This window comes from Leopardus geoffroyi, chromosome C2 (genome assembly GCF_018350155.1).
Source record: "Leopardus geoffroyi isolate Oge1 chromosome C2, O.geoffroyi_Oge1_pat1.0, whole genome shotgun sequence".
Lineage (NCBI taxonomy): Eukaryota > Metazoa > Chordata > Mammalia > Carnivora > Felidae > Leopardus > Leopardus geoffroyi.
The window spans coordinates 36,612,432-36,684,520 of NC_059333.1; the positions used below are offsets into that span (position 1 = coordinate 36,612,432).

The 72,089-nt window shown below is 33.8% G+C and overlaps 2 long non-coding RNA genes across 2 annotated transcripts; one reads left to right on the forward strand and one right to left on the reverse strand.

Annotated features, from left to right (window-relative positions):
• Positions 1-6,499: 6,499 nt before the first annotated feature.
• Positions 6,500-23,621, forward strand: LOC123576074. Its single transcript, XR_006701152.1, has 2 exons — positions 6,500-6,536; positions 23,232-23,621. It is a non-coding gene; the product is annotated as an uncharacterized LOC123576074 (long non-coding RNA).
• Positions 23,622-23,980: 359 nt separating this feature from the next.
• On the reverse strand, positions 23,981-38,966 carry LOC123610730. Its single transcript, XR_006718269.1, has 3 exons — positions 38,897-38,966; positions 36,658-36,801; positions 23,981-24,160 (listed from the first exon to the last, which is right to left on the reverse strand). It is a non-coding gene; the product is annotated as an uncharacterized LOC123610730 (long non-coding RNA).
• Between the last annotated feature and the right edge of the window lie 33,123 nt (positions 38,967-72,089).

The window sequence follows — 72,089 nt, forward strand, 5'->3', positions numbered from 1 at the left end:
CAAAATAATAAAAATTGAGCTTCTGTAATTTACAATTTAGATGTTATGTCACATTTGTCTTAACACACTGAAACTATAATTGCAAATAATTGAACTTCCAATACACAAGTAAACGAAATTGCTGAACCAAAAGGAAATTAGCATTGATTGCACTTTGAGTAAACTGAACAAATTTGGTAGTTCTGATTTATTAAGGTAGGGACTAGTCCTAAGCCCATTAACACAAATATTTAATTAAAGTGTTGCAATTTTTAGCAACAAATGCAAGAAGAGGAAACAACCGTAAAAAGACGCTTTTATTTTGGTAATGAAAACCAATATAAAAATTGCAAGAGTAGCACTCTCAAATTAATGCCAGGCAACTAAAAGAAAATTAAACAAAAATTAGATTTTTATAGATCATAATGAATGTTAGAGAAACTACATGATTACTATATTGATATTTGTTTAGCTTTCACACCTGGAATTAATACTTGGAGTAACAGTGCATAATTTCTTGGAGGAACTCTGTAAAATGGGGATACCATTTCCTGACTTTCTTAAATAATTTAACTGCATCTTTATATGACATTTACCCTGTTAACATGAAGTAAAAATTATATTATGCCCATAGCTACTTAATATTTCCAGCAAAAGAGACTCTATTCATCTGAACAAAGATAATTTACACATATCTCCATATAATTTTGTCTAAACACAACAAAGTTTTGTTGCAATTGTGTTTTATGGTCCTCCATTAATAAGTCATCCCACTAAAAAGATCATTAAGCAAACAAAAATAACATCTGCTTTCATTCTTTAAGTCAATTCTATTTTATGACAAGTGTTTACAAGACAAATCTAGTTCATATTAATTAATTTTATAGGTGAGAAATGTATCCAGCCTGTTACTATATTTCTCATGATATAATTTTTAATGAATTAATCACTCATTTAAACTTCATTGCTTCCAACCTGAATAAAACCACTGAGGCTGTCACTGAGAGTAATTCTCACTGAATTTACAAGTGGCCAGTACAAGCCTTCTTAGCAGAACCTATTTTGAATTATCCAAATTGATGAAACCAAAGTGAAGCCAATAAAAGGAATTAAAGAAATTACCCATGTAGTATCCAAGCTAATTAAGACCAATCAGCTATGACTTTGGCTAGAATTCTATTTGTGTCCACATTTTACTTGAATCCAGATTACTATTAACAATGCTTCTGTTGCTATTATTCCTATTCATTTCTAACTTCCTCTTCTTTTTCCTCATCATCCTCTTCCTCCTCCTAGTGTTATTGCTGCTCTATTAGTGCTGTTGTTGCTGGAAGTACTGTAATTCTTGCTACTGCATGGCATAGAAAACAATTCATCTTTACATCTCTATCTGCATAGAGTATATTAAGCCTTGGATTGATTACTACTTACTGACTGGCATTTATTATTTATATTAAATGAGGCATTAATATTCTTTCTTTCTTTCCTTCTTTCTTTCTCTGTTTCTTTCTTTTCAGATTATTTATTTTTAGAGAGAAGGATAGTGTGTGCGAGCGTGGGAGGGGCAGAAAGAGAGGGAGAGGGAGAGAGAGAGAGAGAGAGAGAGAGAGAGAGAGAGAGACTATCAAGCAGGGACTAGCACTGCTAGAATGAAGTGTGATGCGGGGCTATAAACTGCAAACTGTGAGATCATGACCTGAACTGAAATCAAGAATCGGATGCTTAACCAACTGAGTCACCAAGGTGCCCCAATGTTCATTTTATTAATCAAATCTTTGGCAAAATCTTAATATTATATTGGAGACACCTATTTATCTAGATTCCTACATATACATTAAGATCGCATTCTTTAGAGGGCTTACATTATATGTAAACAGTGTTAGCACCTCAACTATAGAAAATTTCTATTTATGGATTTTAATTTATTCAGGGATCAGCTGTATGTGATGGGGGAGGGGCAATATAGTGGTATCCAAAATCTGATGCCTTTTTCTGTTAAGAAACATACTATCCAGGGGCGCCTGGGTGGCGCAGTCGGTTAAGCGTCCGACTTCAGCCAGGTCACGATCTCGCGGTCCGTGAGTTCGAGCCCCGCGTCAGGCTCTGGGCTGATGGCTCAGAGCCTGGAGCCTGTTTCCGATTCTGTGTCTCCCTCTCTCTCTGCCCCTCCCCCGTTCATGCTCTGTCTCTCTCTGTCCCAAAAATAAATAAACGTTGAAAAAAAAATTAAAAAAAAAAAAGAAACATACTATCCATAAATAAAGTAGTAATTTAAGACCAAGGCTAAAAAGAAATTCTATAAAAGTTTTATAAAAAGAAAAAAGAAAGTAATATTTACTGAGAATATGGTGTATTGAGATTAGCCACACAACTTTCCTAAGAGAGTAAACAGAGTAATTGACATATGATGTTTTACATGCTTTATTGTTTTGGGTTAAGTAACAGTTTATGGAAAAAAAGTCAATTGAAGGCAAATTGAAATCTTTGGCTAGCTTCAATTTTACCCATATTGGAAACAAAACTTTACTGATTCCATGGAAAATGGTACAGGTTTAAAATTTTAATTATTAATCTTATTGACTATAAGAATGACAATAACAAAACCAGTGTTTTTGTTATTTTTTTTTTGTTTTATTTGCCTTTAAATGGGAATATCTAGACTACAATCTATTTTCCCACAGTAGTTAGGGTGATCTCTAAGAAAATAAATTGGGTCACTTCATTTCATTAAAAATTACATCACATTGCAATGGTATGTTGGTTCTCAAACTGGCCTCTGTACACTGAGGACAAGGAGAACCTGAAGAAAGAGGCAGACCTTTCCAAATTAGTAGGTGGCAGTTTTAATAAGCACGGGAACTTACATTTGAGATTTGTCTTGGGTGGCTGCAAAACAAGATCTCTGCACGTACCAGCCAGAATCTTAGAAGTGTATATGAAGACCTTCACTAGGCTCAGTCATATATATCAACCAGATGGTTTCAATAGCACATTGATCGCTCAAGGCTTTGACCTTAAAAATGACTCTCATTATGAGGATAATGGAAAACATATATTCCAAGGAAAGAGGAGAGATGAGGAGCATCTGATCACCCAGTTCTAGCTCAGGTTCAATTGGTGGTTACCTCCTTCAATGACCCCCTCCAACATGGTAAGAGAATCCAGACTCTTTATTATGACTTAAAAAAAAAAATTGCACAAGTTCTGGCTACAGTCTGTCAAGTTTTATCTACTTTATCCTCCTCATTCTCCCTAAGTTTTGTCCTAGATTTCCTTTGTTTCGTGAGCACACATTTTCCTCACTAAGGAAAGTTACATACAGTATGCCCCTTTTCTGGGATGCTTCTTTCATGATAAGGCTTCATCCTTCTATTTCTTCAGTTATGACTCTCGGTTTTTCATGTCACCTTCCAAGAGATTCTCACTGTTTGATATAGATACAAGAGTAAACCTCCCTCTCATTTCTCTCTTACACCTTATTATCATTTTCTTTTAGAGCATTTACCACAATTAATGAGATGTTTTGTTTGTTTGTTTAATTTTCTTTTATTATCCAGGCCTCACTAGATTGCTTCACGTATACAAGGACCATGTGTGTTTTGTTTGTGCTGTATCCTAGATATTAGCACAGTGTCTTCACTATCCTAGGTATTCAATAGATACTTGTAGAAAGAACAATTAAATGTATGCATTAATTTGTTGGTAACTTGAAAAGCATCAATCTTGAAGCAGGTTTGTAGCAATTAATCCAGAAAATAAATAATCTAATAGAGAATGCATTTTTCTGGTTCACATCTAGTCCTCAGAATCTTCTTTATCTTTCAGAGATCTTATTTAAAAAGAATATTTGGGGTTTTTACTAATCATGACATTTTATGGTCAGCTAAATATGGTATGGCAAGCTAAAAAATCTGGGCTAAGGAGAGATAGTATAAAATATAACTAATAGCACAATATAAAAATATGGAGATAGGAAGATATACACATTAAAAATTAAAACAGGCGAATTTACAATATAGGTCTAAGAAAGAGCAAGGTGTCACTACTTGCTATTAAGATCCACAAATTTGACAGGGTGCCTGGGTGGCTCAGTTGGTTAAACATGTGACCCTTAATTTTGGCTCAGGTCATGATCTCACGGTTGTAGATCGAGCCGTGTGTCAGGCTCAGGAAAGGTGTGGAGCCAACTTGGGATTCTCTCTCTCTCTGTCTCTCTGCCTCTTCCCTGCTTGTGTGGGCAGGCGCACATGCTCTCTCTCAAAATAAATAAACTTTAAGATTATTTTAAAAATTAAAAAAATCCACAAATTTGAGCCTCTGTTACTAGGAAAAAGTAGGTAATTTTGTGCATAGTACAAAGCATAATGGTGATGAACAGGAGTAAACTGGTTGCCTAACCTGAGTATTTCAGGTTGAGTTTTGTGTGTGTGTCTTTTGTTTATTGCCTTTGTTTTGTTTCCTTTTACTCAAGAGCTCTAAGATGTTTTATGTACATTGGGAGACAAGGAAACATATTAAATAAGTACTCTATTTGACAAGAGATTAGAGATGTGTAATAAAGGAGTTATATTAGGGAAATAATCAGTGTATTGTTTGTTGTGAAGCTTAAGCAGCTTAGTTAAATAGCCTAAGTGAAGCTCACTGCATGCCTGGTAAGTCACACATATCTCTGAACTGTAAAACATATGCCAGCTCCACAGATTGAGAAAGCAGAAAAATTTAAAAATGTGGCTTTTCACTGAAATAGATGGAGGAAATAATGTCCGTGAAAATGTTCAGAAATCATGGTAGGACACCATCTTGGAAAAAATCTTTAAATGTGAATCTTGTTAGTACTCCCTTTAAAGACAAACAAAACTTATTATAGATGCCAAATCTTTATTACTTTTTTGGCACAGCAGAAAAACTTGAAAAGTGAATCTAAATGTGCTTATACTGGAAATGGATAGTATATAAAGCAAGTGTGGCAACCCACTGTCTAAAGCACCTCAAGGCTACCAAGAGATTTTGAAAAGGATAGGTCACAAATTTTCACCCAGATAGGCAGAAAGGGAATGGCCCAAAATAGATTTTGGCTCCCAAAAATGATTTCCGTTCACTCTCAACATTTGTTTCCTTACTAGAGCAAAGATCAAGTATGTTTTTGCTGAAGGAGAGAAAATGTCTTTCCTCAACTAATTCTAACTTTCTCTCTCTCTCTCTCTCTCTCTCTCTCTCTCTCTCTCTCCAGAAGCAGGAAGACTTATTAAAAATGCTATGTTGTTACCTGCTTGTATTTAGGCAAGTGGTTCTTAACCCTTATTGCACAATAAAATCTTTTGGAGTTCTAGTAAATTATACCAATTCTCAGTCCTCACTTTTCTCCATTAAATCCCTAGAGGGGAATTTTCAGCAAAAGTATTATATTTTTTAAGTGGTTCTAAGGTGTAGCCAGGGTGAGAACTTATATCAATGTCATCTGGAAAACACACATACATGGAAAACACACACACCTACACATCTTAAGTTTTTATCTCTTTATAAAGATTTATGAATCCAATGGACCTCAAATGCAAACTTCCACTTTATATAAGAAAAAGTTCAGTCTAATATTCCTTATTAGGAGTTCATTTATTTTACTTTTCTAAATTTTTTTTTTGGAAAGAATGTGAGCCAGGGAGAGGGGCAGTGGGAGAAAGAGAGAGAATCACAATCAGGCTCCATGCCCAGAGTGTGCCTCTGAAGGTTAAGCCTCTGACTCTTGGTTTTGGTTCAGCTCATGATCTCATGGTTTGTGGGTTTGAGCCCTACGTCAGGTTCTGCACTGGCAGTGCGGACCCTGCTTGGGATTCTCTCTCTCCTTCTCTCTGCCCTTCCCCTACCTGCACTGTCTCTGTTTCTCTCAAAAAAAAAAAAAAAAAAAGAGCTAGATCCTTAACTGACTGAGCCATCCAGGTGTCCCCTGATTAGAAGTTTAAATAGTGGTTAAATTAAGTATAACTTACAAGGGATGGGTTTTACATGACTGCATTTAATAAAAAATAATATTCTCTTTTATATGCACACATTCAAGATATTCTAGGAGGCAGAACAAGCTTTTTTCCACCCTGTTGATCTATATAAATTTTATTGTGTTGGTATCTTAGTTCAGGCTGCAATAACAGAATACCATAGACAGGATGACTTAGGTAAGAGAAACTTATTTCTCTTAAAGAGAAATGAGACTGGGAAGTCCAGGATCAAGGTGCCAATCTCAGATCCAGTGTCTGGTGAAGTTATTCTTTCTGGCTTGCAATTGGCTAACCAGCTTATAGTTGTGTCCTCAACATGGTGGAGAGCAAGAAAGAACACAAGCTCTCTGGTCTCCTCTTATAAGGGCACTCATTCATGATGGCCCCACCCTCACGACCTAATAACTTCCCAAAGACTCTACCTCCTAATACCATCAGATTGTAGGCTGCAATTTCAACATGATGGTTTTGGGTTTACACAAACATTCAGTCTGTAACAGTTGGCTAAGAAAGTTCTAAATTCTGAGGGGGAAAAAAAAAGGAGAATCGTACATTCACTCTGAAAATGTAATAGTATGAGATGAGATTCTTTAATTAAAAACACGTTTTTAATTAATTACTTGAAACTATAAGAAACTTTTTTAAATGATGCTTAAACTATTATACTTTGACACACTAATCACCACATTATAGAGTACTAAGAATTATTTTAAGTGAATAAAATTATTTTATATTATAGTTTAGTATTGTATAAAATGCTCTAACTAATATATAACTTGATGTATTTAATAAACAAAAATTAAACATTGGCAATAAAATATTTTTACATATAATGATATGTTTAAATAAGTTATCAAAGCTTGTTTTTAAGATAAAATTACCATAACAAAACACAACCTCAATTTATTTCAACTAGGTTTAGTGTATCCAAAAAGTAATTTTCAAATTAGAAAGAATAAGGTTATATCTATCAGGAATATTATATTCCTATTTATGGCAAGGTTTTAATAACCTTGATTTTTAAAATCATTCCAACAAAATATAATATTTTTCTATTAGAATTTTAAGTAACTGTTATTTGTAGTACATCTAAATTTTACTCATGACATTATCTTCAATTTAATGACATATTTCTAAATATTTGAGGGTGGAAATTTTTTTTTAATCCTCTATTAGAGGAATATCAACTGTTTCTAAAAAGCAACTGTCATTTTCATCATATTTACTATGGCAACAAGCCTAGTTATCATGTGTGTATGGTTTATTTTCAGCAGATGTATAATTATTCCTAAAATAAGCATATATATATACTTAAAAATTAGCTTTTTAAGTTTGAACTTCTAAAAAAATGGTAGCTCTGAACCATAGAACATACAATCCTTACAACTTCCACTTTTCTTCTTTGACTTTTAATATTTAGCACTTCTGACATGAGGAATTTTATAACAGATTTTACTTATTGGAATAAAACAAAAACTTCATATGCTCACCCTCTAACTTTCTTCTCTTGTCCTTGGTAGAAAGAAGGAGGTTAATTATGATTGCCAGGGCACAACAGTCCCTTGAATACTCAAAGACGTAAATGCTTCCAAATTACATTTTTATCTTGATTGTAACCACCTGACACAATGGTGGCACAACACCCCCCCCCCCCCCGCCCCACTGAGTTGTTGGTGTTTTTAGTATAATCAGTACACAAACACATACTGCCTACTACCGGTCTTGGCATTAAGGTTATATGAATTTGCTCCTCTATTTTTGATTTCCCAACTGGATAACAGTCCTCAGTTAATGGAGCTATTTTAAACATCAAGGCAGAGTTATGGGAACATCACAAATTGTTTTCTCACTCTGGGGAAACACAGGTGTATTCTTAGTTTGGTAATAGGTGAATTCTAATTTTTCCAAGTGAAAAACCAGCAAGATAAACATAACTATACTTTACTAATTTGGACTGTTTATTTTATTTTATTGTATTTTATTTTTAATTTTACAGAGTTAACATACAGTGCAACATTGGTTTCAGGAGTAGAATTCAGTGATTCATCACTTACATACAGCACCAAATGATCATCACAAGTGCCCTCTGTAATACCCATCACTCACCTAGTCCTCCTACCCACCTCCCTCCATTAACCCTCAGTTTGTTCACTATTGTTAAGAGTCTCTTATGGTTTGTTTCCCTCACTTCTCTCCCGTCCACACCTTCCCCTAAGTTCATCTGTTTTGTTTCTTAAATTCCACATATGGGTGAAATCATATGGTATTTGTCATAATACACTCTAGCTACATCCACATCATCCTGCAAATGGCAGGATTTCATTCTTTTTGATGGCTGGGTAATATTCCATTATATATATATATATATATATATATATATATACACCACATATTCTTTATCTATTCATTAGTCAATGGACATTTGGGCTCTCTTTATAGTTTTGCTATTGTTGATAATGTTTCTATAAACATTGGGGTACATGTGCCCCTTCCAATCTGTCTTTGTGTATACTTTGGGTAAATACCTAATTCTGCAATTGTATGAAATAACTTTGTTGGATGGTTATGTCAAAAAACCTTTTTTACTCAGCCTTACCAAATGCCCATCTAAGCTGTTAAAACTTAGCAGTGAGAAAAAAAAACAAACAAAACAAAACTAACATACATAAACACAGAAAAACCAAATGCTCACTCTTTTCTGCTGGATATGTTTATAACAAGACAGTAATCAGACTGAAAACATGGAGGGAATAGTGCTGGCTTGCTTAGGAGGGTAAAGGAGAGAGAGATCAATTTTCAAAAAATGAAAGGACTTTGATAACTGAAGAGGAAGCACAAGACAGTCCTTGAAAAGAAATAATGAACATTAAATTGTGAGCTGGATGCACAAAGATGTAAGGTATAAATACAAATTCTTAATTTCGGATTGACCCAGAGCTTGGTTCTTATTCCTATTTTCTATACAAACTTAATTCCTTGGTGATCTATCCAGTCTTGGGCAGTAAGTGCATCTCTGGGCCCATGATTCCCAGACTTCTCAATTCCAGACTTAATTATCCAATGGCTTCCTGTGGATATCTACTTGTTATTCTAGGTGACAACTCAAATGTAACATGTTAAATTGGCTTCCCTCACATTATTTCCCATCTCAGTGGATGACAATTCCATCCCTTCGTTTGCTCAGCATAAACTTTTATATCATTATTTGCATTTTCTTTTTTCTCAAGCTCAACAACGAATCTGTAAGAATATCCTTAGACTTTTCTCTTCCTCGTATCTTTCTCTACTTCCTCAGTATCCTCCTAACACCCCTTAATCATCTACAACATTTTCCTTTTCTTTATTTTTTTATTTTTTTAATGTTTCTTTACTTTTGGGGGGGGCAGATCATGAGCGGGGGAGGGGCAGAGAGAGAGGGAGACACAAATCCAAAGCAGGCTCCAGGCTCCAAGATGTCAGCACAGAACCCAATGAGGGGCTCAAACTCACGAACTGCAAGATCACGACCTGAGCCAAAGCCGGGCACTTAACTGACTGAGCCACCCTGGAGCCCTAACATTTTTCTTTTCTTAAGAGAATCCCACTAAAGGAAAATTTCAATTTCCCTTGAATGAAAATAAGCCTAAAAATAATGCTGTGCAAACAGAATTTAAATCATGATCTCAGGCTGGATTTCATTCCATTGCAAAGATTTTCCTAAAATTAGGAAGATAGAATTAAATTCACAACTGACTTCAGAATTGTATTGGCTATGTATTACCTAGGACTGCATGATCTTTATCACTTAGTTCATCTATTGAGTCATCAGATGAGAAACACTGGATAAATAGTGATAACTAGGTAGATCATATTAGGATGACATAATCAGTGCTCTATAATATTCAAGAACAGCTAGATAAGGAAATAACAGTTGATAATAGCTTAAGAGGCTATTCATGAAACTTTCTCCCAATATCATATTGGGCAAAAATATAAATGTAGTTCAGTAAAAAAGAAAAAAAAGGAGTCTAGTGTCAACAACAACAGAAATAGATTTCCAGGTTTAATAAAGTTATGTCAACTGATTAAGATGCAATATAAGAAGTTTAACAAGGAAAAATTAGACGTAAAGTCAGTGATTTAGAGGAAATAAAGTATATGCATTAACACATAGAATGTATCCTAGAAAAAGAAATAATCAAAAAGAGTATTAAAATCAATTAAGTAAGTACTCTTTCTCAGTATTAAAAATTAAGCAATAGCTACTGGTCCTAAACCTGCTCCTTAAAGACTAACAAAATTAATTGCTCCTGCAACTAGACCTTGGTCTCATAGACCCAATTGGAGTAATAGCCCCCTAAACCTAGGTAGGATAATAGAGGCAAAAGCATTAAAAGTCTGAATTGTCATCTCTAACTATTGACTAAGTTACCTCAGTATTCTATTAAGATAGAACTCAAAGAATGCCTCAGGCACACACAAATAACTTTTTGCAGAAAATAGTATCCATTATACTGGCTTTTGCAGTACTTTGTCCTCTGGTTAAGGGCCCAATGGTTGAGAGTATAGTTGAGAATATTTCAATTGGCTATCAGCAAAATAATCATATGTTGTTTGCTAATGGTTTGCAATCTCACTATATCCTATTTAGTGCCACCTGAAGCAAAAATTTGCACTTTGACAGGACACTCAGATGTAGAGTTGATGACAACTGCCAGTATTATTCAAATTCACATATCAGTACCAAATACTTTTTGGACACTAATGCATCAAGATTTTCCTAAAGCCCCATGTTTGATCTGAATGTTTGAGTCTCCCCCAAATTTGTAATGAAATCTAATGCCCAATGTGATGGTATTAGGAGGTGGAGTCTTTGGGAGGTGTGTAGGTCATGAAAATGGAAATCCCTTGCCCCTTGCACCTTGTTGGGACACAGCAAGAAGGCACCATCTATGAATAAGAAAGTGGGCCCTCACTGGACACCAAATCTCCAGTTCCTTCATCTTAGACTTCCAAACTTCAGAACTGTAAAATATAGTTCTGTTTAATTTTCTTTAAAATAATTTCAGTTTTAGGGGGCCTGTATGGCTCAGTCAGTTAAGCATCCAACTCTTGATCTCGGCTCTGGTCATGATCTCACAGTTCATGAGTTCAAGTCCCACATCAGGCTCTGCACAGACATTGCAGAGCATGCTTGGGATTCTGCCTCTCTCTTTCAAAATAAATACATAAAGTTAAAATATAATAAAAATATCATTTAAAAATTATTTCATTTGTTTAAATTAAACAAACAAAAAATAGAACAGTTCACCCATTTCTCCCACCCTCCTTTTGGCAATCACCAGTCTGTTCTCTGTATCTGTGTGGCTATTTTTTCTTTTAGATTCCACATATGATTATCATACGATATTTGTCTTCTCTGTCTTATTTCACTTATCATAATGAATTTATCATAAGGTGCATTCATGCTGCAAACGGCAAGATTTCATTCTTTTTTGTGGCTGAATAATATTCCATTGTACAGGCATACCTAATTTTATTGTGCTTCATTTTATTGCACTTTGCAGACACTGAAGTTTTAACGAGTTGAAAGTGCGTGGCAACCCCATATCAAGCAATTCTATTGGCACATTTTTTCCCAACAGTATTAGCTCACTTCATATCTCTGTGTCACATTTTGTTAATTCTCAAAATATTTCTCAAGATATTTCTCAATAATTTCTCAAAATATTTCAAACTTTTTCATTATTATTACATGTGTCATGCTGATCTGTGATCAGTGAATATGGCTTGATGAAAGTTCAGATAATAGCGTTTTTAGCCAGAAAATATTTTTATAAATTGAGGTATATACATTGTTGTTTTCAGATATGCTATTTCATGCTAATAGACTGCAGTATAGTGTAAACATAACTTTTATATGCACTGGGAAACCAAAAAATTCATCTGACTTCCTTTTTGTAATGACTTTATTGTAAAAACTTTATTGCAGTGGTATGGGACTGAGTCTAACATTTTCAGGATATGCCTGTATATATATATACCACAATTTCTTTACCCATTCATCCATCAATAAACTCTTAGGTTGATCCCAACTGTAACAACTGTAAACAATGCTGCAATAAACATAAGAATGCAGATATCTTTTTGAGTTAGTGTTTTTGTTTTCTTTCTGTAAATAGCCAGAATTAGAATAGCTGGATCATGGGGGTAATTCTATTGTTAAGTTTTGATACTATTTCCACAGTGGCTGCACCAAATTACATTCCTTCTAACAGTGCATGAGGGTTCCCTTTACTCCACATCCTTACCAACACTTGTTATTTCTTGTCTCTGTGACCATAGCCATTTAATAGGTGTGGGGTGATATCTCATTGTGGTTTTGATTTGCATTTCCCTGATGATTAATGATATAAAGCATCTTTTAATGTCCCTGTTGGCCAGCTGCATGTCTTCTCTGGAAAAAATGTCTATTCAGATCTGTCCATTTTTTAAGCAGATGTTTAGTTTTTGCTACTGAATTGTATGAGTTGTTTATATATTTTGTATATGAACTCCTTATCAAATATATAATTTGTAAATATTTTCCGCCATTTAGGAGACTGCCTTTCCAATGTTATTGATGGTGTCCTTTGCTGTGAAGAACTGTTTTAGCTGGATGCAGTCTCACTTCTTTATTTTTGCTTTTGTTGCTTTTGTTTTTGTTGTCATATTGAAAATAATCATTAAGACTATGCCAAGGAGCTTATTACCACTTATGTTTTCTTCTAGTAGTTTTATGGTTTCAGGTCTTATGTTCAAGTCTTTAGTCCATTTTAAGGGAACCTTTGTATATGGTGTAAGATAGTGATTTTGTTTCATTCTTTTGTATGCAGCTGTCCAATTTTCCCAAAACCATTCATTAAGAGACTGTCCTTTCCTTATTGTATATTCTTGGCTCCTTTGCTGTGAATTAATTGTTCACATATGTGTGGGTTTATTTTGGGGTAATCTATTCTGTTCCATTGATTTAGGTGTCAGTTTTTATGCCAATACTCCCCTGTTTTAATTACTATAGCTTTGTAATATAATTTGAAATAAAAGAGAGTGATTCTTCCAACTTTGCTTTTCTTTCTGTACATTGTTTCGGTTATTCAGGGTCTTTTATGGTTCTATAAACCAATGTTAGGATTGCTTGCTCTATTTCTGGGACAAATGCCATCCGAATTTTGATAAGAATTGCATTGAATCCATAGATTTCTTTGTGTAGTATTGACATTTTAACAAAATTACGTCTTCCATTCTATGAGCATGAAATGTCCAACTATTTGTATCATCTTCAATATCTTTCATTAATGCCTTATATACTTCAATATACAAATTAAAAATAAAAGGTATTCCTAGGTATTCTATTCTTTTTATGCAATTGTAACTGAGGTTTTTTGCTTAATTTTGATTTCTGATAGTTAATTGTTAGTGTATAGAAATGCAATTAATTTTTTTATTGACTTTATATCCTGGAACTTAACTGAATTCATTTATTAGTTTTAATAGTTTTTTGATGGAGTCTGAGGGGTTTTACCTGTAATATGTCGTCTGCAAATAGGGACAGTTTCACTTCTTCCTTTCCATTCTGGATGACTTTAATTCTTTTTCTTGTCTAAGGGTTCCCAATATTATGTTGAATAAAAATGGCCAGAGTCGGCATCCTTGTCTTGCTTCTGAAAAAGATTTCCACTTTGCATCACTGAATATTACCTTAGCTGTGAGTTTGTCATTTGTGGCCTTTATTACGTAGAGGTACATTCCATCTATACCTGCTTTTTGAGAGTTTTTATGATAAATGGATGTTGAGTTTTGTCAAGGCTTCTTTGTATCTATTGAGACCATATGATTCTGTTTTTCTTTGTGTTAATGTAGTGTATCACATGAATTGCCACGGATGTCAAAACATCCTTGCATCCATGGAATAAGTCCCACTTGACCATGCTGTATAATGCTTTTAATGCATTGCTGAATTTGATTTGCTAATATTTATTGAGAACTTTTGCATCTATTTTCATCAGGGATATTGGCCTGTAATTCTTTTCTTGTGACATCCTTATCTGGTTTTGGTATCAGGGTAATGTTGGCCTCATTAAATGAGTTTGGAGAAGGTGCCTTCTCTTCTATTTTTAAAAAAGTTTTAGAATGATTGGTATTGATTTTTTGAATGTTTACTACAATTCACCAGGGAAGTTTTCTGTTCATAACATTTTATATTAAGAGGCTTTAGATTACTAATTCAATCTCTTTTCTAGTAATAAATCTGTTCAGATTACCTATTTCATCATGATTCAGTGTTGGGAATTGTATGTTTCTAGGAAATTATCCATTTGTTTTAGGTTGTCTAGTTTGTTTAATATAATTGATGAAAGTAGTCACTTAAGATTCTTGTATCAATTGTAACATCTCCTCTTTCATTTCTGATTATATTTGAGTCCTCTCTTATTGTGAGTCTAACTAAAGGTTTTTCAATTTCATTTTCAAAGAACCAACTCTTAGTTTCTTTGATTGTTTCTTGTTTTCTTCTTATTTTCTATTGTGTTTATTAATGCTCTAATCTTTTGTATTTCCTTTTTTCTTCTAAGTTGGGGTTTTGATCCTTTTTTTCTAGTTCCTTCAGATGTAATATTAGGTTGTTTATTTGCTTTTTTTTTTGAGGTAGGAATTTTTTGCTATAATATTTCCTCTTAGAACTGCTTTAGTTCCATCTCATTAATTCTAGTATGTTACATTTCCATTTTTTATCTCAAGTACTTTTTATTTTTTATTTCTTCTTTTACCCATTGATTTTTCAATGGCATGTTATTGAACTTCCATATATTGTCAATTTTCTATTTTTTTCATGCAATTAATTTCTAGTTGCATACCACTGTGGTTGGAAAAGATGCTTGAAATAATTTCAATCCTCTTATATTTATTAAGACTTGTTAAGTGGCCAAATACATAATCTCTCTTGGAAAATGTTCCATGTGTCCCTGTAAAGAATGTGTATTCTTGGGGCGCCTGGGTGGCGCAGTCGGTTAAGCGTCCGACTTCAGCCAGGTCACGATCTCGAGGTCCGTGAGTTCGAGCCCCGCGTCAGGCTCTGGGCTGATGGCTCAGAGCCTGGAGCCTGTTTCCGATTCTGTGTCTCCCTCTCTCTCTGCCCGTCCCCCGTTCATGCTCTGTCTCTCTCTGTCCCAAAAATAAATAAACGTTGAAAAAAATTAAAAAAAAAAAAAGAATGTGTATTCTGTTGCTTTTGCATGGAATGTTTTGTAAATATCTGTTAAGTCCATCTGATCTAATGTCTCATTTAAAGCCAATGTCTCCTTGTTGATTTTCCGTCTGGATGATCTATCCATTGATGTAAGTGGGCTATTAAAATTCCCTTGTATTCTTGTATTGCTGTTTGGTTCTCTCTTTAGTAGTTAGTATTTGCTTTATATATTTAGGCACACTTATGCTGGGTGAATAAATATTTACAAATGTTAAATCTTCTTGTTGGAATAACCCTTTAACCATATGTAACACCCTTCTTTGTCTCTCATTACAGTTTATTTTAAAATCAACCTGTCTTATATAAGACTAGAGACTCCAGTTTTCTTTTTATTTCCATTTACATGAAATATCTTTTTCCATGCTTTCACCTTCAGTCTGTGTATGTCCTCACATCTAAAGTTAGTCTCTTGTAGGCAGTTTATAGATGGATCTTTCTTTTTTTTTTAATCCACTCAATCACTATATGTTGTTTGAATGGAGAATTTGGTCCATTTACATTTAAAATAATTATGGATAGATATGTGCTTATTGCCATTTTGTTAATTATTTTAGAACTGTTTTTGTTGTTCTTTGTTTCTTTCTTTTTCTTTTGCTCTCTTCCTTTGTGGTTTGATTATCTCTTTAGTGTTAAACTTGTATAACTTTCTCTTTATCTTTTGTGTATTTACTGATTTATTTTTTCTTTGTGATTACCATAAGGTTTGCATATAACAATGTATATCTGTAACAGCCTATTTTAAGTTGATAACAACTTGAGTTTGATCCCATTGTAAATTCAACATAATTACTCCTCCCCACTGACAATGTTTGTTTCTGATGTTACATTTTACATGTTTTTATCACCGGTATCCCTTAATGATGTTATTTATAGCTTTTTTTTTTTTTGCTATTTTTGTCTTTTAACCTTCCTAATAGCTGTGTGAGTGATTAATCCACTACCTTTATTGCATACTTACCTTTTCATTGAGATTTATTCTTTCATATGTGTTCTTGTTACTAATTAGCACCCTTTCTTTTCAGCTTAGATTCCTTAACACATATTGTAAGCCTGGTTTAGTACTGATAAACTCCTTTAGCTTTTGCTTGTCTGAAAAACCCTTTATCTCACCTTCACTGATGTTAATGGGTAGAGTAGTCTTGGTAGGAAGTTTTTTCTTTCAGTATTGTCAATATGTTGTGCTATTTATTCCCTTCTGACCTACAAATCTTCAATCTTATGCGAGTGTCCTTGTATTTCTCTTGCTACTTTTAATATTTTCTTATTGTCTTTAACTTTTGACATTTTAATTCTAATGCAATTTGTTGTAGGTTTCTTTGGGTTCCTTGTATTTGGAACTCTCTGGATTTCCTGGATTTGTAATTTTTTTTTTTTTTTAATGAGCTACATGGTCTCTGGAATTTTGTTATGGCAAACTGAGTAGGCTAAGATATCCCAATATATTTTTTCTAAAATTTAAATCGGAAGAGTAAAAAAAAAATTTTTCTTGTAGATCTATATCAATTTAATATGGAGCCACTAATTTTTTTAAACTTTTCTCACCTATGGGGTTTTAACAATTACTAGAAGCTGCTTTTAATTTTTTGTTAATATATTATTTGTTTTTAAAAGATTAATAATGAATATATGGTCTCCAAGAAAAACTTAAAGTTTTACATAACTTCCACAACACTGGCCATAAACTGTCTGTGGAAAGAAGGGTCTTATCAAAACAAGGTTAAATATTAGAGGACTATCCATTAACTATTAAATATTAGAGGAATATCTTAAAAATATTACTAGGAATAACTGGCTATTACAGATAATGGATCACATATTCTAAACTGCAAGCCAGACATGTCAAAAGAAAAATGAAAGGATACAAAGAAAAAAAATCATGCAATGGGAGAAATAACAGCAAACACTACAGAAATGCAATTATAAGAGAATATCATTAAAAACTATATTCCCACAAATTGGACAACCTGGAAGAAATGAATAAATTCCTAGAAACATATAAACAACCAAAACGGAAACAGGAAGAAACAGAAAACTTGAGCAGACTAATAATCAGCAAAGAAATTGAATTAGTAATAATAATTAAAAAAAAATCCCAACAACAAAAAAAACCGTCCAGAGCCAGATGGCTTCACAGGAAAACTTTATCAACTATTCCAAAAAAATATAACAGATAGGGAAAACTTCCAAATTCATTCTATCAGGCCAGCATTACCCTGATACCAAAACCACATGAAGACTCTACTAAAAAAGAGAACTATAGGCCAAACAATATCCATGATGAACATGGATGCAAAAATTCTCAATAATATACTAGCAAACTGAATCCAATGATACATTTAAAAAATCATTTACCATGATCAAGTGGGATTTATTCCTGGGTTGCAAGTGTGGTTCAATACTGGCAAATCAATCAATGTGATACACTGCCTTAATAAAAGAAAGAATAAGAACCATTATGGTCCTCTCAATAGATGCTGAAAAGGCATTTGACAAAGTACAACATCCACTAATGATTAAAAACTCTCAACAAATTAGGTTTAGAGGGAATATACCTCAACATAATGAAGACCATATATGAAAAGCATGGAGCTAATATCATCCTCAGTGGGGAAAAACTGACAACAAAAAAGAAATAAAAGTATCCAAGTGGGCAAGGAAGAAGTCAAAGTTTCACTATTTGAAGATGACATGATATTCACCCAAAGCTTCCACCGAATAACAGAAGAACTGATAAATAAATTAAGTAAATTTTTAGGATACAAATCAATGTATAGAAATCTATGCACTTAATATGCAGCAGAATTAAGCAGCAGAAAGAGAAGTAATAGCGGAGCAGCAGAAAGAGAAATTAAGGAATTTCATCAGTAACTGTACCAAAACCAATAAGGTACCTAGGAATAAACCCAACAAAACAGATAAAAGACCCATACTCTGAAAACTATAAAACACTGATGAAAGAAATTGAAGAGGACATAAAGAAATGGAAAGATATTTCATGCTCATGGATTGGAAGAATAAATATTGTTAAAGTGTCTATACTAACCAAAGCAGTATACATATTTAACGCAATTCCTATCAAAACCCACCAGCATTTTTTACAGACGTAGAACAAAACCTAAAATTTGTATGGAACCACAAAACATCCAATATAGCCAGGAAACCTTGAAAAAGAAAAAAAAAAGAGAGAAAAAAAAAAGGCTGGAGGCATCACAATGCCGGACTCCAAGTTATATTACTTGGTACTGGTACAAAAGCAGACACAGATCAAGAACAGAAGAGAAAACTCAGAAATGAATCCACAACTGTATGGTCAATTGAACTTTGAAAGAAGCAGGCAAAAATATGCAATGGGAAAGACATTCTCCTCAACAAAGTGTGTTTGGAAAACTGAAAAGCTACATGCAAAAGAATGAAACTGGACCACTTTCTTACACCAAACACAAAAATAAACTCAAAATGGATTAAAGACTCTTAACGGTGAGACTTGAAACCATAAAAATGCTACAAGACAACAAAGGCAGTAATCTCTTTGACATTAGCTGTAGCAACTTCTTACTAGATGTGTCGTCTGAGGCAAGGTAAACAAAAGCAAAAATGAACTATTGGGATTTTATCAAAACAAACAGAAGTGAGATCATACCATGCATATTGTCAGATCACAATGCTATGAAACTTGAAATCAACCATAAGAAAAAATTTGGAAAATCTCCAAATGCATGGAGGTTAAAGAATATCCTACTAAAGAATGAGTAAATCAACCAGGCAATTAAAGAAGAAATTAAAAAATATATGGAAGCAAATGAAAATGAAAACACAACAGTCCAAACTCTTTGGGATACAGCGAAGGCAGTCCTAAGGGGAAAATACATTGCAATCCAAGCCTATCTCAAGAAACAAGAAAAACCCCAAATACAAAATCTAACAGCACACCTAAAGGAACTAGAAGAAGAACAGCAAAGAAACCCCAAGGCTAGCAGAAGAAGAAAAATAATAAAGATCAGATCAGAAATAAAGAACACAGAATTAAAACAACAACAACAACAACAACAAAAAGTAGAGCAAATCAATGAATCTAAGAGTTGATTTTTTGAAAAAAATAAACAAAATCGATAGCCCCCTAGCCAGACTTCTAAAAAGGAAAGAGAACCCAAATAGATAAAATCACAAATGAAAAAGGACAGATCACAACCAACACTACAGTGAAACAAGCAAACAATTATTAAAAAATACTATGAAAAATTATATGCCAAGAAATTGGAAAACTTGGAAGAAATGGACAAATGCCTAGGTACCCACACACTACCAAAACACAGGAAGAAATAGGAAATTTGAACAGACCCATAATCAGAGAAGAAATTGAATCAGTCACCAAAAATCTCCCAACAAATAAGAGTCCTGGACCAGATGACTTCCCTGGGGAATTCCACCAGACATTTAAAGCAGAGTTAATATCTATCCTTCTCAAGCTGTTCCAAAAAATAGAAATGTAAGGAAGGCTCCTGGATGCATTCTATGTAGCCAGCATACCTGTGATTACCAAACCGGACAGAGGCCCCACAAAAAAGGAGAATTACAGGACAATATCCCTGATGAAAATGGATGCAAAAATTCTCAACAAGATACCAGCAAATCGAATTCAACAGTATATTAAAAAAACTATTCACCATGATCAAGTGTGATTCATTCCAGAGCTGCAGGACTGGTTCAATATTGGCAAATCAATCAATGTGATACATCACATTAATAGAAGAAAGGATAAGCACCATACAATCCTGTCAGTAGATGCAGAAAAAGCATTTGACAAAATACAGCACCCTTTTGTTTTTAATTTGTTTTTAATTTTATTTTTTATTTTTTTAAGTTTACATCCAACACCCTTTCTTAATAGAAACCCTCAAGAAAGTCAAGATAGAAGGAACATACTTTAACATCATAAACACCATGTATGAAAAGCCCACATCTAATATCATCCTCAATGGGGAAAAACTGAGAGCTTTTCTCCTGAGATTAGGAACACGACAGGGATGTCTACTCTCACCACGGTTGTTTAACATAGTGTTGGAAGTCCTAGCCTCAGGAATCAGACAACAAAATGAAATCAAAGGCATCCAAATTGGCAAGGAAGAACTTTCACTTTTCACAGATGACATGATACTCCACATGGAAAACCCGAAAGACTGCTAGAAAAGATACATGAATTCAACAAAGTTGCAGGATACAAATCAATGTACAGAAATCAGTTGTATATCTATATATGAATAAGGAAGCAACAGAAAGAGAAAGTAAGAAATCTATCCCATTTACAATTGCACCAAGAACCATAAAATACCTAGGAATAAACCTAACAAAAGATATAAAAGATCTGTATTCTGAAAACTATAGTGAAATTACAAAAAAAATTGAAGTCACAAAGAAATGGAAAAACATTCCAGGAAAGCAACATGCAGAAGAATGAAACTAGACCACTTTCCTACACCATACACAAAAAAATAAACACAAAATGGATGAAGAATCTAAGTATCAGACAGGAAACCATCAAAACCCTAGAGGAGAAAACAGGCAACAACTTCTTTGACCTCAGCGGCAGCAATTTCTTGCTCAATACGTCTCTGAATGCAAGGGAAATAAAAGCAAAAATGAACTACTGGGACGTCATCAAGACAAAAACTTCTGTACTGCAAAGGAAACAATTAACAAAACTAAAAGGCAACTGATGGAATGAGAGAAGATATTTGGAAATGACATATTGGATAAAGGTTAATATCAAAAATATATAAAGAACTTACCAAACTCAACGCCCAAAAAACAAATGATCCAGTGAAGAAATGGGTAGAAGACATGAATAGACACTTTTCCAAAGAAGACATCCAGACGGCCAACAGACACATGAGAAGATGCTCAATATCACTCATCATCAGGGAAATACAAATCAAAACTACACTGAGATACCACCTCACATTTGTCAGAGTGGCTAAAATTAACAACTCAGGAAACAGCAGATGCTGTGAGGATGTGGGTAAAAGGGAAGCCTCTTGTTGGTGGGAATGCAAACTTGTGCAGCCACTCAGAAAAACAGTGTGGAAGTTCCTCAAAAAACTAAAAATAGAGGGGCGCCTGGGTGGCTCAGTCGGTTAAGCGTCCGACTTTGGTTCAGGTCATGATATCACGCTCCGTGAGTTCGAGCCCCATGTTGGGCTCTGTGCTGACAGCTCAGAGCCTGGAGCCTGCTTCGGATTCTGTGTCTCCCTCTCTCTCTGACCCCCCCCCCCCCCCGTTCATGCTCTGTCTCTCTCTGTGTCAAAAATAAATAAACATTAAAAAATTAAAAAAACTAAAAATATAACTTCCCTACAACCCGGCAACGGCACTACTAGGAATTTATCCAAAGGATACAGGAGTGCTGATTCATAGGGGTACATGTGCCCCAATGTTTATAGCAGCACTTTCAACAATAGCCAAGTTATGGAAAGAGCCAAAATGTCCGTCAATGATAAATGGATAAAGAACATATGGTTTCTATATACAATAGAATACTACTTGGCAATGAGAAAGAATGAGATCCTGCCATTTGCAACGACATGGATGGAACTGGAGGGTATTATGCAAAGTGAAATAAGTCAGTCAGAGAAAGATATCATATGTTTTCACTCATATGTGGAACTTGATAAACTTAACAGAAGACCATGGGGGAAGGATAGGGGAAAAATAGTTTCAAACAGAGAGGAAGGCAAAGCATAAGAGAGCCTTAAATACAGAGAACAAACTGAGGGTTGATGTGGGGGGTGTAAGGGAGAGAGGAAAATGGATGATGGGCATTGAGGAGGGCACTTATTGGGATGAGCACTGGGTGTTGTATGTAAGCAATGGATCACGAGAATCTACCCCCAAAACCAAGAGCATGCTGTATGCACTGTATGATAGCTAACTTGAAAATAAACTATACTTAAAATTAAACAAATTAAAACTAATTAAATAAATAAATAAATAAATAATCTCAACTCCCCCAAAATGAATAATCCTATGAAAATGGACAGAAGACGTGAATAGACATTTTTCCAAAGAAGACATTACTGATGGCCAAGAGACACATGAAATGTTGCTCAATGTCACTCATCATCAGAGTAATTCAAATCAAAACTACAGTGAGATATCACCTCACACCTGTCAGAATGGCTAAAATCAACACACAAGAAACAACAGATGTTGGTGAGGATACAGAGAAAGGAGAACCTTCTGGCACTGTTGGTGGGAATGTAAACCCGTGCAGCCACTCTGGAAAACAGTATGGAGTTTCCTCAAAAAGTTAAAACTGTAACCATCCCATGATCTAGCAATTGCACTACCAGGTATTTACCCAAAGAATACAAAATAACTAAGTGAAAGGTATGCATGCACCCTGATGTTTATAGCAACATTATCTCCAATAGACAAACTATGGAAATAGCCCAAATATCCACGAATTGATAAATGAATAAAGAAACACACACACACACACACACACACACACACACACACACACACAAAGGTAAAGGTAAGTTGCTCTCATAAATAAATAAATAAATAAATAAATAAATAAATAAATAAATAAATTTATTGGTAATAAATAAATTTTTATTTATTTATTCTCAGGGCTGAAATTACCCTAAACCTTCTAGGATGATAGAAAAACTAATAGTATTTTAAACATAAAATGGGATAAACTTCAGAGACCTTTGAACTGCCTTGACAGAAATAGTCTCCCTTGACTCTTAAGTTTCTTTATGTTATTCCCCAAGAAAGGCCCACAGACATTCCTATGAAAAGATGATACTGGCTGTTCCACTTAGCTATTAATATCACGCTTTACAATCTCTTACTGGCAGATTAGGCTTATAATTGGCAGAGACTGAAGCATATATTTAGTCTTATTACCAATGTGTATGTATGTGTCCTTTCTTACATGTGACCAAGCAACCACTTTATGAGGTATAATCTGAACACCTGCTTCTGTGTTCTTCTAGACAAACAGGGAAGATTAGCTCTTGAATCATGATGGAAAGAGCCCTATTATGTCCTACTAATCAAACTACAAGTAATATCATCGGATTCATGCATCAGCCTCTCAAAAAAGAATATAATTCTTTACTTAAATATCATGCAAATATAGATAACTAAATTATCATCCCCTTTTTTCATTTTTCAAACTCTTCATATTGGAATTGGGATCTTTTCTTTGACATAATCTGGACATGCTTGGCTGCTGGTTTAGCAGTTGATGACAAAACTCTGGAAGTAATCTTTTCACAATGCTAAAATACAAGATCTCCTGCTTGCAACTGGTCTCTGACTAAATTAAATGAAAGCAATCACGCAGCAAAAAAAAAAAAAAGTTGAGTCTGTGATCACTGTTGAAAATGACTAAAAGGGGAGTCTAAGAATTGAGAACTGAGCTGAAAAGAATAGAATCTAGACTCATTCAAACTCTTTTCCAGATTATGCAGGTGATGCATGCTAATTTCCAATAAGATAATTTTTTAAAATAAATATTGTCATGTTCTTTTTTATGATTTCTAATGGCTACATTAATAGTGTTTTTTAAATTTTGTGCTTATAGTTACCAATTAAACAACAAAAGGTATAATTCAATCAATTAATGACCCATCTGCATTTAAATATATTTTATTGACTAATTTATACTCTTACAGGTTTATTGCTGAGTAGCCATTTTTAATATTAGTAATATAGGCATTCTGACCTTTTGCCCCTAATTCCAGTCTGTAAATGACTTAAATTTTTTTTTAAAAAACATGTTTGTTTATCTTCTACATTTTTAAATTAAAAATGCATTTCTCCTAAATAGTACCTCTTGAATAGAGATAAAAGAACTACCTTCAATGTAAAACATTTATAGGCTTACCTCAGAGATATGGTCTGGTTCAGTTCCAGATCTCTGCAATAAAGCAAACATTGCAAACATGTTAAATGGATTTTTGGTTTCCCAGTGCATATAAAAGTCATGTTTACACTAAACTGTGGTCTATTTAGTTTCCAATAGCATTTTTCTGAAAAAAAACAGTGTGTGAACATTAATTTAAAATACTTTATTGCTAAAAAATGTTAACTATCATCTAAGCTGTGAGCAATTCATAATCATTTTGCTGGTGCAGGGTCTTGCCTTGATGCTGATGCTGATGCTGACTGACCAGAGTGGTGGTTTCTGAAGGCTGGGATAACTGTGGCATTTTCTTACAATAAGACAAAAATGAAGTTTGTGGCATCAATTGACTCTTTTCACGAACAATTTTTCTGTAGCATGTGATGCTTTTTTTATTTTAAAATTTTTGTAATGTTTATATTTTTGAGACAGAGAAAGACAGAGTGTGAATGGGGGAGGGTCAGAGAGAGGGAGACACAGAATCTGAAGCAGGCTCCAGGCTCTGAGCTGTCAGCACAGAGCCTGACACGGGGCCCAAACCCACAAACTGTGAGATCATGACCTGAGCCGAGTCAGATGCTTAACCAACTGAGCCACCCAGGCGCCCCAGCATGTGATGCTTTTGATAGCATTTTATACAGAGTAGAACTTCTTTCAAAATTGGAGTCAAGCATCTCAAATCATGCTGCTGGTTTGTTAACTAAGTTTGTGTAATGTTTTAAATTCTTTGTTGTCATTCCAACAATCTTCATGATATCTTCACAAGTAGATATCATCTCAAGAAAGAAAATCCATAAGAAGTAATTCCTTATCCTTTAAATTTTTAACACAAGATTGAAGCATTGCAGTCACATCTTCAGGCTCCACTTAATTCTATCGCTAATTATCTTGCTATTTTCTCCCCATTTGCAGTGACTTCCTCCAATGAAGTCTCGAACCTTCAATGTATGAAAAATGTGATATCTGCAAAGCGCAGTAAAGTGAAATGCAATAAAATGAGTTGTGCCTATAATATTAAATTAAAAGTTCTAATTTTTTTTTCTTTTCCTCATCCTTCTGTCCAATCTGACATTATAACGTCATATGGTTGTGTCTGGTATTTGGAAAGTCAAAAATTTTCTAAATTTATATCACCTGGGATGAACGCATGACTAAATTCTTATCTCTCCTCACCTCACAGCAGTCAAGCACTGAGATTCTCTCATCTTCATTTTATCAAGGTACTGTCCATTCTGCATCTCCTGACAGCACGTGCTTGCACAGTCATAGTACCTCTCAAATCTGCTAGCTGTCTCTTCCAGTTATTTCTCTGTGCTATCCATGGTAGTATATTACATTATGGTCATTCTCTCCTCTCCTTAGAGGAAACCAGAACTCAGTAGTGCTTCCTCAGAGTGATGTATTGCCACTCTGGCACAGTTATATCCCACTCAGCCTTATCTCCTCTGTTGATTTCATACCACTGTGATGTACGGAAGGCCTGGGAGGCTGTCATCACCCAGAATTACAGAAAGAAATAGGGTACAGGGTACAGAAAGAAATAGGGTACAGAGGACTTCCTCTGAATTCCCCAAACTTTGGAGAGTTATCTACTATCCCTGTGGATTTTAATACCAGGATCGAAGTGGGACTAGCCAACATCTTTCACAGTAGTCTTTATGAGGATCTTTTCCATTTTTACTTACCATTTTTTTCTGGTTCATACATTTTTCTTTACATACTTGTGCATGTGTCTGTGGATTTTTTAAAATCTCTTTCATGTGTATGTGTGTATATTCATTTGTGGATTTTTTTATTCGTCGTTCATGTACATCTGTGTGTGCGTGTGTGTGCGTGTGTGTGTGTGTGTGTGTGTGTGTGTGTGTGTGTGTGTTTGGGGTGACAGAGAATGGCAGTAAAACTGCCAGGTTCTGCTTCCTCCAACATATTAATTTATAACCTATATTTTACCTGGATTGCAGCCAGATTGATGATCTGAAAGAAGATAATTTCAATTTTATTTTTTTTTGTTTTGACTTTTATTTACTTTTCAATTTTTTATTTAAATTCTAGTTAGTTAACATAAAGGGCTATATTAGTTTCAGGAGTAGAATTCAGTGATTCATCACTTACATACAACACCCAGTGCTCATCACAACAAATGCCCTCCTTAATACCCATCACCCATCTAGTCCATCTCCCACCCACTTCTGTCCATCAACCCTCAGTTTGTTCTCTCCTTAAGAGTCTCCTATGGTTTGTTTCCCTCTCTCTTTTTTTCCCCTTAGTATATGTTCATCCGTTTTGTTTCTTAAATTCCACCTATGAGTGAAATCATATGGCATTTGTCTTTCTCTGACTTGTTTTGCTTAGTATAATACACTCTAGCTCCATCCATGTCATTTAGAATGGCAAGATTTCATTCCTTTGGGTAGCTGAGTAATATTCCATTGTGCATATATACATACATATATGCATATATATATATATATATATATATATATATATATATGTACACACACACACACACACACACACACATATATACACCACCTCTTCTATAATCATTCATCAATGGATGGACATTTGGGCTCTCTCTGTAGTTTGGCTACAAAATGCTGACAAAAACATCAGGGTGCATGTATCCTTTCAAATCTGTATTTTTGTATCCTGTGGGCAAATACCTAGTAGTGCCATTGATAGATCATAGGGTAGTTATAATTTTAACTTTTTTGAGGAACCTCCATACTGTTTTCCAGAGTGGTTGCACCAATTTGCATTCCCACCAACAGTGCAAGAGTGTTCCCCTTTCTCTGCATCCTCACCAACACCTGTTGTTTCTTTTGTTGCTAATTTTAGACATTCTAAAGGGGTGAAGTGGTATCTCATTGTGGTTTTAATATATATTTCCCTGATGATGAGTGAGCATCTTTTCATATGTCTGTTAGTCATCTGTGTATCTTTGTAAAAGTGACTATTCATGTCTTCTGCCCATTTCTTAATTGGATGATGATGATGATGATGATGATGATTATTATTATATTTTGGTGTTGAGTTTGGTAAGTTCTATATAGATTTTGGATACTAACCCTTTACCAGATATGTCATTTGCAATATATTCTCCCATTCTGTAGGCTTCCTTTACTTTTACTGATTGTATCCTTTACTGTGCAGAAGCTTTTTATCTTGAGAAGTCCCAATAGTTCATATTTGCTTTTGTTACCCTTGCCCCTTGCAACGTGTCTGGTAAGAAGTTGCTCTCGCCATGGTCAAAGTGGTTGCTGCTTGTTTTCTTCTCTAGGATTTTAATGGTTTCCTGTGTCACATTTAGATCTTTAATCCATTTTAAATTTATTTTCATGTATGGGGTAAGAAAGTGGTCCAGTTTCATCTACATTTTGCTGTCCAGTTTTCCCACCACAATTTGTGGTGGTTTTAGAGAGACTGTCTTTTTTTCCATTGAATATTCTTCCCTGCTTTATCAAAGATGAGTTGACCACATAGTTGTGTGTCTGTTTCTGGGTTTTCTATTCTGTTCCGTTGACCTACGTGTCTCTTTTTATGCCAGTACCATACTGTCTTGATGACTTTTGTTTGATTGCTGAGGCTAGACTTCCAGTACTGTTAAATAGGAATGGTGAGAGTGGACATCCCTGTCTTGTTCCTGACCACAGGAGAAAACCTCTCAGTTTGTGCCCACTGAGAATGATATAATCTGTAGGTTGTTCATACACAGACTTTATGATGTTGAGGTATGTTCCACCCATGCCTACTTGCACTCATTCTCAGGCTGACTTGCCCTAGTTGGCTTGCACCTACAGGGTGCAGGGGGATGGGGCTTGGTTAAAGCAGTTCTGGCCTCCACTTGTTGGTACCGTTTTCCTCATTGAAGTCGGTTGGTGTTGATAGGCAGGTGGAAGGGAGATGGTCTTGTTCTGCTCTCTTATCTCTGCAGTGAGAAGCTCGCACCTGTCACACCTCAGGAAGTCCTAGAAGAGCAAACAATCACCCCTCCTTTGTCCTCAGCTTCTGTCAGATCACTACCTTCACACTGTCTGTGTACAAGCTGTCTGCCTTCCAGGCGGCACATCACCCCATGTTTATCTCAGACATGGCTGGGTTTCAAAACTCCAAACTTCAGAGAACACTGTGGCACAGACCCACACTGATCCTCTGGGGAAGGGTCTCCCCACACTGTGCCTGGGAGTAGGTTTGTCCCAGAAAATCGTCACGCCACCATAGAGCAGCTCAAAGTATATGGCAAAGTGCAAAAGAAAGCTGACACCAAGGCTCACTGCCCTCATCCAGTATCCTCATACCTGTGATAGTGAATATGGCAAGTCAATAGCACCTGTTGGGTTTTCTGTCCCCTGAAAGGTCACACCACTCTCCCAAATGCACTCCAATAAGAGGAATTGTTTCTCCCCGTGCAATCCAGGGTATCCTCAGACCATGCTGCCTGCTTCTAGGTTTCTACCCTCCTTCCCCACTGGAGCACTACTATGCCCTCCAGGTGTGATCCTGGTGATGGCACAGACCTCTAAAGCTTCAGACTTGGCACTCTGTTGCCTATAAAAATTTGCAGTATTCAGACCTTCTCCTTTCCACAGTCAATGGTTCTGGGGAAGAGTTTTTCTTGTGGAATCCCCTGTGCATATTTTCATCCTTTCTCTCTCCTCTCTCCATGATCAGGGCTCCCTCACCTCTGGAGCACCCACAAATCTTTTCTCACCCAAATCAACTCTCTGCAGCTCCTATCGTACAAAGTGGTTGTTTTTCTACTTGTAGATGTGCAGTTTTGTTCTTTCAGTCCTCATATCAATTTCTTGGGTGTTCAGAATGATTTCATATTTATCTAGCTGTGATTGAGGGATGAAGCAAGATCAGGGTCCCCCTACTCCTCCACCATTTTAACTCCTCCTCTCTGGAAGAAACGGTTTATTTACTTTAAAAGCAAAAACTACCATTTCCTCTATTTCTACCTGACAGTTAGACCCTGCCATATTTTAATGGGTTACTCATATGTCTTCTTCTGGACTGGCAATGTTTTGAAAAATCTATAATCCCTTTAAATACACCCCCAGAAATATCTTTATTGTGTCTGCCAATACATACAGAACAAGGTAAATGTCTTCTGGTATCATGCTTTCTGGATTGCAAGGTACCAGCACTGCACATCTTTTCACCCAACTTTCGTTGCGTCTGGTTTCAGTTCCATAATACATTTATAAAAATTAATCTCAATACAAACCTCAACTGGTAATATTTGAGTTTTCAAACTAGGTAACAAGAAAATGTTAAGAGCATATAATGTCAGCAATATAAATAAGATCTTAGGGTAATCTAAGTTGCTAATTTAAAAGAAAATTAAAATAAAATATAAAAATGGAAACATGACAAAAATGTTACAAAGAAAGTAGTGCAAGGTAATAACAATTTAAGAGAGTTTTTTTTTCTTGGTCACTATTTCTATGAACTTTATCCCTTTCCTGCAATAAATTTTGGCTTAGGTTATAGTATTATCCACATTTATAAGTTCATCCTGATAATAAGTGGCAGTGTCAGGACTTCAACTCAAGCAGCTTGAGTGTCAAAGATGATGCTCAATCTTACAATATTAAATTACTTCTTTGTGTCATGTTTCTAGATTATAAGCAAAATATTCAAATAGCTAAGCAGTCCCATATATGATAAGTTCAGTAAATATAAATTTTTTAAATCTCTGTGAAAAAGAAATATGTGTTAATTATTAACCCAGCATTTATAACATAGAATTGGAAACTAATGCATTTAAAAAAAAATAGATATTCTATGGGAATGCAAGCTGGTGCAGCCACTCTGGAAAACAGTATGGAGGTTCCTCAAAACACTAAAAATAGAACTACCCTACAACCCAGAAATTGCACTACTAAGAATTTATCCACGGGATACAGGTGTGCTGTTTTGAAGGGACACATGCACCCCCATGTTTATAGCAGCACTATCAACAATAGCCAAAGTATGGAAAGAGCCCAAATGTCCATCGATGGATGAATGGATAAAGAAAATGTGGTATATATATATATATATATATATATATATATATACACACATATATATACATATATATATACATATACATATATATACATATATATACACACATATATATATATACATATATATATACACACACAATGGAGTATTAATCGGCAATCAAAACGAATGAAATTTTGCCATTTGCAACTACATGGATGAATGGAACTGGAAGGTATTATGCTAAGTGAAATTAGTCAGTCAGAGAAAGACAAAAGTCATATGACTTCACTCATGTGAGGACTTTAAGAAACAAAACAGGTGAACATAAGGGAAGGGAAACAAAAATAATATAAAAACAAGGAAGGGGACAAAATAGAAGAGACTCATAAATATGGAGAACAAACTGAGGGGTACTGGAGGGGCAGTGGGAGGGGGGATGGGCCACATGGGTAAGGGGCACTAAGGAATATACTCCTGAAATCATTGTTGCACTACATGCTAACTAATTTGGATTTAAATTTTAAAAAATAAAAAAATAAAATTAAAAAAAAAGTAAGAACAGAAAAAAAATAGATATTCTAGGTCAGATTCTTTATATGTTAAATTTTTTAAACAAGATATCCTGAAATGTATTTTTAAGGATATTTTATTAGATAAAATTTGCCAAAACTGACAACTTATTCCAATTTATTTTTAAAAATTTTTTCTTAATGTTTTTTATTTATTTTTGAGACCGAGAAAGAGCACAAGCAGAGAAGGGGCAGAGAGAGAGGGAGACACAGAATTGGAAGCAGGCTCCAGGCTCTGAGACATCAGCACAGAGCCCAATGCAGGGCTCGAACTCACAGACCGTGAGATCATGACCTGAGCCGAAGTCGGACGCTCAACTGACTGAGCCACCCAGGTGCCCCTATTCCAATTTAAATAAGCATAATTCTCCCTGTAGATGCTATTATCACTCAATGTAAATATTATGTGTGATCTGTAATTTTAACATATTCTTATGAGCAATAATGCATTGAGAATATTTTATGTGTATGACTATAAATTCTGAGCACACTAAAAATGTTCATATTGGTATGAATAATGAGTGATTGTCAACAGAAATGTTTCATAGATGAAAATATATGATTTATTGATAAGGCTGCATAATTACATGAGTATCTGAAAAGGTAGGTAGTTGCTTATGTATAAGAAGTAAGACCACAGGACCATAAAACAATATTGTAATTGATACTATTATATTATTATTGTTATCAAAAGACCACAGAACTTTGAAAGAAAAAGACTAGATTTTTGTGCCTTTGAAAGTATATATCCATTTCACATCCGTTTAATATGGAAGAAGAATAAATACTGCTAAATTCACAAGTATTATTCTCCAACAATGAAAATATAGCTCCAAGTCTTTCTCCTAATCTCCGTCCATAATAGCACACTTCTCTACTCACCCTCATCACTGACTCTAACTTCACTCATCTTCGGTTTCACCTAACCCCGCATTCAGCAGTAGAAACTCTAAGCAGCAAGATCATGTGATTTAGGAATTTCGGTCAAAAGAGAACAGAAAAGGGAAAGAGTAAGTGGTCTCTGGATTTTATTTTTAGTCGTAAATCCTTTTTGAAGGATCCCATTCTTTTTGAAACAACTTGGTATTTCGTTAACAATAGCAACAACAACAGCAACAACAAAAACTAGATACTTACTGTATCTATAATATTTCCCTTTTCTTCTTTGCCTTTGTAAAAAGCCATCCTTGTAAGGACCTTTTCCTCCAAACCTTGAAAGTATAAACAAACTACTGGATTGTACTTATTTAAGAAAAACAGAAGCCTAGAGGAATTACTCACCGAAAGCAACTGGGTGTCATTACATACAAGGGAAGGCTTTAAGCTTCATGCAATGTCAACTTGGCATATAATTTATATAAAGTACAAACGTTTAGACTTTAGGCTGGTATTTTGTGGTAGGACAAGACATGCCATGAATACACACACACACACACACACACACACACACACACACACACGTATAACACATATTCATATCGTGAATGTATCTTCTGAGTAAATAGTCAAATGCAACTTAGAATGTGTTAAATACAATCCCTAAACTCCTGTTTTGTCATGAGAACTTGACTATTGATCACCAATCATAGAAAGCTTTCTTTGGTTCAAAACATCAACATTTCTTACCTCTGCCAAAGTTATAACTGTCTCTGAGAACTGCTGCTCTTTAGATGTTACCATCTATGTGGTTTGACAGGCAGCAAAGGGTAGTTAGTTAATGAATATTAGAAAATGGAACGACCCAGAAATATAGATAGTGAGTCACAGTATTTTTGTTTTAAAACTAGAATATGTCAAGATGGTTTCCTTGCTCCATCAACAAACTTTCAAGTGTGGTGATATTACATTCTTGGCAACCACAGGTGCTGTAGTGTCTTGTTAGAAATTATAAAACACATCAAAAATACAAGTGCCAATACTAGTTATGAATTTTAACTTTTTATATGGAATATTTATTTCTAATTATTGATAATTTTAGAAAAACTCTGATAAATTTCTCTGAATTCATTGGTAATATAATTAACAAAGTATTAAGTAATTCAAGGGAAGACATATAAAACATGAACATGTGTATAATAGGCCGTTTCTGTGTGAATGCTTAGCATTACACACAAGATAAAGGACCAATGTTTTGTTTTTGCCTAAAGGTTTTTTGTTTTTTTTGTTTTTTTTTTTTTTTTTTTAGTGTTTATTCATTTATTTTGACAGAGACACAGAAAGCCTGAGCTGGGAGGGTGAGTGAGAGAGAGAGATCGACTCCCAAGCAGGCTCTGTACTGTCACTGCAGAGCCTTACATGGGGCTTGATCCTACTAACCATTGATATCATGACCTGACCTGAAATCAAGAGTCAGATGCTTAACCAACCGAGCCACACAGGCACCCACCCTAAAGGTATTTTCATTCAGTAGCTTTGAATTAATCATTATGTGAAGTGAAAATGTTTTCTCACTATATACATGCAGCTAATTCTTAAGAGAATTCCCATGGACCCAAATTATTTTAAGCTACCTAAAAGGGAACAAGTTCAGTTATACAAACTATTGGAGCAGTTTAAGGTTTGACCGGGAAAACATATCTAAAATAACCTCCTTATCACATGTGATCAGCTGTGAAGTTTTATTATTTTAATTTTGAAAAAGTTTAAGACTGAATATTTCTCTTTAAACTGTTAATGACTCCCTGGGAGAACCCTTATGGTTTTCTGCCAACAGCATAGTTCATTAGAGATTAACTCATATCTTGCTGGAAAGCTCAAACAAACATAGCAATGATTCTGGAATGAAGTGAAGGATAGGTGTTACAAAATGCAGATCTAAGTTTTAGGAAGGAAAACAATAATACTGACTACAAAACTATAAAAGCATTAGGCACATTTTGCCTAATGCACAGTTTTGTCCAAAATTTGCTGTTCTCAAAAAAAAAAAAAAAAAAAAAAAGAAACAACCAAGTTTGAAAGTCTTGTGTGAAGAACAAAGGGATCTACAAAAGTGTGGGAAAACATAAATGTATGAGGTCAGTCAGAAAACTCTTAACTTTGCTTTAGTAAAGGAAAGGGTAAGAAGACAAATGGTCAAAATGCATAAGATATTTTATACTGTAGAATAACACAGGCTTCCTTTCTAAATAACAGCATAGTAAGATCAAGGAGAGCAATCTGAAGAAAGATTAAAGTACATTAAAGACAAAAGGAAATGTTGCTTCATACAGTACGTAGAAACATTTGTAAAATTTAGAAAAATTTTATCAAGTGTGGACAGACAGGAAATTTAAATTACATAAAAGAACTAGAAGAAAATTTGAATAATAGGGCACTAATCTTTCAACTACGATAATCTGTGACAAACCTAAACCTTAAGGTTCCTCCTAGGGTGGTTAACCAAGTTCTTGCACCCATTTCTTCAGAGAACCCTAAGTGCAGTTGACCCTTGAACAATGGAACTATAAGGGGTACTGACCCCTATGGAGCCAAATATACATATATAACTTTTGACTCTTGAAAAATTTAACATCCTACTGTTAACTGGAAGTCTTACTGATAATACAGTCAATTAACACATATTTTGTGTATTATTGTGTTAAATACTGTATTCCTATAATAATGTAAGCTAGAGAAAATAAAATACTATTAAGAGAATCATAATGAAGATAAAATACATTTACAGTACTCTACCTTATTTAATATATAAAAAATCTGAGTATTAGTGGACACAGGCAGTTCAGACCTGTGTTGTTCAAGGATCAAGTGTAATAGTATCTGTGGCTGTAAGAACCATGTTTGGATTAGACTCAGTTGTTATGACTCCAAGATCCAATCATGTGGGGAGATGCTAAATTGTATTTAGCACTTCATAAATATAAGGGCTAAAAGGGAATGCGCTGTACCTCCAAACATTTGTGAACTTAATTCTGGAATGTTAGAAGCAGAGGCAATCAAGACCCAAAATAAATAAATAAATAAATAAATAAATAAATAAATAAATAAATACAATTAAACACTGCCTTAAAACAGCAGGCAGCCTTAAAACTTATAAGCTCATTAACCTTATGTATTAGTTCCTTATTGGTGCCATAACAAAATAAATTATTACATATTTAATAGATTATAACATCACAAATGTATTCTTTTACCATTCTGGAAGTCAAAAGTACTAAACTGGTTTCACTGGGGCAAAATCTAAGTATCAACAAGGCTGGTTTCCTCTACAGGCTTTGATGAAAGATGCTGTTTGCTTGCCTTTTTCAGCTTCTAGTTGGCTGTCTGTATTCCTTCGTTGGTGGCCCCTTATTCCATATTCAAAGTGCATCAGTCCAATCTCTGTGTACATTACTATATCTTCCTTGTCTCTGACTTTGACCTTCGTGCATCCCTTCTATATGGACACTTGTGATTACATCAGATCCACCAGAGGTAATAGACAATCTCTCAATTTCAAGATCCTTTATTTAATCACATTTGTGAAGTCCTTTTCATGTCATATAAGATAACATTCATGGGCTCAAAGAGTTAAGATGTGGACATATTTTGGGGCCAGTTTTCAGCCTATAATGTCCCAATATATAAACAAGCATATATATATACTAGTGAATTCATAAGTTTGTGTTTTTTTCTTTTTTTGAGGAGGGGAGAGAGAAAGACAGAGAGTGAGTGTGAGCAGGGGAGGGACAAAGGGAAAGGGAGAGAAAGAATCCCAGACAGGTTTTACACCCAGGAAGGACCCCAATGGGGGTTCCATCTCAATCATGAGATCATGACCTGAGCCAAAAATAAGGGTCCGATGCTTAACTGACTGAGCCACCCAGACACCCTGTCAGTTCATACTTTTTAAAATTTTTTTAACCCTTTAATTTATTTTTGAGAGACAGAGAGCACAAGCAGGGGATGGACAGAGAGAGGAAGACACAGAATCTGAAGCAGGCTCCAAGCTCTGAGCTACCAGCACAGAGCCTGACATGGGGCTCGAACCCATGAACTGTGAGATCATGACCTCAGCCAAAGTCAGATGCTCAACAGACTGAGCCACCCAGACGTGCCCCAAGTCCATATTTTTTAATAGCTTGATGAAATTTGTTCAGAATTTAGCAGAATACTACTAAACCACTGTATTTAAACTTACCTTTTGAGAAAAAATGAACACATATTTTCAAAATTTCAAACTTATAAATGGTATTAATGAATAAAGTTAGAAAGATATGTGTAAGTTTAGGAAGAAATTACATTGACCTAGTGTATTGCTCCAAGATACCTTTTTTATATTTCACAACCTTAGAAAAGGAAGGGAAAAAAACTTTTACTTGTCTTTAGTTTTTCAATGAATTCCAAGATTAAGGGCTCAGGAATTACAAGGATAAAATCAGGCATTGCAAGTGAAAACAGATTTTTCTCTATTTGTTGCTAATGAATTCCTAAAAGCCTTTAGAGAACAAACTAAAGAGAAACCCATAGGGGAAATATTTCAGAGAATTCATCTGGGATATCAACAGAATAATTGACGAGGTCAAATTTTGGTTCACCATGAGGACACCGTAAGGACACTATCTTTTCTCTCACTGCTAGTGTGGTCTTTTCAGATATAAATTGAGCCTGAATTAATTAATGCCAAGCTCTTTACAAAAAATGCTGTGCTCATGATCTAATAGTATAAGGTTAGTGACTCTCCCCACCCTCAAAGGAAAGCATGCAAATAAAATAAACAATGTAATTTTTTGTGTGGGGTTACTTTGATATGTATTATCTAATGACATGGAATGATATATCAATGACAAGAACAACAACAAAAACAAGCCCTATGAGACTATAGTAGCAGAGACAATAGTTTACCTATGGGGTGGGTAGCTAGGCCTTATTCTTGGCTGGGATAGTTCCCATGTCTGCCTGTCAGTAGACTGAAGCTGGCATTGGCTGGAAAAGGTAGGCTAACTTGACTCTGGTATTTATGTTACTTACCATCCAGCAGACTAGCCTGGGTATGTTCTCAAGGTGATGACAGAAGACACAAGAGAGCAAGCAGCAACATGCAAGTACTCTCATGCTATTTCTCATGTTGGGTCATCTAATACAGAATTTCCAAAGCAAGTCTCAAGGCTAAATCTGGAATCAGAGTAAAAAAAATGCAACCAAGTTATGGGTCATTAACTCAATCAATATAGAATATCTCAAATTGAGATATTTGATAAAACAAATATGAATATTTGCCCTAATAAATTCACAAAAATGCCAATTTTTATAAAACAAGTGTCCAGGAAAATATTTTATAAGCACATGAATAAGGCAAAAAAAGTCTTCTTGTTACACAATCTACATGGAGTTCTAGTAATTCATGAGATATAACATGATAAAATAGAATTTTCCTCCATTTCATTTTAGCAAAGCATTACCCTTACACTGAATCTAATAACATATTTTAAGATTTAAAAAATGCCCTAATAAAGCCTTCAATATTAAAATAAGTCATGTATTTATTGAGGATATTACTAAGCTGATAAATAATTTTTTGCTAGCCTGTTTGTTTGAAAATAGAATAACTTTATAAAAATATTATTTCATAAAAATAATTTGAAAAATGATTTTTGATTATTCTTGTTTTGCAAATGGTTAAGTTTTTTTGTAGTCAGTGTATTTAAATAAAACTTTTTCAAAGGCTTTCACGACTGCATATAATGAAAATTTCGGAGTTCTGTTTTCTGAGATACTGCATTTACTATTCATTCCTTATTTTTTTTCTGAAAAACTATCCTTATTTTTTCATTTCCCAAATACATATTAAATATTTCCCTGCTCAAAATTGTGGGTATACGGCAAAGAATAAAGTCCCTGCTTTTGTTGGGTTTACATTATGGGCTCCTTTCAATATATGGGCCTATTGACTTTGTCCGTCTCTAGTTTTATTCTAGTTCTCAAAGATTGCCCTGTGTGTGTTTACATATATGTGTGTGCATGTGCATGTGCACATGCATGTGTGTGCTTAAAATGTTTATTTCTCTTTCTAAAATCTGCCTTTAATTCAAAACATGTTTTTGAATTTGGTTTAGTTATTAAAGTTATTCTAGTTGCGTCTTAAATTTCAATTGTTTTTCAAATACTATGCACTGTTATGTTAGGCAAAGGGGAAAATAAATATTTTAACTCATGAGCATGTGTGTATGGGAGGTGTTTATTGCATTTCTCACTCAAATTCTGTGTAAGTTACAAACCCTTTGTGAGGTAAGAACATGAGAAAACAATTTCACTTCCTTTGTGTGAAAAACCTCAGTTTAAACTTAATATTTCAGCATTATTACATATTTTCCTCAGGGAATACATTTATCAGACATTTTGAAGTCAGAATGGACTAGCTTTGTAGCATCACTGCAGCCTAAGTTTCCTTCCTTCCACTTATAACTGCTTTATTTTAGCACAAAACTATTTGTAAAGAATAACAGTGGGGTGGTGCTGGCTATCCTGTGCTCTTTGCCACACTAACCAATTTCCCATCTTTGTCAAAGGGGTGAATAAAAATATGTCAATATTGCTAAAAAGCCACTTGTACCTGAAAGAATCCATGCATCTTTTCGGTGGAGTTGACAGCAGTCGCAAGCTTTATATAAATGACATTAAAGTCCTTTTATGGTCCCTTTTATTTTCTGTGACTCTGTTGTTGAGATCTATAACTCCACTGTTTGGAAACCGACCTTCCTGTCTATTGAATGCTGGTTGACAGATAAATTGCTATTGTTCTTTATCAATGAAATAAGCTGCCTTTTAGTTTCTTAAACCTAGCCTCTGACACGAGCTTTCACGGTTGTTTTATTATTATTTTTTTTAAACAGGCAGATTTTGGAAGAATTTCTCTTGTGTTTTTTTTTTCTAAAAGCTATTCTTAGCACAGATACTGGTTTCACAGAAGTTCCATATTATGTTGTATTTTATTGAATAAGGTTGAATAATGTATTGCCCTCAAGAAGGTTGTATTGTGGTAAAAACATTCTATTTTCTCATGCCTTTGTAACAGGATCTACTCAATTCTTCAAAAAGAAATGAGAAATGCAGAGGAAGGGTAAGACCCCAGGAAACCAAACTCTAAGGGTCTCCATTGTATAATTATCCCTCAAACACTCCTAAAAGCTCTGAAAAGAACTTTATTTAAACATACAGGCCACAAAAACCTTAACCATCTGCAAAATTGGAATAATAAGAGAAATCATACCCATAGAGATGTTGGGTGATTGAATAAGAATAACCTCAGTAATCTTTGCAAAAACTCCTTTAGTTCTTCTGGAAAAAAAAAAAAAAAGAAAAAAAGACTGTCATTTATATTTGTCATGCTATTATGAAGGCCTGGGCTTGGGGAATTGATAACTGTATTTAGAAGGTAGTCCATAAAGGATAGTTCTTGAATTCCTTTTTATCATCAGTCCAAGCACTGGAACCATTTTTCAAAGTCATTTCTGTATTGTGCCAGAGAGGTTTTTTTCTTTTTTCTGTCTTCCAAGTTTTATTTAAATCCCAATTAACATACAGTGTAATACTAGTTTCAGGTATAAGATTTAGTAATTCATCACTTACATACAATACCTGATGTTCATCACAACAAACACCCTCCTTAATACTCATCACCCATTTAACCCATCCCCCTACCCACCACCCCTCAAGCAACCCTCAGTGTGTTCTCTATAGTTAAGGGTCTATTTATTGGTTTGCACTTTTTTCCCCACTGTGTGCATCTGTTACGTTTCTTAAATTCCACCTATGAGTGAAATCATACGGCATTTGTCTTTCTCTGACTGACTTATTTCACTTCACATAATATATGCTAGCTCCATCCATGTCATCGCAAATGGGAAGATTTCATTCTTTTTGATGGCTGTGTAATATTCCATCATATATATAATATATACATATAATCTATCTATCTATATATACATATGTGTGTATATATATATATATATATACCACCTCTTCTTTCTTAAAATGTATATTTATTCATTTTGAGAGAGAGAGAGAGAGAGAGAGAGAGAGCACAAACAGAGCAGGAGAGGGGCAGAAAGAAAGACAGGGAGAATCCCAAGCAGGTTCTGCTCTGTCGGCACAGAGCTGGATACAGAGCTCAATATAACGACGTGAGTTCATGACCTGAACTGAAATCAAGAGACTGACACTTAAACGACTGAGTCACCCATGTGCCTCTCCCCCCTACAACTCTTCTTTATCCATTTATCAGGTGATGGACATTTGGGCACTTTCCATAATTTGGCTACTGTTGACAACACTGCTATAATCATTAGGGTGCATGTATCCCTTCAAATCAGTATTTTTGTATTCATTAGGTATATACCTAGTAGTGCAATTGCTGGATCATAGGGCAGTTCTATTTTTAACTTTTGAGGAACCTCCATACTGTTTTCCACAGTGGCTGCACCAGTGTTCATCCCCACCAGCAGTGCAAGAAGGGCAACAGCCCTTCTCCAAATCCTTATCAACATTTGTTGTTTGTGCTTCTGATTTTAGCCATTCTGACAGGTGTAAGGTGATATCTCATTGTGGTTTGATTTGTATATTCCTAATAATGAGTGATGTTGAGCATCTTTTCATGTGTCTGTTAGCCACCTAACTGTAAGTCTTTAGAAAAATGTCTATTCATGTCTTCTGCCAATTTTTTAACCAGATTACTTGTTTTTTGGGTTTTATCAGTTCTTTAAGTATTTTAGATACTAATCCTTTATGAGTATGTCATTTGCAAATATCTTCTCATATTGGAATTGATTCCTAGGTTTTGGTTTGTTTTTTTTTTTATCGTTTCCTTTGCTGTGCAGAAGATTTTTATGTCGAAAACCCACAGCTAATATCATCCTCAGTTTTTCCCCTATGATCAGGAACAAGACAGAGATGTCCACTCTCCCCAATGTTATTTAACATATTACTGGGAGTCCTAGCTTCAGCAAGTAGACAACAAAAAGAAATAAAAGGCACATAAATGGGCAAGGAAGAAGTCAAACTTTTACTATTTGAATATGTCATGGTAATCTATGTAGAAAACCCAAAAGATTACACAAAAGATTGCTGGAAGTGATACACAAATTATGTAAAGTCACAGGATATCAAATCAATGCAGAGAAATCTTTTGGCATTGTTATACACCAAGAATGAAACAGCAGAAAGAGAAGTCAAGGAATCCATCCCATTTACAATTGCTTCAAAAAACCTAAGCTGCCTAGGAATAAACCCAACCAAAGGTAAAAATCTATACTCTGAAAACTATAAAACCCTGATAAAAGAAAATTTTAATTTTATTATTCATCTATTTTGAGAGAGAAAGAGAGATAACCAGCAGGGAAGGGGCAGAGAGACAAGGGGACAGAAGATCTGAAATGGGCTCTGTGCTGACATCAGAGAGCCCAATGCAGGGCTGAACTCACTAACCGTGAGATCATGACCTGAGGTGAAGTTGGACACTTGACCAACTGAGCCACCCAAAGGCCCCCTGATGAAAGAAGTAGATGAGGACACAAAAAAAAAAAAAAAAAAATGGAAAGCCATTCCATGCTCATGGATTGAAAAAACAAATGCTAAAATGGCTCTACTGACCAAAGCAATCTACACATTTAAAGCAATCCCTATCAAAATGCCACAAGAATTTTTTTACAGAGCTAGAACAAAGAATCCTAAAATTTGTATGGAACCACAAAAAACTCTAAATAGCTAAAGCAATCTTGAAAAAGAAACACAAAGCTGGAGGCATCACAATTCTAGACTTCAAGTTTTATGACAAAGCTCTAGTGATCAAGACAGTATAGTACTGGCTCAAAAATACACACGTAGATCAATGGAACAGAATTAAAAAAAAAACACACAAATGGACCCACAACTATGTGTCAACTAATCTTTGACAAAGCAGGAAAGAATATCCAGTGGGAAAAAGACAGTCTCTTAAACAAATGATGTTGGGAAAACCAAACAGCAACATGCAAAAGAATGAAGCTGGAACGTTCTCTTACACAATACACAAAAATAAATTCAAAATGGATGAAAGACCCAAATGTGAGACAGGAAACTATCACAATCCTAGAGGAGAACACAGACAGTAACCCCTCTGACATGGGCCATAGCAACTTCTTACTAGACATGTCTCCTGAGGCAAGGGAAACAAAAGCAAAAATAAACTATTGCCTGAGAGCTTTCAAATGATGGGGTTTAAAAGCACTACATATTGATTATACATCTTTGGATGTTTTTAAAGAAAAAAATGCAAATATAATGAACCGAAGGCCAGGTCACAGTCCACTTTATATACATTAACTGCCACCACAGAGAAGGGAGACTTTTGTATCAATTTCATGTGAAATCACGACTGGCCATAAACTGTATTTTAACTCAGGTCTTCATTATAATCTATCCCATTCCTAGTATAAAAGGATAACAATAAATAGATCAACTGACATTTTTAGACACAAAGTATAAGAATATTCCCACAGGTCTTTGTATCATTCTATGATTAGACACATCGAGAACATATTTGTAAAAAGTGAAATTTAAGGATGAAGAGAGGGCAAGTTTGCTGATAAAAATGAGAGTTAATTGTAACTGAAAAACAAGGGAGTGGGAACTGTCAAAGTGTAAAAATAAAATCTCTTAAGTAATAAGAGACTACATGTCCCTAAGGTATTCATTGTGAAAAGTAGGACTAGTCAATCAAATTAACTTTGGCTTTCTAAAAATATAAACAGTTAAAATAAAAATTTCAATTTAATTCAAGATTTTCTTCAGAAAAAAAAAAAACTCTGAAGTTTTTACATTTTCAGGTACTTAAGCAGTTGTTTTTACTCTATTTTAAATATGCTGCTGTTGACTTTGGAAAAGTTCTTCCATTAAGGAATGTAGCATATTTAGAGTTGCAAATCATTATGTTTCTGCCAAACTATGCAAAGGGACAGTGTTCTGAACAGTGCATTACATTGCTTCATGCTAACTGAAAGTCAGAGAATGTCCAGCATAGTATCTTCTAGAAATACGGCATTTGTTAGACATAAGATTGATAGCAAAAAGGAAATGAGTACATATTCTCCCAGGGAATTAGGGCATCTGCAATACAGCCTGAGAGAAAGATAAACAGTTGCAGAGCCTGACACATTTCTTCTGACAAGCATATGATGAAATAGAAGAAAGTTTGTTGAGGTCAAAGAGCCAATACCTCTTCAACAAAACCAAACAACACAGAAAATGTTTACACTACCATGAGTCTAGATTTAGCTGATTAACTTTCTAATTTTTAAAACCAATTTAACAAACTTGTTAAACCAATTTAACAATTTTGTCCTGGAGGTAAGTACTGAAGTACATTTGATCCTAAGAACTCCTGTAACAATTCCCGTACTTATCCTAATTCATTCTGAACTACCTAGCCTCTCAAGGTCATTAATCCTCTTGTTGAATATGGAGAATCTATGAATCTGTGAAACTATAGGTTGATGCTGATCTGATCTTTTTGAACTTGATGTCTAAGCAGAGCTGCATAAGTTCTGGACAGAGCATCTAGATAATACTAAATCTACTCATTTAACAAATCTCATAAATCAGGAACTTTGAGGGCTTATGTTTCAATTCATATGACACTGAAAATGCCACATTTGGACAACTGAGCATTCATTGCTGTTACAAGTTTCTGCCAAGCACTCTACATATTAGTCATTCTATTATGTAATAAAAAAAAATCACAGATTTCAGAACACCTTCCTTTGTATAAGATTGTGTTTATGAAATTTAAGCCACCCACTATCTTGTGGCTTTTTATGAATTCTTCATAAATTTTGGACAATATATTAAATATTATAAGTCTAAGTGAAGTAGGACCTTAGATGTGTTTGTGATTTGCATAATATGATAATCACATCAGTAATTTTGGCTTTATATCTCTTGGTCATGTTTTTATGTCCAGTTTATTTAGACACAACAGAAATCGTTAAGGGTGCAGTCACCTCCAAAGGCCTTTAAATAGATTGATATTCTCTATACTGCCCAAATTCATTGATCTTGAGGGGATTTTATCTTTGTGATAATAAGTTGACAGTTGCTTCAGAGAATTACTTTTATTCAGCTATGATTATCTAGCTTCCCTTTTTCTAGAATAGATATACAAGGACTTGAAATTAACCATCTAAAGCAAAAGTGAATACACCATTTTCCAATTAAAACAGTACTGTAGCACTTACTGATACCTACAAGACTTTTACAATTATGACATCAGGTGTATATAGGAAAAGCAGTGTTTCTGAGCTTTGGGGCACTGCTGGGTTTTTAAAGTAGGTGAAACATTCCTTAAAGCCTAATTTTTACTATGCATTTTTTTTACCAAAAATATTTTTTACAGAAATTCCCAGGTTATTAGCCCACTCTTTCCTCCATAAGCCTCATTTCTGAAATTTCAATTTTAATGTGCTAGAAACTTCTTCATCCAAACCTATTTCCACACTTTCTCCCGATACTTATCCCTTCATTCTTATCTCAATATTTACTTATATTGACATTTGGTAGATGACATTTCAATTGATATCATGGATCTAATAAACCACTAAATACTTTTTACACATATTATTAAAACTAAGAGCACTATCTTCGAACAACATCACCAAGCAGGTAAACATAGTAATTCAAAAGAGGTTTTAGAAACACCTGTCACTACTTTCAAATTTCCATAATTTCCAGTGGTGTAAATAGCCTCTCAGTGGAAGCTGATATTGTAATGCTACTTCTCAGCAGTAGCTCTAGACTAATGATGTGAGAAAGACATAGAGTATGCAGAAACTATTTGAATGCATTAAGCCACTTTGGAATAAAATAGAAAAAGACCAAATAATAGAACTCTTCTATTATGGACTTAGAAATACCTTCCAAAAGTATTCTGATATTTTCACTGCTTCTTTTACAGATACTTTAAAGTTATATTTGAATTATTATTGAAAAGCTGTGTGTATAGAAAACATATGTATATTGAATCATGCTTTCTATTCTTAATATTAACGGTGCACTTTACAAAATACATTTCTAACTGTCAAAGCTGCTGGTTTGAAGACACAATTAAAACCAATTTAGGCAAAAAAATGTAAATATGTTTGGAACTAGATTTGTTGTGGTGATCATTTCAAAATACATATAAATGTAAATTATTATGTTGTACAACTGAAATTGTTATAATGTTGTATGTCCATTATACCTCAACTTAAAAAAAAAGAGGCATGTTAACACACACACAAAATTTAAGGAACCACAGGTTTATCTCATGAAATGCTCTAATTTTGCCAGTGTAAAAACTAGCAACTCTGACCAGAACTGTTAATGTTAGATTCACTATTTGACTGTTCATTCTAAAATACAAGTTATTTTCAACATCATTGTCAGCTCATATAAGCTCCATTAACTATTCTACCATACTCTATGTCCTTATCCTGTTTCAGCTAATTTTATATCAACATATGTCACATATTTATTTTCTGTATCGTTCCAATAAAATCAAGGTTCAGAAAAGTAGGACATTTGTTGGTAATTACTGTACCTATCATGATACCCAGTAAATAATATTTGAACTAATAAATGAATTCCCTGGTTAAGGAAATACATTCAGAAATCAATACTTACATAGAATTACTTGACATTTATTTCATATTATGCTATTTTTAAATAAAAATGAAGCGTTTTTTATAAAAAAATTAATTTTACATACAGAACTGTTATTTACTTCTAACTTTAAAGATTCTTTCCTCTTTCCAAGTCATCAGAAACAATGTTGAAGTAATGGGCATGATCCAAATAGCAGATGGCCAAGCAGCACACATATCTGACCACCTGAAGTAGCATTCACTGGATAAAACTTAAGGACATAGGGTCAGTAGTAGGGACCCCACTCTTGACTATAACAATCTGGCAAATCAGAAATTGGCCTCTGGGAGAGTGACCTCAAACACTGAAATTCATGCATTTTAAGTGGCACAAATGGGAAGCACTGAACTTTTTTGCTGTTGAGAGCATGGGTAAAGATACAAGAGCAATACTGGTGTGGTAGGAACTTGGCTTTCCCACATCTGGCCTACTGAGTATGTGGTTGGCATAGCACCACTCCTTCTGTGTTGTGATCAGGAGCGGTGCATTGTGAATATCCTGACAAGATAGTGGTAGAGCTTTCCACATCTTATCTCTTGACATAATTGGAGACAAAGTGTGGGGTGTAGGTACCAACATTCATGTGTCATGGTTGACCAAGACTCGATGGTTTCCTTGGAACTTTGTAAAAAACTTGTTCCATTCCTTAGAATGGAAAAAGCTACAAGGAATTAATTTTGCATACATTTAACCTTAACACTAAGTAAAATATAAAATGGTTATCTTACAACCCAAAACATAAAGAATGCAGGTTGTAGAAGAGAGATGATGTTTGAAATAGAATCATAAAATAGAATATGAGAATTTTTCCAAATATTACATCTATGTATGGAAGGAACTTTATAGAATTGTGTTCCAGATTGTATAAATCCTAATGCATTAAGTTATTATTATGTTGTGAGGATGAAAAAAACTTTTCTGATTTCTAACAATGAAAAATATTTTGATCAACCATGCTGGAAAAAATAAGAATTACATGTTTGTCTTTTCTCTACAGAAAATAATATCATATCTAATCATATTTAATCAAAGCAGTAAAAATCTATTTTAGAGATATAGAAAACTATTAAATGATCCAAATATCTTACTTTTATGGATTTTTTTAGGTTGGTAGTGTTAGTTATCTTTTTAACATTTATAATTTATTGTGATATATCATCTCATTTTAAACAAATATTCATATTTATATCTAATTTTGTAATTTACATTCTGTATTAATTTTTCTTAAGGAGACCCCTACGACCTGAATATAACCTTGTTATAAAATTTTTAAATAATGATTTCAATTCATTTATGGCTAAAATTATTTCCTATTTGCTTTTAATAAAACTTCCTTTTGTTAATATGTGAGTCAAATTTCAAAATATAAGGCTAGGTGGATACTTTTATATTTTATTCAATAACTTTTTAATCTCTCTATACCCCAACAGAGTGCAATATCTTTTAATGCACAATCACCTGGAAATTGAACCTGTAGTTTCCTATTTCATCTAAGATAAGGAATAGGGCTGTCATATATATCACCTTCAACCTGCCTTAGCATAAAGGATAAAGGTTATATCCTCTTGGAAATGAAAATGTCAAAAATCAAAGCTGGTTCAATTATCTTTAAAAAGAGATTTCTATAAATGGGCAATCTATAGTAGTGAAATTCACATAATAGAATAATAAACAGATCTGGTTTTTAAATCATCACTCAAAAAGCATATAATACAGTACAAATTTCAGAGGAATAATACAGAAAGACAACACATGGAATTCACTAATATTACAGGAACAATTTATTCAAGGAATTATCATTTAAAATACATGAACATGTTTTTCTTCTTCGGTATATACTTTTGGTTAAAAGCATAAGTACAAAAATTTCTACACAAACCATCAGTTATTGTTCAACTAAGAATGTCTACAACAAACTGCAATTATTTTTCTATTTTAATGTTTGTTTTGTTTTTGTTTGAGAGACAGAGAGAATGTGAGCAGGAGAGAGGGGCAGAGGGAGAAAACGAAAGAGATAGAATCTTTAAACATTTTTTTTAACGTTTATTTATTTTTGAAAGGCAGAGACAGACAGAGCATGAGCAGGAGAGGGGCAGAGAGAGAGGGAGACACAGAATCTGAAGCAGGCTCCAGGCTCTGAGCTGTCAGCACAGAGCCCTACACAGGGCTCGAACTCACAAATGGAAAGATCATGACCTGAGCCAAAGTCGGACACTTAACCAACTGAGAGAGAGAGAGATAGAGAGAGAGAGCGAGAGAGAGAGAGAGAGAGAGAGAGAGAGAGAGAGAGAGAGAGAGAGCATCTTAAGCAGCCTCCACGATCAGCAAGGAGCTGATGTGGGGTTTGATCTCACAAACCATGAAATAATGACCTGAGCCTAAATCACTAGTTGGACACTCAACCAACTGAGCCACCCAGGCACCCCCATTTTTCTATTTTCACATTGATTTAAGATTTAAGGAAATTATTTGATTGTTAGTTCACTTCAATCTTGGGTCTTTTTTGTTTTCAAAAATGAAGTCCTGGAAACTGAGGATGTAGTGTCTGATGTCTATAGGCACTCAACTTAGTCCTTTGCCTTACTTGCCTACATAAATTATTTGTATATCCAGAGTATCATCTTTCTATTAAGATATTTAGATACTCAGGAACAAGTTTATCTTCAAATTAGCTTAAAATTAATAAAAAAAACAAACAAAAAACAGGAGGAGTCTCTAAGGTGCCTGAATATTTCAATATTTGATAGAAAATAAATAGACTGAATTGGGATCTAGGAACTTTCCAACTTAAGGATGATATTGACACAATGTGAAATACATAGAGTACCTGGAGTCTTGAATATCCCCCTGCCTGGGATTAGCTGTAATAAATGATTGTGGTATTAAACTTGGTTGGCTTTTCTTTTTTCACTCTTTACTTAATTTCTTAAGCAACTATGGAATTTTCAATTTTGGGGGGGGGTGGCTAATGAAGAGATCTTGTATTACTTCTGATGTCAAACAATTCAATACAATAAATACTCTATTAAATAAATTTTATACTTCTAGACTTATACTGAGGTTTAGGAAAAGAAACATTGATAGGGCATTAGAAATCTCACTGCAGTCAAGAAATTGAGACATATCAATATTAATGATACTAAATTAACATTAAAATATTAACACACAATGGTAATAATACTGACATACAACAATATTAAAATTGTAGTCAGTACCAGAGTAGATAATAGCAAAATTTTGACTTCTCAAAAAAAAAATTAACCTGAGTTGGGGTAAAATGAAAACAGATGAAAAACCTTAGGCAGTATTTTTTAAATGTTTATTTATTTATTTTTAAGAGAGACAAAGAAGCAGAGAGAGAGAGGGAAAGAGAGAATCCCAAGCAGACCGCACTGTAAGCACAGAGTCTGACATGGGGCTCAAACTCATAAACCATGAGATCATGATATGGGACAAAATCAAGAGTCAGACACTTAAATGACTGAGCCACCCAGGTGTACCTAACCTCAGGCAGTATTATGCGCATCACTTCTAAATAATTTTATAATTTGTTATAAATATATACATATATTTTTCATCTCTAAAATACTCCTTTCAAAATACACACCCTTACACTTATATGCATTTTCATGAAAATTAACTGAGATTAAATATTGCTGATTTCTAGTTATAGCTGTTCCAATGGAATAACTAAAGAAGTCACTTGTGTTAACTAGGATACCTATAAATAATATTGTATAAAATGTACTGCAAAACTATTTAAAACACATTGAAGCTTCTTTAAGATAAGAAAAACATAAATTTTGAAGAAAATATTTCTGAAACATTTTTCACATGTACTAATCAAGGAATGCTAAAGACAGACAGAATTTTCTCAAGGAACACACCAAATAACTAATGATAATCTTCATGCCTCTCTTATTTAACAACTTAATGAACAATAACACAATTTTTTAAAAGCACATTTACTACTTGCATTCCAACTACAACAGAAATAAAGAAAACTATTAATACTTGTTACTTGTTACTTGTTAACGTATTTGCTAGAATTTTTTTTCCCTATGACATGTAAACAATCCTGTTTCCCCAAGCAGCATTATGCTATGAGATCAGACATCTTAATATTAAGACAAATTCCTTTTGGATTCCCTAAGCTACTAACTGGAACTAATTCTTTACCAAAGAGCAGGAGAGTATTAATTATTTGGCACAAATGGCTAAACTAGAGGATTTGGATCTGTAGAGATGTCCTGGAAAATAAATCCATTAAAGCATTCCAGGAGCTTCTCTAAGATGATTTTCTATCAGAAAATAGCCATACACACTGTAAATATCAAGAATTGTCAATACAAAGTAGCCAAGTAAAATTATTCTGCTATGGAGTTACTCAAACTGGCCTACAGATGAGCTATCTACTTTTGCAATCTACAAATTAAGTTTCTTCTATAATAAAACTATTAACTTTAAATGTTCATTTTATTCAGGAAAAGCTGATATAAAATTCATCTCAGTCCCTAGAAAGAACACCTCGCCTGCCTAGAAATAAGACATGACTGATTCCTGGACATCTCAACTAACTGCAATCCTGGAGATTTGGAGGAGTTACCATTCTGAACATCACAGAAAATATACTGTCTTTTCTTCAATGAGTGTTTGTCATTCTTGATATTTATCGTTGGTAAAAATGCCTATTTCAAAATACAACATATCCCACAAAACCCTGTTTTACTTTGTTATATGATAATTTGAGATATGAAACTTTTAAAGTAAGTTTTATCATTTGAAATAACTTTCCAATATTTCATTAACAGAATATTCTCAATCATAAAGAAGGCAAAATTATATATCCAAAAACTTCAATCACTAGTGACAACAGAAAACTCCAACTCTATTACAACAGATAAGACTGCATACTTTTAACAAGGGCCATGTGTATTTTTGAATATTATTTTAGTATAAAGATCAACATAAAATTATGGATTGTCTATTGCCCACAATATGTGCATTTGAATACATATTCCCTAAATAAATAGTATAGTAGTCACCCAAGTGCTTGTTAAATGAATGTGTATTTATTTTACTCAAAAAAAACCAAACAAACAAAAAAAAAAACCACAAACCTCAATAAAGGGGTGGGGTGGGAGGCTTCTGGCTAGTTCAATTGGTAGAGTGTGTAACTCTTGATCTCAGTGTTGTAAGAACAAGTCCCTAATTAGGTATAGAGATTACTTAAAAGAATAAAGTCTTAAAAAAAACTCAATAAGGGAGGAAGGAAAGTTTAAAAAATTATATATAGATAGATAGATAGATAGATAGATAGATATCTCCCAGGGACTTAATTTCTCCTTGTAATCTTCTACATAATATACATCTAATAATATATTTATCTATAAAACATTACCTTTCCAAGTATAATCCCAAATACATTGCAGGAAAATTAACTGGACTAAGATTAAATATTGGTGGATTCTAGTTTAAGCTTTTCATTTGAAAGATTAAACACAACAATTGATGTGTATTTATTTAGAATATTCAATAAAGTGTCATAAGAAAACATTTAAAATTAGGAACCAGCTACATGGCTGCAAAATTTCCTAAACATTTCATATATATACATATATATATCTATATATATATATATATATAGATATATATATGTATATATATATATTTTTTTCTCCTGTGTGTGTGTGTGTGTGTGTGTGTGTGTGCGCACATGTGAAGGTGTGTTGTGTGTGCATGCACACGCTTGGACCCAAAACCACTTTGAATCTGTAGGCATGCTTCCTAGCTCCCAAGTAAGCTGTGCATCCCAGGGGAATGAATACCCAGCAGATGGCTACCTAAACATAGCACTCAAATAGTTGAGTAGTTCCTTTACATTGCCATCTGCCACGTAATCCTCTAAGAGACTGAAATCTTTCAACTATAAAATCTTTTGCCAAGATTTTACAATGCCCATAGTCCAGCTAACAGGTAAGGAGAATTCTTTAATGGACGGAAAGTTTCTAAAACATTTCTTAATATAAATTTTCTGGAATATTTACTAATGTATTTTAAATTAATTAAATGTGTTGTGATGTCAAGCTTTAGTAGAACAACTACATTTACATTTACACAGCCATCTGCTAGTATTTGCATAGTCATACCTCCTGCGTTGCAAAAGCTTACTCCACAAAGCACACTGTTTGTCAGTATACTTGCATACCTGTCAATCAGTTCTGGTCTCTAAATATCCAGAAAACAAATGTAAAGGAGAAGAGAAATCAACTTAGTTGTTTCAATATATCAGAAGTCATTGACAATTCCAGTCAATGGTAAAAAAGAACATTTTAGATTCTTTTTACATAGGAAAGTACTATACAAACATTTAATTAATTTAAGACAATAAAAGTATTCCTAATATATGTTTCTGCATATTTTAAATGGTAGAGGTGGGACACACAACACTTCTTTCAGTGTGAATTAAGTATTCAAAAAAATTGATGACTGTTAAGAAAAGTCTTTTTGATATCACCATCTACTCACCATATATATATACATATATATATGTATGTATATATAAATCAAAGAAGATAAGATGAAGAAAGGGAAAGTAAATCTATAAGAAAAACTTCAGAAATCAAAAAGTTTATTTTATTAAATAAATAAAACAATAAAATGCTGAAAGATAGTTTAAGATAAAAAAAAACATACATTATCAGTATCAGAAACAAAAAAAAGAACCAATGAAATAGAGTCTTAAGTGTTAAGTGTTAAAAATCTGATAAGCAACATCATCCAATATATGTGTGTGGGCGTGTGTGTATATATATATGTATATAATATATGTATATATATATTATAGGAAAACAATATATATATATCATGCATTATGTATTAAGTATTATATATATATATACTGTTTGTTTTCCTATAATGTAACTATAAATGTAAATATATGCATTCATTTAGTCTGTGGAACTAGTCCAGTATATGATTTTTACTGTTCAAATTTGCAAACTCTAAGCAACAGCAAGTTTAAATGTGTATGTGTATGTATGTGTTTGTGGAATGTAAACATTGTCCAGTAATCAGTTAGCATTTATTTCCTGAAAAGCTAAATGATGAAAGGATAACAAAGGATTTGCAATTGAATTTAGAAAATAGTTTGAAATAGATGATAATGAAAATATGACATAAAAACTACCGCAATTTAGCTTGGATACCTGTATTAGAAATGAGAATAGGTAAAAGATCAATGCAAAGAGCTAAAATAAAATAGAATATTGAAATCAAAGAAGGTAAGATGAAGAAAAAGAAAGCAAATCTATAAGAAAAGATTCAGAAATCAAAATGTTTATTCTATAAAGATAAAATAATAAAATGCTTAAAGATAGCTTAAGATAAAAAAAAGAAAACATACATTATAAATATCAGAAGCAAAAAAAGAACCATCAAAATAGAGTCTTAGGTGTTAAAAAGATGGTAAGAATATCTGATGAGCAACATCATCCAATAAATTTCACATTTTACATGAAAAGAACCAAGTCTAAAAAAATTCAATTTGCCAAACAACACATTAAGAAATAGATAAACTAAATGACTACAATCCCCTATAGAAATTTATTCTAGAGAATAAATAAAAAGAGAATAGTTTCCACCACATTTTATGAGGCCAGGCAAAATTCAGTTGTCATAAATAAATCTTGAAAAAGGACATTATAAAAAAATACCCAATTAAGATATGGGGCATAAGACATGAATAGACACTCTTTCAAAGAAGACATCTATATAGCTAATATACACATAAAAAGATTGTCAATATCACTCATGATCAGAGAAATGCAAATCAAAATTACAATGAAATATCACTTCACATCTGTCAGAATGGCTAAAATCAAAAACACGAGAAATAGTAAGTATTGGCGAGGATGTGGAGGAAAGGAAACCTCCTGTACTCTTGGCGAGAATGCAAACTAGTACAGCCACTCTGGAAAACAGTATGGAGGTTCCTCAAAAATTAAAAAAATATAAGTAGCCTCTGAAACAGCAATCACACTACTGACTTTTTATGCAAAGAATACAAAAATACTAATTCAAAGAGATACAAGCACAAGCATTATTTACAATAGCCAAATTATGGAAGCAACCTAAGTATTCAATGCTAAGTATCAATGCAAGGACAAATATGATGTGGTATATTTATACACTGCACTATTCTGCCATAAGAATAAAATCTTGCCATTTGCAACAACATACATGGATCTAAAGAGTACCATGGTAAGTGAAATTAGCCAGTCAGAGAAAGACAGACACTGTAAGATTTCACTCATACGTGAAATTTAAGAAACAAAATATAAGAATCCAGGAAAAAAAGAAGAGACAAACCAGAAAACAGTCTTAACTACAGAGAACAAACAGATGGTTACCAGAGGAGGGGTGAAAGGGTTGTGGGTGAAATAGATGAATGGCATTAAGAATATATTTATCTTGATGAGCATGGAGTACTATATGAAATTATTGAATCATTTTATTGTACACTTGCAAAATACAACATTGTATGTTAAGTACATTGGAATTAACATTTTAAAAATTAAACTGGGGCACCTGGGTGGTTCAGTTGGTGAAACGTCTGACTTTGGCTCAGGTCATGATCTCATGGTTCATGGGTTCAAGCTCCACATCTGGCTTTGTGCTGACAGCTCAGAGCCTAGAGCCTGCTTCAGATTCTGTGTCTCCTTCTCTCTCTGCCCCACCCCCGCTCGTACATTTTCTCTCTCTCTCAAAAATAAACATTAAAAATGTTTTTAAATACATAAATAAAATAAATAATAACAAAAAACCCTAGAAAGTATTGGAGAAAAAATAAGGAAGCCTACAGAAATGGAGAGATATTATATTCTTGTATTTATGCACTGGAAGATCAAAAATCTGTGTTAGTCAGGTTTCTCCAGAAATATATTATATATATTTGAGAGAGAGAAAGAGAGAGGGAAATGGGGAGGGGAGATAAAGAGGGAGCAAGAGTGAGGGAGAGGGAGAGGGGGAGAAAGACAGACAGAAAGAGAGAGAGGAGAGAAATTTTAAGGAAGATTGTTATGATTGTGTGGGGGTTGGCAAGTCAGAAATCTGCTGAATGGGTTGACAACCTGGAGACCCAAGGAAAATCCAGTGTTGCAGTGCAAGGCTGATGGCAGTCTTTTTTTTTTTTTTTTTTTAATGTTTATTTACTTTTGAGACCGAGCATAAGCTGGAAAGGGGCAGAGAGAGAGGGAGACACAGAATCTGAAGCAGGCTCCAGGCTCTGAGCTGTTAGCACAGAGCCCGACACAGGGCCGGAACTCATGAACCGTGAGATATCATGACCTGAGCCATGAGCCACCCAGGTGTCCCAAGGCTGATGGTTGTCTTGAGGCAGAATTCCTTTTTTCAAGATTTGATTAGGAGTATCCATTGGTAATATTTCTCTATTGCAATAATACCATGGACTATCAGTGCCCTCCTTACTAACAGGAATAGTCATTAGTGCCTTTAAATCTAATCATGTCAGAGAACCAATTCTGGAAACCCCAGAATCAATGCAGAAAACTCATCCTGATTCTGTTCCTCTGGAACCAAGATGTCAATCTACCTGATTGTTATGTATGGCCAAAATAAGTCCAGATAGAATCTCACCATTTTTTTGTTGTTGTTGTGGAAATGAAAAACTTGATTCTAAAATTTATGTGGAAAATGTTAAGGCCCAGTCTAACAATCTTAAAGAAGAACAAATTTGAGAAATCAAGGTATCGAAGATCAAGACAATATAGATACAGCAATTAAGATACTGTGGTTTTAGGGGCTCCGGGGTGGCTCAGTCAGATTCTTGGTTTCAGCTTAGGTCATAATCTCAGTTTGTGAGTTCAAGCCCTGTGACGGGCTCTGCACTAACAGTGTGGAACTTGCTTGGGATTCTCTCTTCCACTCTCTCTGCCCCTACCCCACTCATATGAGTGCTTTCTCTCAAAATAAATAAGCTAATTTAAAAAAGACACTGTGGTTTTGGTATTAGGGTAATTAAACCTGTATAAAGTATATATTCTGTGTGTGAGTTTAGGTAGGTTATTGATATCACAGAGACCTCTCTCCAGTGTATTGCTTATAGTTTCGCACTACTAATGGTATATTTTGATGAACAGGACTCTGTAATTGTAATAAAGTCCAATGTATCAAATTCTGATTATATGTTAAAGAAATAAATCATAAAGATATTCTACTTTATTTTCAAAGTTTATTTTTGAGAAAGAGTGACAGAACACAAGCGGGGGAGGGGCAGAGAGAGAGGGACACACAGAATCCGAAGCAGGCTCCAGGCTCTGAGCTGTCAGCACAGAGCCCGATGCAGGGCTAAAAACTCATGAACTGTGAGGTCATGACCTGAACTAAAGTAGACGCTCAATCAGCTGAGCCACCCAGGCACCCCTACTTTCTTTTTTTTCTATTAGCTTTATTATTTTAACATTTACCTTAGATCTATCAGTAATCACACTATGTATTTGCATATGTGGTTTAATGTAGAAGTTACAGTTTTTGTTTTTACCTTACCTGTATCCAAATTTTGGACAGAGCACTGTGTTTTTCAAAGAGCAGTAATTTCCCTCTGAATTTCAGTTATCTGTGCCACATATTAAGCAGTATACATGAGCAGACTTCCCTTTAGGTTGGGTAGACAGATAAAAGCATAAACAAGGAGCTTTGACCCTCAGAGTACCAGCAAACAGTAGGAATGTTGACCCCTCTGAGGAAGATTTTTGAATTATTTTTAAAAGTAATCATTTGATATGTGGTGTGAATTTAAGGGTAAAGGACTAGCTGAGGATTGAAGAGGTTGTTTTATTCAGATTGTCTTCAATTACTCACCTTGATTTCTGTCCTACTTTTCATGACTTCTCCCTCAGGACACTGCACTCAGTCTCCTTATGACTCTGCTTTAATTTCCATTGCAAACACTCCAGGGACATTTCTGGAATATAATGCCTTCTCTAGCTTGCATGCCCAAGACTCTCCTTTTTTGTATATGTTGAATTATGAAAATCATTGTATCAATATAATGTTTTCTTACTCCAAGCTTTTGAAAACATAATTTGTTTCTTTTTACTACTGTTTCAATAGCATTTTATTAGAAATTATAAGTTGAAAAAAATGTGACATTTAACTTGAACCACATATTGTATATAAGCACAGTAGTATTAAATAGAAATGAATAATCATTTATATGAATCAGCTTTCTTTGATATATTGCATGGTAAAACATATTGATTGAACTGTTGAGAGTTGAAAGCCAGGAGGTAAAGGTATGTATGATGCATATAAAATTTCTAACAAAAGTGAAGCAGAAACAACTGTACATATATAGACCTAGAAGGGTAGCAGTACACATATTTGGCCATAAGCTTGTTGTAATTCAACTAAACTAATATCAACAATTATTTGCTTATTTATCTCACCTTTTCTGAATATCAAAATTATAATAGTAAAAAAATTCAAAAATATATTTTGACCATATCTCTAAATTATCAAAAATGAATTTTATTACTTAAAGGTTAAATGAGATTTATAAATGTTTATATATTTTAAAATAAAGTGTTTTCGGGGCGCCTGGGTGGCTCAGTTGGTTAAGTGTCCGACTTAGACTCAGGTCATGATCTCACGGTTTGTGGGTTCGAGCCCCGCATCGGCTCTGTGCTGACAGCTCAGAGCCTGGAGCCTGTTTTCAGATTCTGTGTCTCCCTCTCTCTCTCTGCCCCTCCCCCACTCGCGCTCTGTCTCTCTCTGTCTCAAAAATAAACATTAAAAAGTTTTTTTTTAAATAAAAATAAAATAAAATGAAGTGTTTTCTCTCTGATTCACTATGATTAATATTATGAGAGCTATTTGGCTTTTGAGATGTTTTATTTTAGCATATCACTTTTTCATTAAGACTTTTTTTAGAGAAGTTTTAGTTTTATGACAAATTGAGAGTAAAGTACAGAAATTTCCCATATACTCTGTTCCAACACATACATAGACTCCGTCATTATCAGCGTCACTCACCAGAATTGGGACAGTTTTTACCAAGGATGAGCCTACTTGGACACATCACAGTCACCCAAAGTCTGTAGTTTTCCTTAGGGTTCACTCTTGGTGATTGATATACATTCTATGGGTTTGTACAAATGTATAATGACATACATCCATCATTATAATATCATAGAATATTTTCACTGTTCTAAAAATCCTTTATGCTCTGATGATTCATCTTCCCCCTCCCTTGACACACTTTTAAAAGTTTCTTGTTCTTTATTTATTTTAATTTTCCTTAATTGAAACTCTTTTGTTTAAATCACTGAAATTAGCTTTACTACTACTAATCAGTAGTAGTAACAAATAACAAATTGCCTCTCTCGTTTTTCCTGAAAATGTATATGAAAACTTTATACCATAACCCCAAGCACTCCTTACACAAGCTACACAATTAATTAAATATATGACTTAAATCATCTCCACCTACTGTTTACTTTTCCTTACTTATTTGTGTGAACATTTTTGATGCATTATTGGTAGAATGTTTAAAATTTTACAATCATTACAAATACGATTTCATTTGTTGATTTTTTTCTCAAAGTTAGAATGCTAAGGATTATGATAACATTATCAAAATCTTTTTTTAAAGAAAAATAAAGATTTTTATTAAACTGAAACAAGGTTACTTGATTTTGGATACTTCAGATTATTAGATTTTGATTTTTGCATACTTTACATACTTATATTTTACTGGATACTTATAATGAAATTATTAAAAGGCTTTGCTACATGAAATGACCAATGCTTAATCCTATACCCAAATCACTTATAATTGAAGAAGAAGGAAAAAAACAAGTATCAAGTGGCCACAGTACAAGCTGAATAGTGTTCAATGAAATAAAAACAATATGCTGTGTAGGGCCTAAAAGAGATTATTACAACGGGGTTAAGAAAACATTTAGGAGATGATGTATTGAGATTAAAAAGATAAGGAGTGTTTGGAAAGAAATTTCAAAGAAGGGGAAAATAGAAAGGCATAAAAATTATAAAACAATGAGCAAAGAGAGAAAATCAGTTGGAGGGCATACCAGAAGTTAAAACTGGATCAATAGTGTGTAGCTATCTGGGAATGGAGACTGAGGTGTGTATGGTCCAACTTTTAAAACCTAAAACAAATTTAGTGAGCAACACAACCAGTATATACATTTCAATGAAAAAAGTATATTAATAAATCTCTGTTAAAAGCAATAAATAGCAGCACTGAAAATGAAGGATTGGAGTAAGAAGAGAAAAGATACCGGGAAAGAAGAAAGAAGCTGTATTATCCCTATTCTGGTGAGATATGTGGAAATCTAAATTAGAAGGGACAAAGATGATGGATAGAATTTATTGATCAGTTTGAAAAATATTGCTAATGAGGAACTTAAAAATTTTTAATGTGGGAATGTAAATAATGAGCAAAAAGATGACTCTAAATGTCTCTCCAACATTTTGAGACTTTCTGATTAGGAAATGGTAGCATATTTTATAAGGAGTCCAATTAGACAACTTCACATTTGAAGTAGGAGAAACTATTATTATCTCACACTACTTAGTAATTTTAATTATTACTGTTACAATTTCTGAACACTGCACTAAATGTAGGTATAAAGATGCAATCTGTATCATTTTCCATATATGATTGTAAGAATAATAAAAAATGAATGACAAAGGTGGCACAGAAAAATAATAATTATAAAGACAACAAAAATAGATCCTCACCTCATTCTAACAATCAAATTCTATGATTAAAATTTAATTGTAATGTAAAACTTAAAATCATTAGAGAAAACTGTAATAAAAGGGATAGCATATAATATATGATGTTTCAATATTGCAATGAAAATATTTTTAATACAAAAATGAGAAACTTAACAGAAGACCATGGGGGAGGTGGAGGAAAAAAACAAGTTAGAGAGGGAGGGAGCCAAATCGTAAGAGACTCTTAAAAACTGAGAATAAACTGAGGGTTGATGGGGGGGGTGGGAGGGAGGGGAAAATGTGTGATGGGCATTGAGGAGGGCACCTGTTGGGATGAGCACTGGGTGTTGTATGGAAACCAATTTGACAATAAATTTCATTTAAAAAAGTAAACAATTAGATCTTCTTTTCATGTTATACATCAAAATATATCTAAGGTGCATTAGAAAGTTAAATTTTAGAAACCTGAACTTTTTTCAAATAGGAATGAGCTCTGGACATTTAAATGCTACGAGATACATAACACAGAGTAATAACAATTATGACTGGATGCAACTGCATATAATTTAAGTTTCTAAATGTTGAAAATATAATTAAAATATATTCAATAACACAAAAATATCTTAATCAAATTATGACAAAAGGTTGATATTCTTACTAAAATAGGTACATAAAAGTAAATTAGAAGAAAAACATTTTGGCAAAAGACATGAACAGACTATTTATAAAATAGATAATATAGATAAGTAATACTAGAAATATTTTCAAAACCCTGGAAAAATGAGTAATGCAGGTTTTCTGATTAGGAAAACATTTGCAACTGATAAAAGTTAAAACTGTACACATTGCACAAAAACAAGCATTCTTAGGTTGTGCTGTCTGTAGGAAGAAAACATCTCATAAAATCTTCTTTCATAATATATTGGGAGTTTCTTACATTTCCAACAAGATTTATATAAAGTATATATCTTGAGTATTAGAAAATACCTTGAGGCTATACTTAAAATTTTTAATGTACAATATTGGCCTAGGGAATACTCTGTCAAACAAATACACATATGTGTAGAAAACAAAGTACTAGAAATGGAAACATTAAAATATCATATCTAAGTACTGAAATTATAAATTGTATCTTAACATTGTTGTAATTATTATGTAGTTCATTGCCAGATTTACTAAGCACAGTATACCAGTTTTTCAGCTATTTTAATATATCATTTCATCTGATTTACATAAAATCCATGCATGATATATCTCATCCCTTATTTTGCAAATAAGGAACAGAAGGATTGAGGAAGATTTCAATCTAATTATTATCTAATTTCAAAATGCACATCTTTCTCTTGGAACTTTCTGCTTTTCTTATTTTCCAGATATTCCACACTGTTTTTGTTAAAATATATACTGTCAGGGTGCCTGGGTGGCTCAGTCGGTTAAGCATCCGACTCTTGGTTTCAGCTCAGGTCATGATTTCACAATTTGTGAGTTCCAGCCCTGCACTGGGCTCTGTGCTTAGAATTTCTCTCACCTCTCTCTCTGCCCCTTTCTGTCTTGCTCTCTCTCTCTCTCTCTCTCTCTCTCTCTCTCAAAATAAATAAATAAATAAATAAATAAATAAATACACATTTTTAAAAAAATACATGCTGTCTGTTAAATATCGAACACCTATAATGCATGACAAATGGTCCTAGGCTCTCAGCACATAGTGGTAAATAAACAAAGAAAGAGAAACAAATATAAGGGTTAATCAAAAACCACACAGAAAATGGAAACAAGTGGAATGAGAAAGGGCTCAGAGGAAGACAAAGGTGTGGAATTAATAATGATGAAGATTTGTGAAAATTATAGGTATCTAAAATAACACAAATCTGAAAGAATAAATTATGGGTCTTTTCCTACTAATGAGTTGCTATCATCCCCTTTTGATTTACCTCTACATTCTTTCACTTTAGAAAGAGGCAGGAGTTAGAATTACAATTGACATTTCTTCAGGACTCTCAAGGATGGAGCAGACTCTACCCCGATGTGATCCAAATACTTCCATTTTTATTGATTCTCTATGCAAATTTTGATGTTCCACCAAAGAAAAGCTTTCCACGGTGATAAAAAATAACTTTAATGAAGACCTCCCTACAATGAGCAAATACTAAGCAAATATGAGACTTCCAAGAGAAAAAAAAGGTGACAAATAGGGCAGAAAGGGGAGTAGATAGAATTATGGGTATTTTAAGAACATAATGACCAAACAGATAAAAAGTAAAATAGAATATTTATAAAGCTGAGTTGTTGAGGAACACAGTACTTCATTGTTATGATCCATAGTGTATCATAGTGGTTGTTGCTGCAGTGTAAACAAACCTAAAACTTTTAAGATCTTATTTGAATCCAGTGTTACTTGAAATGGCCCTTTGTGGAGGAAAAACCCACAAAATCTTACGTACCTAATGGCAGCCTAAGTGAGATTGTGCCACTGGACACAAGTGCCCTCCGAATTTCTACAGATGTTCAGGAATGTCCAAACACACCGCAAGAAGTCAGTATCAAGTGTTAAACATACCAACAAAATACCAAATTTTGATGAACATAGTTCCAATATGTGAACTTAGAATTTAAGCAAATGCCAATGAGTAAAAATTGCTTTGATTAATAAACATCAAGGACACGGTACTAAAAATCTTGTCTAAAATCAGTCACTTGACTACAGGGAAGTAAGCTTGAATCTAAGCAGGTGAAAAGATTCAGATATAAAATTCTGAAACTCCTTAATTTATCTTTCTGCTGCTTCATTACAGCTGTATAGAAATGCAACAGATTTCTATACTCTGATTTTTTTTTATCCTGAGACTTTACTGAATTCCTTAATCAGTTCTAGCAGATTTTTAGTGGAGTCTTTCAGATTGTCTACATAGAGTATCATGTCAGCTGCAAATAGTGAAAGTTTGACTTCTTTCTTGATAGTTTGAATTTTTTTTTATTTATTTGTGTTGTCTGATTGCTGTGGTTAGGTTTCCAGACTATGTTAGATAACAGTGGTGAGAGTGGACAACCCTGTCCTGATCCTGATCGGAGGTATAAAAAGCTCTTAAGTTTTCCCATTTGAGGATATTAGCTCTGGATTTTTCATACATGGTCTTTATTATGTTGAGGTATGTCCACTCTAAACCTACTTTGTTGAGGGTTTTTATCATGAATTGATGTTGTACTTTGTCAAATTCTTTTTTTGCATCTATTGGAATGATATATGCTTCTTATCCTTTCTTTTATCAATGTAGTGTATCACTACGATTGATTTGAGAATATTTAACCACCCTTGCATCCAGTGATAAATCCCAAATGACTATGGTAAATCATTTTTTAATGTATTGTTGGATTTTGTTTGCTGGAATTTTATTGAGAATTTTTGCATCTGTGTTAATCATGGATATGGGCCTACAGTTTTCTTTTTTTAATAGAGTCTTTTTTTTTTATTTTTTTTTTTTATTTTTTTTTTTTTTTTAATTTTTTTTTTCAACGTTTATTTATTTTTGGGACAGAGAGAGACAGAGCATGAACGGGGGAGGGGCAGAGACAGAGGGAGACACAGAATCGGAAACAGGCTCCAGGCCCCGAGCCATCAGCCCAGAGCCCGACGCGGGGCTCGAACTCACGGACCGCGAGATCGTGACCTGGCTGAAGTCGGACGCTTAACCGACTGCGCCACCCAGGCGCCCCAGTAGAGTCTTTATCTGGTTTTGGTATCAGGGTAATGCTGGCCTCATAGAATGAATTTGGAAGTTCTTCCTCCTTTTCTATTCCTTGGAATACTTTGAAAAGAATAGGTAGTAAGTCCTCTTTAAATGGTTGGTAGAGTTCACTTGTGAAGCCATCTGGCCTTGGACATTTTTTTGTTGGGAGTTTTTTGATTACTAATTCAATTTCTTTGCTGGTTATCAGTCTGCTCATGTTTTCTACTCTGACATGCTTCAGGTTCGGTAGTTTATATGTTTCTAGGAATTTGTCCATTTCTTCCAGGTTGTTCAATTTGTTGGCATATTATCTTTCATAATATTCTCTTTTAAGTATTTGTTTTTCTGTAGTGTTGGTCATTATTTCTCCTAACTCATTTGTGCTTTTATTTCTTTGGGTCCTTTTTTTAAATATAAATCTGGCTAGAGGTTTATCAATTTTATTACTTTGGCTACTAAGTTTTGGCTTCTTAATTTCCCTACAGGACATACGAGGTTTCATAATTTTCTCACATTTGCAGTTACTGCACTCCAATTAATTGTATTACTCCTATTCCTACAAGACCCTCAAAAGTTTCAATTAGCTTCTGAGCATCTGATCACCTTATTTTGGAATTGTAAGATTCCCATACAAGAAATGCAGACTCAATGTTAGTTTCATCTTTTTGAGTCCATTCATTCTTCCAAAATCCTGTTATCACATTCTTCACTGCTTTTTAACTCTGTGATTCCTTTGGTTAGATATTTTAAAAATCTTGATCAGCTTTTCCAGTTTTTATTGGGAGCTTTGATTTACATTAACTAACACGCTATTGCTAGGTAGAAAAATCACTGAAACATTTATATTTTAGCTAATTTTCCCACCGTTTTTCAGATTAGGTGAGAACACATATCTAGGAAGTGTATGAAGTGATATGTCTAACTTCCAGCCTGTGTATTGAGATACAAATGTTCTATCTTGGTCCCTCTCTTTTTTATCTCTTACGTACTGGAAGTTATAAAGGGCAGAAACACAACTTTGACCATGCGCATAAGAACAACATGGCAGATGATTGTGAAGAAACTATATAGAAGGAAACAGTATCCTTATTTGACCTTGTTGAGCATAGTCTGATTGTTCATCTCTAGACTGCAATATAAATTTGCAAAAAACTTTTATACACTACAAACCACTGCAGTTTGAGGTATTCCCATTATAACATCTTGGTCTTTACTAAAACTAATATATCTAGATAAAATGTTGAGTAGGGGATTGAATATATGAGCCAGTAGTTCAAGGGAGAAGTCTAAGCTAAGGATAAAAATTGAAGACTCATCTATATAGAGAGTGCATTTCATCTCACAAAGCTGAATGATATCAATGGATCATATATCTAGATGCAGAACAGAACTAAGGAATGAACCATGAGACACATAACAGTTTAGAAAGATATGACTATGAATAAGCAAACATGTCTGAGAAAAAGAGGCAAGTGCAGTTGAAGACACAAGATTGCCTGCCTTCTCAGCATCCCCCAAAAATAGTTTTTTCCCCTTTTTTAAAGATATGTCAACATTATCAAATGCTGCTGACAAATTAAGAATTTGCCATAAATTTAACTTGTGGAGGTCATTAGTGACATTGGCAAGAGCTGTGTTGATAGAATGGCAGGGTGAAAGCCTCTTGAGCATTGATTGGTAAAAGAATGATAATGAAGAAAATGATGAGAACAAATATCTGATATTATTATTCTTTTGAAGAATATCTGTGTTAAGTTGAACAGAGAAACAGGACAGATCTTGGCGTAGAAAGTAGATTCAAAGAGTGTTTTGTTTAAACGTGGTTGATATGTTATATAAGCTTACTGAAATAACACAGAAGACAGGGAAAAGTTGAAGAGTAGGCTTTGGTTAAAACAGGGAGGTCCACTATTTTAACAGAAAACAAAGTATATGGATGGCAGATGCAGGTATGTTAGTAGATTTAAATATGAGAATATAATGGGGCGCTTGGGTGGCGCAGTCGGTTAAGTGTCCGACTTCAGCCAGGTCACGATCTCGCGGTCTGTGAGTTCGAGCCCCGCGTCAGGCTCTGGGCTGATGGCTCAGAGCCTGGAGCCTGTTTCCGATTCTGTGTCTCCCTCTCTCTCTGCCCCTCCCCCGTTCATGCTCTGTCTCTCTCTGTCCCAAAAATAAATAAACGTTGAAAAAAAAATAAATAAATATGAGAATATAAGAAAAATAATTGTTTCTACTGTTTTGTGTTTTATTGTTTTTACTGTTTTAGTGTATCAAGAATAAAGATAAATATTCAAGAGTAATCAGGAAGGTTATATATTGAAGGTTAGAAGAGAATGGGGAAGTTGTTAAAAGAGATAGGAGAGTAAAAGGACCTAGAAGCTAGAAAATATCCATAAACTTCTAATCTCTTACCCCATCTGAATGTATATGGGCATAAATTTTTAGCAGACAGTGTGGATTTACATGTTTCTCTACACCTGGATTAAGAGAAGTAATCTATTTAATCAAGTTAGCGTTTTAGCCAGTTAAGTAAAAAGGTTGGACCAAGGGATGAAGAAGCTGTTAATGGAGTGATTATAGTGGTGGACAGTGGAGTTGAAGCCAGCCAAAAAAAAAAGCAGTGATTTCAGGAGTATGTGGATGAGTAACAGATGATATATCCCAAATAGTGAATAGCTTGATAGGGTCAAGAAATTATTAGATTCAGAGTCTGAGAACTAGATAAGGTAAATAACAAAAATAGGAGTCAGTCCTTAGAGAGGATCATCTTTAACAGCTTATGCCAGTGACAAATGTAACGTGAGATTCAAATTTCAGCTATTTTGGTTTGGTTGATATATATATATATATATATATATATATATATATATATATATATATAAATTTTTTGGTAAAACCTCATTATCAATATTTCAAGTAGACTGACAACCTATGTTTTATATATTTTGATGGAATTTTATCTTCTGTTTCATTCCTTAAATTATTTTAATTGACATTTGAATATTATGTCAAATGACAGATGACATCTTCACAGAGTAATCTCATTTAACATTTATATTTTATAAGCATAACTTGTTCAATTTTACAGAACTGCTCTTTATGTTTTTAACTCTATAGTTTTCATTCAAATTTTTCTTTCTTTTTCTTTTCTTTTCTTTTTTTTTTAAGTAGGCTTCACACCCAGTGCAGAGCCCAACACAAGGCTTGAAGTCACCATCCTGAGATCAACCCCTGAGCAGAGATCAAGAGTCAGGTGCTTACTTGACTGAGCCACCCAAGCCCCATGTTCCTCTTTTTCTCTGTATAAAATTTACAGTGTGTTTTTAACCTAAAGACTAATTCATTTATCTACTCATTATGATATTCCAGGTAAATTAATCTGGAGCATTCCTTTCAGGGTAGCTTTTTGTTCAAGGAGGATTTTTAATTACCTAGATTTTGCAATATTTCTGTCCTCTGAGTGTATTTTTATGTTAAATTTACAGTTTAAAAATAATATACATTTATGGCAATATATAAGTAAGGCTGTATGCTCATCAAGAAGTCCTACAGACTTTTTAAAATTCTCGGTCTCCTTTCAGAGATGAATTAATGTGGAATTCATCTCCTACACAGTGACATAGCCTACTTTTTGACATATTGGTATTCAGATTTTAAGACATTTCGTCACAGCATGCCTGCATTCATATATCATATTACATTTTATATGAAAATTATAATCAAGCCATTGGTATCAAGTAATTGCCCACGTTAGAAATGCAAAGTACACTTCAAATTATAAAGCTTCCTCAAATGATTGGACCAGAGACAAGTTATTCCTTTAGTACATTTCTTTATTATCTGTCAAACTTTAGATCTAACCAGTAATAAAAGTTCTGTTTTTTCAAAAAAATTTTTTTTTCGATAACTTAATAAGTTAGTGATGAGTTTTAATGCTGTTTGGTACTTTGTCGTTAATTCTATTCTTTCCATTTCACTTCATATCTCTGAGATTTCTTCCTACACTCATAATCATGTCAATTAACTTTTCTATTTCTACTCTGTTTAGGTGTATTATTGAGTTTTTTATGTTCCCTTTTAATCATAGACAGCATAATTAGGACAGATTTCACATTTTACGTAATCTCTAAATTGTAGCTGCAATTAAAATAAAAATACTCTTTTTAAGGAATAGTGGTGTAATATATTTAAGGGTGCAGTATAACAGGATTTGTGAAAAAACAGTAGAAAATAAGTGTACTAAGTTTAAGAAAATATAGTGATTTAGTTAATTGGGTTTATCTTTCATTGTTCTAATGTCCCTATGTTAAATGGAAATTTCTTATAGTAAATACTGTAATGTGTGTGTGTGTGTGTGTGTGTGTGTGTGTGTGTGTGGTGGTGAGTCTCTATGAAACAGAAGAATTATAAATACTGACTTGATTTGTTTTCCAGTCTCAACCTAAGCTTCCCACATGATTAAACACATCTACTTCAAGATCATATTTTTTGAATGGCTTTTTTTTTCCTCCCAAGATGGTAATCTTGTTTTATAATTTTGTTAAAATCTTTTCTATTCCTGAAACCAGTATTATACTATATGTTAACTAACTAGAGTTTAAATAAAACTTTAAAAAATAAATAAATAAATAAATAAATAAATAAATAAATAAAACTTTAAAAAATTATGTTAAAATTTTACATGTATTTTATTACTGCTTTATCTTTTTAAAATTAAAGATATTGGGGCGCCTGAGTGGCTCAGTTGGTTAAGCGGCCAACTTTGGCTCAGGTCATGATCTCACCGTTTGTGAGTTCGGTCCCTGCATGGGGCTCTGTGCTGACAGCTCAGAGCCTGGAGCCTGCTTGGGATTCTGTCTCCCCCTCTGTCTGCCCCTCCACCTCTTGTGCTCTATCTCTCGCATTGTCTCAAAAATAAATAAACATTAAAGAAAAATTAAAAAAAAATTAAAGACACTTTCCAGCATTTGTAACAACTACATATTTCATTAACTTCTTATTTAGCTTTTAAGTCATATAATTAGTAAAGTGCTATTACATTAGCACCTATAAATTATCTGAACTTACTGTTTAGAGATATATCTATTACTAACTCATATACACATGCCACAGCAATTTTTAGAATAGTGTATATTATAATTCAAATATTTTTTCACAAATGAATTTTAAGAAGTTATGAAATCAATAATTTGTGTCTGTGACTAAGTATCTCTTTGATCAACTTGCACAGTCTTTAAAATACTGATCTCTCAGTTGCTATTTAACTACATTTATAATAGCTTCCTTTATTATAATATTAGTATTTTATTGATTTGGAATCAGTTTTTAAATTTTTGTTTTAGAAAATTTTCTAAATTTTGTTCTAGAAAATTTAAGTCCATATAAGAAGTTGTTTATTTACTTATCCATTTGTATTAGGTAAATTATCCCTAGTAATTTTGGTCCTTAATATTACAGCTTTATATATATCTTAACATTATATTTTTATAACTGTATTACTCTATTTCACAAAAATACAGTAGGAGAGGTTTTTATTGATATAATTAACATATTATATTAGTTTCAGGTATACAAACATAGTGATTCAATTTTTTATACGTTATGAAATGATCACAAATATAGGTCTAGTTACCATCTGTTGCTACACAAAGTCGTTACGACATTACTGACTATATTTTCTATGCTGAACATTACATCCTCTGACTTATTTGTTTTATAACTGGAAGTTTGTACCTCTGATACCCCATCACCTATTTCACCTGCCACCCCTCGCCTCTGGCAGCCACCAATTTGTTCTCTGTATCTATGAATCTGTTTCTGCTTTGTTTTGTTCTTTATCTGGCCTCTACTTAAATGTTTTGCTATTAACTGATAATTAAATTCCCTCTTTAAACTACTAATTGAAGTACAAAGCTACACACGGATGAGTATTAGACTATTCTCTAATATAATCCACACTTCCACTTATACCTATTAGCAGTTACATACCAATAGGCAGTTGTATCTATTCGCAGAAAATGATTTCAATAGGCATATTGTTGCTTTAACTATTTAGTTCAAAGAAATATTATGCAGATTCATTAAAATATGAGTGTGAAAAAGAAGAGGATGTTAACTTCATGAAAACCTAGTTGAGTTCTTAGAAATGACTTAAAAGTTGGAAGTCTACATAATTTTCTGACATATTCAGTATGGGTGAAGAGACTGAGAGTTTAGGAAGGTTAGCGTTACAATTCAAATTTATTTCCCACTAAATTTGTTTTATAAGTGTCAAGAATCATGATGATGTATCTCCACTTTAAGGAAACCTAAACTGGAAAGCAATACAGTGTATTTTAGGCTGTAGTTTATGCCAGAGAGACAATTTCTCCCAAAGAAACAGTATTTGCAGAAATGGCTTGGGCTGAATAACTAAACTCATGCTTTTGACCATTTCACAGGTTGGCACTCTCTGTACTGAGCAGTACTCAGATCTGTAAGATAGATTTCCCATTGACAAATGAGGCATTTGGGGCAAAGAAAGATATTTTGGGTAAAATCTTAATGTTTTCAGTTTTCACTGATGCCAATACTCAGAGGAAAACCTTTATGATCTAAAGCTATTCTTCACAATCTGACAAAATGCCAGATTTGGAAGTCATCTTAATTTATTCCAACTATCTTCTCTATGCATGTATCTAATTTAAGAATATCTTGAGAAGTGTTATTTGAATGTTTAATGCTTCATTTTGTCTGCGAGTATCTCAGAAGATTTTGTGCATGAATTAACTATTGCTGACATACAGATTATTCCCAAACCTGATAGTTTAAAGAAACAACAATGCAATGTTCTTCAACATTCTGCGGGGTGGCTAGAAACAGTCCCCATTGAATGTGCTGAGACTTACTCATGTGGATGAAGTCAGTAAGAGGAACAGTTGGTCTAAAAGATTCAAGATGGCCTCATTAACATCATGTACAGAGAAGGTGGCTGTCAGCTGTGGGATGCTGTTCCTTATCCACAGCACTAGTGATGTCTTAACCTGTGGTAAACAAGACTAACTGCCTTATATACCAGTCTCAGGACAATATTCCATGAAAGTTAAGTGTAAAAGCTACAAGGTCTCTTTAGACATAAGCCCCGGAACTTCTACAACATAAGTTCTACCATGTCCTAGGGTTAATGCAAATCACAATGCCAGCATAGTTTCAAAACACAGGAAAACAGCAGTATTTAAGAAGGGGCTTCAAAATATTGTAGCCTTGTTTTTGAATCTTTCAAATTTGAATTTTTTTATAGAAAACTAATTTCCTTTTACGTTTTTACCAATTACTTTGTTATAATCTTTTAGTCCTATTCAGACCTAATCTAATATTCAACATCATAGTTCTTTATGTGGGCAGACAGAGCTATGTGGCCACCAGCTGTGATCCACCCTCAGATACTTTACTTCTGATAATGGGGCAGTGATTCCCTCCATCATTTTAACTGTCATCTTCTGAATATATTTATCCAGTCTCTTTTTTATTTTCTGAAGTTTTTAAATAGTTGGCATCAAACTATTAACCAATCATGATGCTTTACTCAAGAATTACTCATTCCAACGCCATATTTCTAAAATTCCCACCATTAGATGGACTGACTTTTTCTTACATGAATTTCTTCTTCCTAGGAAACATCAGGTGTTCAAACACAGTAACTAAAGCTTAAAGCAGATATATGTTGGAACAAATGTAATAGTGTTTTTGATCTTTTTGTGCCTTATTTACAAGTCATTTATAAAGCAATACTTGTTATAGTGAGGTTTACAACTTATGTATGATGTCAGTTCTTTATGGTTATACATGAAAATCATGTGTATAATAATATATAGTGAAACTACTCCAAAAGCCTGAATAGAAGATATCTTCCATTTTACTAAAATTAACATCCACTGAAAGACATATTTATAGCTAACTAGATTATTTAAACATTCAGAGATGTCAATAGAATTATCAAATATGTACTTATAATATTTTATTACTCTAATAGCAAATACTTATTAAATCACATATGTAAAAACATGTCCATTCAGATATAATATTTTACCTTTCAAATATTTATTGGCATATTTGAATCACTGGTTTTCCTGAAAATGTCTAAGTCATTATAAAACACTATTATATAAAATATTTAAAAAATAAAACTAGGAAATTGAAATAATAAAACTATATAAAATAAGGGCATGGATGATTGCTCAGGATAAAAAAAAAAAAAAAAAGAGGAGTTGTGGATAATGTCAAGCTCCATGACAAAGATAAAGATTAGAGAATAAAAATGAGGTGGCAAGATATTTCAAGTAGCTGAGGAAAAGGATGGTTGCCGAAAACTCATTGTACTCAAATAAACTCTAAAAACAAAACAAAAAAGGAACACAAGTGGAAGAACAGTATGCAAATATTGTATTCTGACAAAGAAAAATACAATTCCTATGAGAACAGAAGGGAGAGAGAAATGGGAAAGTAGGATTAGTTGATTGTTGAATAGGTAAAATATGGGTCAAAGGATACTACAGAAAGCTAATGAACCAGATAACAAAAGGCTAAATAAGAAAACAGAAAAAAAGAAATGGAAAATATAATAAACCATCATAAGGGCCAAGGGCAGTCTCTGCAAAATGTGCTACTCTGGCATATTATTTTATTTTATCTTATTTTATTTAAGTTTACTTATTTATTTTGAGAGAGAGAGAGATAGTGCATGCACTTGAGCAGGGTAGGGGCAGAGAGAGAGGGAGGCAGAGAATCCCAAGCAGGCTCCGTGGGGAACTTGACCTCACAAACCATGAGATCATGACCTGAGCCAAAACCAAGAGTCAGATGCTTAACTAATCAAGCCACTCAGGCATCCCTTGATTATTTAAAATAAAAGTTGCTTAAAAATATGTTACTTAAGAGACAAACTATGCAAGAAGGACACTCAGATCTTCCTCTGTCCCCCTAAAATCAGGAAATAGATATTTAATATCATAGGCATCTTCCTTTTACTAGTAGGTAGAAAGACACTCTTATCACCAGAAACAGGGAATTTTAATGCTTAGAAGGCTATATAAACAAACCTTATTACTTTGTACCAATTTAATACCACAGCCCCAAATTCTGTTTAGAATTTCTCATTAACTGAAACTCTCAAAGTTAAGTTTTCTTTGTTTTGTCAATTCCTCACAGATTTATTGTCTCCTTGTCTAAAAAGTATGAACAGTTTGCCTTGGTCATTTCTTTGGGTCTCAATTTCATTATTGG